Source organism: Pollicipes pollicipes, unplaced genomic scaffold, assembly GCF_011947565.3.
Source record: "Pollicipes pollicipes isolate AB1234 unplaced genomic scaffold, Ppol_2.1 Scaffold_4002;HRSCAF=4701_pilon_pilon_pilon, whole genome shotgun sequence".
NCBI lineage: Eukaryota > Metazoa > Arthropoda > Thecostraca > Pollicipedomorpha > Pollicipedidae > Pollicipes > Pollicipes pollicipes.
This window is the reverse complement of record NW_023596420.1, coordinates 47,279,920-47,347,376: the sequence shown is the minus strand read 5'-3', so window position 1 is coordinate 47,347,376 and position 67,457 is coordinate 47,279,920. Positions and strand designations below refer to the sequence as shown.

At 53.2% G+C, this 67,457-nt stretch overlaps 2 protein-coding genes across 4 annotated transcripts; both read left to right on the top strand.

The window, feature by feature from the left end:
- The first annotated feature begins 10,867 nt into the window (after nucleotides 1-10,867).
- On the top strand, nucleotides 10,868-29,566 carry LOC119093742 (Kv channel-interacting protein 4). 2 transcript variants are annotated; one of them, XM_037216746.1, is made up of 8 exons: nucleotides 10,868-10,981; nucleotides 14,978-15,102; nucleotides 23,489-23,558; nucleotides 24,708-24,778; nucleotides 27,933-28,024; nucleotides 28,335-28,455; nucleotides 28,848-28,910; nucleotides 29,359-29,566. In XM_037216746.1, exons 1-8 carry the CDS (start codon nucleotides 10,924-10,926, stop codon nucleotides 29,404-29,406), a joined length of 648 nt encoding a protein of 215 aa, XP_037072641.1. In that variant the 5' UTR covers nucleotides 10,868-10,923; the 3' UTR covers nucleotides 29,407-29,566. The 2 variants fall into 2 exon arrangements, with proteins under 2 accessions (XP_037072641.1, XP_037072640.1); XM_037216745.1 differs by having other exon boundaries at nucleotides 14,975-15,102.
- Nucleotides 29,567-31,679: 2,113 nt separating this feature from the next.
- On the top strand, nucleotides 31,680-63,093 carry LOC119093602 (protein O-mannosyl-transferase 2). 2 transcript variants are annotated; one of them, XM_037216577.1, is made up of 18 exons: nucleotides 31,680-31,836; nucleotides 35,253-35,351; nucleotides 35,651-35,735; nucleotides 36,324-36,428; nucleotides 37,705-37,813; nucleotides 38,299-38,401; nucleotides 39,497-39,656; nucleotides 40,382-40,488; nucleotides 40,790-40,887; nucleotides 41,679-41,859; nucleotides 42,230-42,413; nucleotides 43,953-44,104; nucleotides 45,062-45,150; nucleotides 50,236-50,396; nucleotides 51,133-51,313; nucleotides 51,583-51,726; nucleotides 56,264-56,375; nucleotides 62,164-63,093. In XM_037216577.1, exons 1-18 carry the CDS (start codon nucleotides 31,793-31,795, stop codon nucleotides 62,270-62,272), a joined length of 2,223 nt encoding a protein of 740 aa, XP_037072472.1. In that variant the 5' UTR covers nucleotides 31,680-31,792; the 3' UTR covers nucleotides 62,273-63,093. The 2 variants fall into 2 exon arrangements, with proteins under 2 accessions (XP_037072472.1, XP_037072473.1); XM_037216578.1 differs by lacking the exons at nucleotides 35,253-35,351; nucleotides 35,651-35,735; nucleotides 36,324-36,428.
- The last annotated feature ends 4,364 nt before the right edge of the window (nucleotides 63,094-67,457 follow it).

The following is a 67,457-nucleotide window of genomic DNA, read 5'->3' as shown; positions in this document are numbered from 1 at the left end:
ACCAACTCACAAAGCTGCCCCCTGCACATACACACCAGTATGCATATGTTCAGGAGGGCGCTCTGTCTACAGCTTTACGGCCAAAGGCGAGTCCAAGATCGGCAGGATTTCAGACATCGAGAATTTGCTGATGGGGGACGTGTTCCCTCCGTGATGACACTACTACGCCCGTAAAAGTGAAATTACAAATCATTCTAGACTGGCTAATTCCTGTTTTGTGAAGATGTGGCACGCATGGACTCTTTCACTTCACCGCTCTCCAACCACGAAGGCAAAGTAAAACAAAAGCTGTATTTATCAAACATGACCACAACTTCCAATTCGCCATGCAGAGAAATCCGTTGAGTTTGATCCCTCGGATTGGGTTACCGAGGTATGAGTGTTGCGACACATACCTGGAGTGAGACGCATAATTGGGCCAATTCAGGCACCAATTGCAAGCTGAATGCATTGTCTGGTACCGAATAATGATTCATCAATATATGCAATGCTCATTTGAGGTCGAAAAATTCAGAAATGTGCAAGGATATGACAAGCGGTCCTTTGCCCCTTTGCCCCTTTGCCCATTTCCTTATGACTAGCACCATTAAGCTCACCTGCCGCAAAGCTCCCCTGCACCGTTGTCTGTGACTGACATGGTAGCGTTGCACACGGCCATCTCACTGAGCACAGGGCGCCACACGTAGCCACAGTCATAACTTCTAAGAATGTTTCATACTTCAGCCGATCGGAACTAGCCATAGATTACCAAAATTGGTTCTCCAGGGCATGAAAAAACGAACTGATGCTTTGTCACAACGGTTGCTCGTACGGAATGGTAATGCTCAGGGCATAACTCTTTCTTGAACTTCTCGCGACGCCCGGCGGGACGGATCGTAACGAAGGATAACTCTCCTATGAGGTCGCACACATAAAATATCCCTTGTGTGATCCAGGCGTGGTCTCATACGCCCGCTTTGAGCGCCTAACGCACTGAATCCAGGACTTGTAGCATAGGTAATACAGCGTACCACAGACAAAGCACGGACTGTCTACGTTGCCTTCCTCCTCTTATCACCCACGGGTACCACATCCTTGTGTTGCCCTCTCTTGCACTGGCTTATATTCTCCTTTTGGCCCGGCTCTCTGCCTTGCCTTTCCTTTCTGCAGCGACTGTTTTGTATGGCAGAGAGATAACCAAAGTGCATTCCTCCTGCCATTTTCTGCGCTGACATTTTGGTGCCCTTGGCGACGGCGACATGCCCTGAATGATCTGAATGCTGACAGAACCGGCCACAGGCTTTATATGTTTTTTTTTCGGAACTGTGCGGTGCTTCTGACCCTCCGTCTGCCCCGCGAATTCAGCACCGGCTCTGCCTGCCGTGGCGTCTGTAGCACTCAGCAGTACGCCCGCACCACCCGTGCCCGACTTCAGAGACTTGGTCCCTGTTCCTGCGTCATGGCTGACCCCGTGAAATCCTTATCTGAGAACACCTTGTGCTTGACTAAAGAAAATTGAGTCGGCTCTGGACTGACTCCCAGATAATGAGATCCAATTCAATCCACGACTCATAGCTGTTCCACATTTTTTAATCGACTCAGTTCGAACACATTGTGTGGATTGAGTCATTTGACCCATAAGTCACACGGCTTAAAAATCAAAGTCCTGATTAAATTTTGGCTTGTTCATATTATATATATATATATATATATATATATATATAATACATAGACATGATAAGTTGTAGACATAATAAGTTATGGACCTAACATGACCATATCTATTTACCTGAACTAATAAGCATTACCAATTACAATTGCATTTTTCCACAAAGCTCGCGAACGATCCCAGCAAAAATCCTTTTTACGCGACCACACGTCTTCTCGTCAGCAAGGAACTGAACAGAACGGAGCTGAACTGAACTCTGAACATCCGAACAGGAGATAGGCTAGCCAAGGCGTCGACTCTAGTTTCCAACAGGGTACTTTATCAGGACACTATGATGGGTTTAAGGGCGAAAACAGGCTTCCGCGCTGCGTGGAGATTAGTGTTGTGCGCCACATTGCCTGCATTCCAAGAAGAGAAGATTTTTTCACAAGTTGCGTGTTGCGTGGAAATAGTTATTGAAATACCTGGGAGGTCGTGTGTGTGACATTGCAATGCGCCTATGAGGCAAGACGGCCTTGCTGTTCATTTCATATAGCCTCAGCCAAGGCTTCTACAGAGCCTCTGCAAAAGCATGCTTAGAGCAGTTCATGTTCTGTATCATGCAATACCATCTGGTTCCTAGCTGAGATATGCCACACGTTAGTTCGAAATGAACAGCGTTGTGTTTGCTGCTTAAAAATAACAATTACAAATTTCATGCTGATTTTGCAAAAGGCGGTTACAACTAATGCTACATGCTTTTTTAACAGCGTGAGATGGTCTGCAAATTTTGGTCTTGTATGGGGTATGTTGTGTTTCCTTCATGTTACCATTTTCAATTGAGCCATATGACTCACTGACACAACGTTATTAGCACTTACTGACTCACAACTGAGTTCATGAAATTTTCGAAGAATGTGATCCAGCTTATGATTCAGAGTGGTGTTTTCTCTAGTGTATCGATTCAGCTCACGACTAATCCCAAAATCCATCCATGTCGAGTCGATCCATGATGCGGCTCGAGTCAAACACAAGTCTGGTCACATAACTGAAGACGGAGCCAAAAGTGACACCCATCTCGTACACCGTCACTCGCTCGCCGCGTTGGTAGATGAGCTAGCTTCCGATCCCAATATTGTAAGCTGCCGGCCAGAGACTTGAAGGAGCTGACAGCCAGCAGCTCCAGCTGGTGCGTGGTGTGCGCTGGGAACGTCAGAAACTTAACTTTATGCTCTCTTGTGAAGCACATCATCCCACCTTTTAAAATTGTATGGCTGTGGTGGCCATTAAAAAGAAAATGGGACCTCTGCGATCGATGCCGATTCGCAGCTTCTGGGGTCACAGAACAAAGATGAAATGAACCGTAAACGCCGACCAACTTTTTAAAGGAGCTTTTGTAATATTTTCTGAATTATTCTTAAATTTTCTACTGAAAGGAAAACAAAGCAGCTCACATTCGAGGAGAAATCAAAATTGGGCTTGGCTTGGTCTTTGGCGAACCGATTTGTCCAAAACCCTGCACGTTTTGGTGATGTTTATGAGCCAGGGCTACCGTCAAATCAACTTTCAAGACCAGTCAAAATTCAAGGATGAAAAATCAAGAAAACGAAGTACGGGCAGACATTAGACTTCGGGACACATCAGGTCTGTATTGGGGGGGGGGGGGGGGGGATCGTGATCTGCCCCAGATCGTGCCCGCTACCGTCAATGCATGCAGCATTTGACATTTAACAGCAGTAGCGTTTAACAGCAACTACATCATAGTTGCGGCTTAAGCCTTCCTAACTGTAAGATCATGCTTAGAAAGGTATCCAGACTGAAGATGGCGTGCCATGAAAATATCTACGCTGTTATACATATGTTTCATATAACTTTAAAGTGACAATTTCTTGTCTAGCTACCCTGAGCGCTCTACGAAGCCAAGCGTAACCCGCCACCGGTACGCAAAAACCCTTGCTAACATGGCGCAATAATACATTGCCTCTGCCACAACATAGCCATTTCTATCAACACGCGCAAACTTTTTCAAAGTTAGTCATCCATCCCCATTTTTATTGCATTTTGTCCTTCACTGCATGTCACCAGCCTCTGGACGACAGCTGGTAGCGGCCGTGACGTCATGAGCCTTTGGCCAGTAACGGAGCGATATGGTCTACCACAAATAATTCCTTTTGTTTCGGTCAAGTAACAGAACGGTGCATTCGTTTACTAAACTAGGACATCTGTCGTTGCGGTCCGTTCTGATAGCCCAGTTGGGAACAGCTCCCGCATTCCCATTCACCCTGCCGTGGTAGGGGTGAGCTTGGGACGCTTGAGGTGCGTCGCCGTTTGTCCTTGACTGAGATGACCTGCGGCCGCGTTAAAGGTCAGATGACGTCAGACGGCAGAATGGGCCGTGCTGACCATCTCTACATGTTAAGCTCTCGTCGCAAAATTCTGCTGTTGACCCGGAATTCCAGGATCGGATTTTGATGCGGATTCACACAACAAGTTCACGCGGTCATCTTATAAATCCATAGAATGGAGAGGTTCGGACTAAATATTTACGTAATATGTAATGAAATTCAACTAAGCCATGTTAACAATTTTTGGAGGTCAATGACTTTAAAATAATTACGAACAACATACTGAATACATAAATCTCGCGAAATGAGTAATCAGTGCTTATGATAGCAAAGTTTACGCTCGGTAACGATGACCAGTGTAACGTGTACCAGAAAGCTGCTGGCGCCCATCACAAATAAGTTTCTGCTGCATCATAAACCTCAGCATGTACTGAAATGCCATTGGAATGACGCGTAATTTGCGAGAATGCGTCCGATTAGGTCCAAACCAGGTCTGATCGCCTCAGTATGACGCGAACTGGCCGTCGAGTGGCCGGAAATGCTCATGTCTGCCACAGTCACCGAAGATCGCTGACACCGAGCACCAGGGTGCTAACCAGTGGCCTCCATCCCCTGGCGTTGTTAAATGGTGCTTGCCTGCACCGCGCTGCTGAGTATAGGTGCCCGAGTCATCAGGTGATGCGTGTCGTGATTAATGCACGCCCTGCACAACGAGGGCAGGCGGGCCGAGCGGCCGGACCAGCACGTCGAGACGCCGGGCAGAGTTCGACACGGCGTTTGATTAACGAGAGATCAAAAATAGCAGCTGCGGGGCTGCGGCTCGCCGACACCGGCTCAACAGGCGAGGCCTTTGGAGATAATGGGATTGATTAGCGGCGGCCTGTTGTCATTAGCTGGCATTTATTGACCGCCGGCGAGGCGCTGTGTGAGTCTGGCGCTCTGACCTCGGCAGCCATGCCCGCGGCGTCGGTCCGGGCCTGCTGCTGTGATCACCGGTCACGAGCGTTGGGGTCACCAATCACGAACAGTTCGGGTCACCGATCACGAACGGTCGGGGTCACCTGTCACGAGCGGTTGGGGTCACCAGTCACGAACAGGTAAGGTCACCGGTCTCGAGCAGTCGGGGTCACCGTTCACGAGTGGTTAGACCGGCTACGAGCGGACGGGGTCATCGGTTACGAACAGTCGGGGTCACCGTTCACGAGCGGTTAGGTTTATCGGTCATGAGTAGTTGGGGTCACCGGTCACGAGCAGGTAGGGTCACCGGTCAAGAACGGTCGGGGTCATCTGTCACGAGCTTTTAGGATCACAGGTCACGAACGGTTAGGGTCACCAGTCACGAGTGGTTAGGGTCAACGGTCACGTGTGGTTAGGGTCACCGACCACGAGCGACAAGAGTCACCGGTTACGAGTGGTCGGGGTCACCGGTCACGAGCAGTTAGGGTCACCGACCACGAGTGGTCGGGGTCACCGGTCACGAGTGGTTAGGATCACCGGTCACGAGCGGTTAGGGTCACCTGTCGCGAGTGGTTAGGATCACCTGTCACGAGTGGTCGGGGTCACCGGTCACAAGCGGTTAGGGCCACCGGTCACGAGCGGTCGGGGTCACCGGTCACGAGCGGTTTGGGTCACCGGTCACGAGCGGTTCGGGTCACCTGTCGCGAGTGGTTAGGATCACCTGTCACGAGCGGTCGGGGGCACCGGTCACGAGCGGTCGGGGTCACCGGTCACGAGCAGTTGGGGTCACCGGTCACGAGTGGTCGGGGTCACCGTTCATGAGTGGTTAGGATCACCGGTCACGAACGGTTAGGGTCACCTGTCGCGAGTGGTTAGGATCACCTGTCACGAGCGGTCGGGGTCACCGGTCACGACCGGTTGGGTCACCGGTCACGAGCGATCCGGTGGCCATTGATGACCGCCATAGGGGGCGCGCCGGCGGCTATCCTTGTACACAGGGGCGTGGGAACCGCAGTGCCTCTGCGCTGTTCATGGTGAGAGTAATCATGCACCATTGCACTGGTACGTGGTGCCACCCTAAAAGTTTTTCCTGTGTTTGCCGTTTTTAGCAATGAATAAGGTGGCCACATGCCTGTTCCATGCCTGGCGCACACGACCAAACAGGGCGAACAATTTCTGCTCTTTTTTAAGAATCTACGGATTTTGGATAGACTGCCAACTAATGTTGTCTCAGGTCACACAATGCTGCGGCAAGCAGACAAATACGAATAGTTGGCTCGTGTAATGTCCCAGCATGACCGTTACGTCGTTTAATGTTTAAATCTAACCAGCAACTTACGATTATTTGGTTATTTTGTATAAGTATTATTTTGGTTATTTATTCATTGGTGTTATTTTGGTTATTTATTTATTAGTATTATTTTGCTTAGTTATTTATTAGCATTATTTTGTTATTCACCATTATTATTATTTTTGTTATTTTGGTTATGTTGAATTATTTTGCGATTGTTTATTTTGGAGTGGAACACATATGTTTTGCAGATATATTTTTGGAATTAATTTCCATTGGCATGTTGCGCCATCTAATGTGCCTGTATAAAACCGAGTGACATTATTGGCTACATTTTTAAAATCTTCAATGACTTATTGAATTCTGCCGTTGCTATCGGCGAGCTCCTCTGTGAGTTACTTGAGGATCAAACTTTCTCCCTTCTTTAACCAGTACCCGTCTCCTAATGCTGAGAAACTACGTCAACATATTTGTGTATAGGTGAGGCCGGGCGCATCTTAAAGCCGCGGGTTCGAAATCTGCCAGGTTATAGGAAATGCGCCAAATGTGGTCTCGGTCACAATAATGATCTCAATGGATCAGATCAATAAGCGTGAGAGGCAGTCACTGCGCATGAATCGAGGAAGTGCACTTAATATACACAGGCTACTAATCTACATAGTTAATGTGCACAGGCCACTAATCTATACAGTTAACTTTGAGTATATCCAGAGCATGCCAAAGCTGGTCAAAAGCTTTAGATAGCAGTGGGCTGTATCAAACTTTGGCAGCCACCAATTAGTCTAGCCTGTCGGCAGAAACGGCTGCCACATTCGCCGGAAGTAACGCGGCAAGCCTTCAACACTGCTGATAGTCGACAGAGTGTATCTGATTCGCCGAGGCACAGGTCACTAGGTTTGTGCGGCCTTCAAACAGCTCGAATCATGTATTGTCTTTGAAAGGAGGCATTACAAGCTCTCGTACAGCATATAAATAGCAGTGAAAGCAAGCAAAATCATAAAGGCTCGAAATGATTGTTGAAAAGCTATGTGGTAGTGAGCAATAATAAACATTGCTAGGAAACGCACAAAATAATCTACAATATTGCTGCAAAAGGCTTTGTAATGTTGCCAAGCACGCTAGACTTTGGGCGTTTATCTTTGTAGTTACGAAAAGGAAGGTTTACTTTAAATTGGACGTAGATGTTTTTTTAACATTTCTGGTGCCCCATCGAGACGATTCCTTGTTGGATGCACGCCAGTACACAGCTAGTTACACGCACACCATGCACGCGACGGGGATTTCCGTTTTTCGGAGCCCTTTTGAAGCAATCTTGACCTGACGCTTGCATCCAGGCTACCCAGGTGACACTTGATCAAACGAAGCATCCCTCAGGCATCTCGATCCGTTGGCCGAGGTAAATCAGAGAACTGCCCCGGTGACGTGAAGCGGGGCCGAACCCTTGGGCAATGACGCCCGATCAAAGAGTCGATTTAAAGGGAGACCACTGCTAACGAACCACCGCCGCGAGCACTGGTCGGCACATCGCTAATTTCGCGGCAGGGCGGTCATTCCCCAGTTGTCACCCCCTCCCCATTCCCCACTCCGCTGGGTACGGGCCGGTCGAGGAAAACTTTTCCGAAGTCAGGCTTAAACCAAAACCTTCCACCTTCCTTGCCACGCGCCTTAACGCCGATGTCACCGAGTCGGTTCAGGCGTGGGTGGTGCGGTTGCGTACATGTACGTATTATATTTACGTATATTACGTATATGTGCGCAGCAGTGGTACACGCAAGCATGCAATGGATATGCGATTTGTATAACTTCTCGGCTATAACTTCCCGGCCAATGGCGTCGTGTGGATGGCTTGACATACTTTTTATTTTGCTGTGTTGTTCTCAAGCCATGGAACCGTTATTCCCCATAACTTTTTCCGTTGAAGGTTCACTTTCTTCTCGCTGCCTTGAGAGGTCTTTTAAATGCAGCCTCCAAAAATTTGAGTATGGGTTCAATTTAATGATTTTTTTCTATCATAACATCGTAAAGGCACCATGAGTGTAATGCTGGTCGTGAGTGTCATAACTTGAAGCACGGCACGTACCGAAACTCGCTGTGCTATGAATGAGCATTTGCCTTTCTCATAAACGTGCTCTACACTGAACACTGATAAATGGTTTCCAACAATTTTAATCACCGTTGCAAACTACGTTTTCAGAGCTTATCCAACAGATGAAGCCTCCAAATAAGCTAGATAACAAAGACAACAGAACTTACTGAAATCTAACAAATTTATCTTACCAACTATCACGATAAACGAACAACGTCCTTGACAGGCCGCGTCGGTAGGCACACACATCGGAATCAGTCTGTTTGTCTTAAGCTGGAATTCCTTGTATTCATTAAACTAATAAAGGCGGTGCAAGGCACGACTCCGAATGGGATGGAAGATGAAGTGAAATTTGATTATGAACGCATAACATTTAATTATGATGCTCCAGCTTAACTCCTGTAGTAACGGGGCTCTGGCCCAACAACAGGGAGAGGAGAGGGTGATGGGGAGGGACAGGGGGGGGGGGACAGGGACAGCTCTCTTTCCCTACTATCTGGGGAGAGAACAGAGATAAAAAGACGACGGAAACATTGTTGGATGGCTTATAATACTCCTACCAGATTTTTTATACATGGTTCACCAGGGTTGAGCGAATACCCAGTAGTATTAGATTAAGTACTTAGATTTTATTAGATAAGATTATTAGAGTTAGATCATTAAGTAATTAGACCAGGAAGTGTTAGATCACCTGCCCTATTTCCTAACCTGTATACAATCTACCAGCAACAGTAAATATCCCAAATGTCATGATGCATAGTGTATTGTGCCAGACAACCTGTCCTTCACCTTTACCTCCCGCGGGAAGCTGAAAAAGTTAAACCATCAGCACTGAAGCCTCACTTTAAATGATTCAGTGCTTTCCGAGCCAACCAGTCCGGCCGAAAAACCTCGACACAGTACCTTGCTTCCGACCTTTTGACTAGAAGGTGCCAGGCAAAATGTGACGTGAAAGTGGGGGAGCTCACTCGAAACATGGTTCAATTGCTGCTGTTCAGTTCAGTTCAGCTTAGAGCATCCCCACGAGTACAGGAGCAACTTATTGCGCGATCGTGGCCATCGTGCACTACACAGTGCAGACACTCAGACACGATAGGCTGGCTGACTCAGACACGATAGGCTGAAGGACAAGCTGACTGACCCGCCATGATACGCTAAGTGTCTCCTGTATGATAGGCTGACTGACTCCGCCATGATAGGCTGACTGCCTCCGACATGATAGGCTGACTGACCCCGCCATGATAGGCTGACTGACTCCGACATGATAGGCTGACTGATCCCGCCATGATAGGCTGACTGGTCCAGGCCATGCGTTGAGCCCATTGCCTGCTTGAAGCAGCTGCGAGATGTCGCAGGCGCCACGAATAACCATCGATTCCAAACTACACGCCGAAACATGGGCTACGGATTTAATTTTGCAGATGGTTGCATCGACGTAATTGGATGCCAATGCAATGCGTTCATTCTTTGACATCGCTTTAATGTGTGGCGCGAAAAGTGTGAACAGCCTGCCTTTGCCGCCACCTGCTGGTCCTATCGCGTACTTGGCCACCGTGCTTGCGATGAACCCATATTGTGGCACATCAGGCACAGTTCGACATGTTGCTAAGGGTGTCTACAAAAATTCACGATACACCTGGTGTATCGTCGTGCCTAGGGCGTGAGTAACGAATCCATCTGTGTCTGGTTCACGAGAAACAATTCGTAGCATTATGCACAATAGTCTGCGATCGTGTAACGATAAAACACGCTACATTACCACTTGTGGCACAGATTTGTAACTGTTAAGCCATGAGAAAGGATGGAGATCACCAATCACCATTCCAGATCACCAATCACAGATCACCAGTCACTGACGTGTAACCAAACCACTATTAGAAACTAACGGCAGTCATCTAGGCCTTCAATGGGAGCCACCTGGTGCCGTTCTGAGTCCAGCACCAGCAGAAGCCACCCAGCCACCACCCAGGCCAGCCTGGCTGATCAACCACCCAGGCCCTCAGCATGACATGTTACAAACAAGCCAATGAAAGAGGGGGCTATGCATGGATCGTAACTGCCCGACAACGCGTCACGACGAACTCACTGATAATCGGAAGCTGCTCAGCAGCGTGTCAAACAAACCCGACCTCAAAGAATGGTCAGATCACAGCCATAACTTGAGTGGGTTCCCAAGCGTGAACACTGGGGCCAGCGGACCTCTCTCAGACATGCTTCGCCAGCGTGGGGCCCGACTCTGAGAACAACCCAGCGCGGGGGGGGGGGGAGAGAACGGCCGCCGTGCGTTATCATCACGCACCGGGCGCCATAGCTCGCAGCTTCGGTCCGCGCGAACCCGCGGGCCGTCAGCAGGAGGCGCGGCCAGCCGGCCGGCAGCCACCTGTTGCGCCTGCCCAATCAATACGCTGAGCTGGAGCCGCGCGGCCGGGGCCGGCCGCTGTGGGGCGGCGCCGCCGCTGGCTGCGTGGGCTCGCTGCGCGGGCCGGCTAGTGCGTCGCGCCGCCGGCGGCAGTCCGAGCCGTGACGCCCCGGCGCGCCGCCGTCACCGCCGCTGCCGTCACCGCCGCTGCCGCCACCGCCGCCGCCGCTGCAGGTGTCGCCGCAGCAGTGACCAGCCATGGCGCGCTTCCTGCGGCGCAGCCTGCGCAGGAAGAAGGGCGCCGTCCGGTTTGGCAGTAAGCTGGGCGGGCAGCGCCTACCTGGGCCGCACATCGATTGGTGACGCACGTGACGAGCGACCTTGTCGAGCCTTTGTTTCTGGTGCCATCGGGCCTCCGGCCACGGGGACGGCGCAGGGAGGGGGGGGGGGGGGGGGGGTGTGACCGCTGGCCGCCTGCCTGCAGCGGTTGGCGTCAGCTGTCGTCTGCTGGGCCGAGTGCTTTGCTCGGACGAATGGGCTAGAAATAACCGAGAAGCCTAGATAGAGCCTTTTGTTTGACCGACAGGCCTGATGATCTTGGCCAGCTGGTGGCGAAACCTTTCGTAAACACTTGTCAAATGTGGATAGGCGACTTGTGGGCGCAAAGGCTTGGCGTCAGGGAGGCAGGCTATCATTAACCTCCCTCTGACCAAGATAGACACACTTCTGTACACCTGGTAATTCCTTCGCCCACTTTTGTTTGTTTGGCCCCTCTTCTGTTGAAGTAACCGTTCGCTTGTAGCAGTCCAGCAATGGAAGCCAAGCGGCAGCGCGTCAGATGTTGCTCTCGAATCCCGCAAGCTGTGTTCATACCACACTAGCTGTTGCTATCGGGGAAGGCCGTCGTGAGAGGCTGCGACGCTAGGGGCCGTAGTGGTGGTGTCGTGAGAGAGTGCGACGCTATGGACCGTAGCAGTGGTGTCGTGGAAGGCTGTAACGTTAGGGGCCGTAGTGGTAGTGTCGCGAGAGGTTGCGACGCTGGGGACCGTAGCAGTGGTGTCGTGGAAGGCTGCAACGCTAGGGGCCGTAGCGGCGACATCATGGGAGGTTGTGGCGCTAGGAATTGTAGCGATGGTGTCGTGGGAGATTACAACACTAGGGGCTGTGGCAGTGGTGTGCAAGGTTGTAACGCTGGTGACCGTAGTTGACGTCGTGGGAGGTTGTGACCAGGTTGCTAGGGACCGTAGCAATGCGTCGTGGGAGGCTGTGACGCTAGGGGACCGTAGCAATGACGTCGTGGAGGCTGTGACGCTAGGGGACCGTAGCGGTGACACGCTCCTGGGATAAGGTATGTAAAGACGGCATTAGTAAAAGCCTAGTCAAATCGACCTGGTAAAAGCATATTGGTCTAAAAGTGCTGGAAGCTGGTCATGCCAGAACTATCGATGCACTAACGTCATTTTCTTACGGTCTGACCATGCTTGCGGTTTGAGGCGCCCTCAGATTAACGCTGCCGATCGTTGAAGAAGCGCATGCAGTTTTATTTCTGGGACTGCGATGCCGTGCGTGCGGTGATGATGCCCAGGAGGCTTTGTCACTACTTCGTTGGAAATTCGCATTTACTAAAAACAGTTGTTTGTCGCCCGTCTGTGTGCTTGTGGGGGAGGCGTGTACGTGACTAGGATTTTAAATTGATTAACGCATCTTTCTGCCCGGCCTCCTTCAACTTCCTTTATTCATTTTATGCGTATACAGAGCACGTAGTAGAGTGAATGGCTGCGAGCTTTTATGATAGCAAAGCTCCGAAATGATCTAACCACACCGCGTCATGGATAATCTAAAGCTATGGCTGTGCGCCGCTCTGAGCATATTATTATTACATTACATTATTATTATATCACACATATTCTGATTGGAACCCTCGCCGAGGTGCGGATCGCGCCTGAGGTGGCATGGCTGTCAGCTGATTGTCGGCTCGCCGGCCCGGCTGGCTGGCAGCAGCAGCCTGCCGGTGCAGCCAGACTTCATGCCGACCTCAGTCTGACCTGACCTGCGCCCGGCTCCACGCCGTGTCGCCAGTCGCCGCCCCTCTCTGTGATGTCGCGGCACCTCCAGCGATGCGGACGGCGCGACCGCGGATGGCCCGGCGCGGCCAGTGATGGGGCTATCACACCGCCGCTGGGCCGGGCCGGGCAGGGCCGGGCCGGCCGGCCGACGACGGCCGACGTTCCCAGCGCCGATAATGGCCCTTCGCTGTTGATTGGCCGCGGGGGAGCTGCGTGCTTCAAATCGGAAGCGACGCGGCAGACGATTGCGCTCGGACAGATTGGCCCGGCCGGCAGACGGGCCGGGCAGGACGGCGTAACCAGCCGGCGGCATCAGGCGACGCTGTGCGTGATTGGCCTGGCCGGCAGACGGGCGGGGCAGGACGGCGTAACCAGCCGGCGGCATCAGGCGACGCTGTGCGTGAATGGCTCGGCCGGCAGACGGGCGGGGCAGGACGGCGTAACCAGCCGGCGGCATCAGGCGACGCTGTGCGTGATTGGCCCCGCCAATGTCGGACGGGATTGAGGCCAAGACTCTTTACGGGCTGCGTGTGCGAGGGAGGTCGAGTAAAGCTGTCCAGTATAGGGAAGGGGGGGGGGGGAGGCGGTCTTAAGTTTCATTAATTTGCTTTTTGTCATGCCCCATTTTTAGCGAATGTGTTCCATAATATTGCCGTCGGTCCCCCAAGACCAACGGCCAGCACAAAAAATGTGGTGCTCTGATGAGCAGCCTTGCAGTGTGGTGCAGCCGTAAGTGGTATTTAGTTTATGCCGTCCCAGGAGGGGCTAGATAATTATTGTGTTTGTGATGTCATCCCTGGCAATGCTTATTAATGGTACACTGACGGAGAGGGCGTAGTTCATTTGCTTCACTAAAGCTCGTAATGCTTAACTGTCGTATCTTTCGTCCTGAAAGGGACAAAATGACTGCCCTCGAAATGAAATAACTACCTGCCGTGACTACTACGAAACGACTACCCTCATGGCTGTTGATTAGATCTTGAGAACACTGAGTTCTAGTCGTAGATATATCTGTCGCTATTGATCTGTAAATGCCACTACTTTTTTGCGCGCGAAGGAGAAGCGGACGGGGGCTTTCTAGTGCCCCTCAGCTCGAGGTTCGCCGGCCTAAAGAGGCCGTGAGATTCCCACCGTTTACACGCCTCAAACGGCCAGCAGAATCGCTTCAGCGGGGCTGCGGGCCGTGTCGAAGGCGTGGCCGCAGGATGCAATGTTCAGGACCAGGATGACGGTTTCTGGTGGTGTATGTGGTGGTGGCGTAGGTGGTGGTGGTGGTGCGCTCTGATGAACTACTGACAGGCCAATGGCGGCGGCGGCGGTGGTGGTGGTAGCTTAGTCAGACGCGTGCCGTGGTCGCCTGTGTTCTAAACAAATATTTGTCTGTCCTCACGGGCTTAGATAACGCCAGCTGATCGAACTGAGTAGGATTATTTGCATGGGAAACGCAAATATCTGCTAGGCAATATTTTTCTGCGGCTGATAACTTTGGCTGTAACTGTGGTTTAGATGCGATATCATTCCTTATTTTGCGAAAAGGCACATTGATCACTCGTTGGTCCGTAAATTCGTAAAACATCAGGCATGGTTGCTTTTTAAATGACAGGGTTTTTGTGTTCAGGGTTCACCGAAAATGACGAAAAATGAAATAAACACATTCGGATAATAATTTCTGGTGGTTCGAAAATTTCTAAAAGCATGTCATGCCGCTCAAATCAGCTCTGTGCTTTATATTTGTATCTCAGCCATGTGCACACTGGATGGGATGTGCCCTCAAAATATTATGTACATGCCTTCAACTTTGCAATGGACTCATATCTCAGATGTCTCATGTCCCCGTTTCACTTCCCTGTAACACGTATCGAGAGCCTCTAGTGAGTCATTGGCAGCGGTCACGGCAGATTATAGAGTGGGCTTTGAACTAAAAACATAGTTGATTAGTTTTAAAGAGCTATTTAGGCCCCAACAGCATTTCAAGCAACACATTCTACCTTTTTCGGAACAATTAGTCAGGATGTAAGCAGATTTTGCATAGGTGATTTCAATTCGCTTGATACCATTTTGCTTCAAGCAATGAAGTGGACCGGTGGAAGCAACAGCTGATTTAAGAATGAGCTGGAATAGAAAGTTTGCAGTACATGCTTCTGAAATGCCATGAAAGCTAATGTAATTCTTACGCGAACTGTATTGCCGTTCTCGCTTCCACAAAAGCAGACATCGTTTTCCTCACGACGCCGTTTTGTCAGCAGATACAGAATTGGATGAGTTCGAGCCTAACGCCCTGCGATACAAGCCGGACCATATTGAAACACTCTGCAAATCAACCAAGTTCAGCAAAAAAGAGATCCAGCTTATGTACCGGGGTTTCAAACAGGTGAGTTGGAGGCACCAGTGCCGTGGGCACATTCAGATAATAACCTCCCGTGGCATGGACTTTTCCCGTATCAAATTTATTAAATGCATTAAACATATGTGCTTACAAATGTTTGCTGTAGACAATTTGGTGTAAACGCGTCAAAACGAGAAGATAGAGATCACGCCATGTTGTCTGAAGCCATACAACAAAGGCATCGGGCCTGCGACGCTGCGACTTTTCGGTCACTGAATACGTTCCTGACTCGTGTCCTCACTGTCGCCCTCACTAAGGGAGCCACGTTCACATTCCTACATTCAGCTCAACTTCAGCTATAGGAGTTAAGTTCATCGCGCCAGCTTGACCAGACGGATGCGGTACATTAGGGTTTGGTTACCACCCGGATGTCGGACGTCTCAGGTAGTGACGTGGCCCGTGGCGTGTCAGTCCCTGCATAGGCGCTTCGGGCGCGTAGTAGCCAAGTCCTTGACCAATGGCGACGGCTGTGACTCCTGAGTCAGTCAGCGCGTGTTATGTAACATTCAGACAATTCCAGGCCTGTCTTCCGGGGCTTGCCTTTCAGTTTCTCACGTGGAGCCTGGAGCATTGCATAAAGGATCTATTCATTCCTTTACTAACAAAGCGGGACCATTCCAAAGTCGTGACCCAGACACGGTGCATATATTTGATCCGAATCAAAGCCGATGCTCCTGGTGCACCGACGGTGACAGACGGACGCGTTCAACACGTTGCATCGCGGTGTCACTCGCGCTATGACGCACAGAGAAGCAGTTCGGCCGGCATCGCCAGCAAGCACCTTCAGCTCGGGTGACCGTGTCTACGTGTGTCACCGTTACCATGGTCTGCCTCTGTTGGTCTGATATCGGTGGCACATCGAAAGGGGTCTTGGGCTCCCTTAGCACGTGGAAATGTTGGCATCCTTTGGTCCGGTTAAGGCGTACCAGTTACAGGGAGCCAAAAGGGGTGTCATAAAACCCAGGTAGATCGGCGTCTTTGAGCCCGAACGTGCGGGGAACGTTATACCCGGACGGTGACATGCCGTAGAGTCAGATGAGGGGCATCTTACCGCTTCATGGATTGGCATCTCTCGATCCGAGGCAAAGCTGTGTTCCAAGCTGAGAGAGATATGGTACAAGCCTAGGTATATGGACGTCATGGACTTCAGGAAGGGTGGCGTCCCTGGCTTTGGTAGAAGAGCTGCCCGTTGTCGAAGCGGAGGGACGACCTAAACCAAACAGAATTTTCTCCAAACCTGTAAGCAGACAGGACTCCCAAGTCCATGCACATGTCCTCCGCGAGCCTGGTAGAGACGCGTCTGAATTCAGCCGCCGAATGGAAAATAGCGCTTGTAGAGGAGCGCCACAGTTCGAAGGAGCGCGACGCGCCAAGTGTGCGGGCAGATGAATCTGTCTGCAGACCTCCTTGTCTCCCGGAGCTAGGACTCCCGTGGCTCTCGGTGAGGCTCGTACTGCTATGTTTCCCGGGGAGGATCGGACTCCCATCGGGCTCGCGGGGAGGCTCAAGCTACTGTGGCTCTCGGGGAGGCTCGGACTCCCATGGCACCCGGGGAGGCTTGGACTCCCATGGTTTCCGGGAAGGCTCAGTCTTCAGTGGCTCCCGGGGAGGATCGGACTCTCACGATTCCCGGGTAGGTGCGGACTCCCATGGTTTCCGGGGAGGCTCAGTCTTCAGTGGCTCCCGGGGAGGATCGGACTCTCATGATTCCCGGGTAGGCGCGGACTCCCATGGTTTCCGGGGAGGCTCAGTCTTCAGTGGCTCCCGGGGAGGATCGGACTCTCATGATTCCCGGGTAGGCGCGGACTCCCATGGGAGCCTTACAGCCCAGCTGCAGGCTCCTCCAAACGCCAGCAGAGGCGCCCTAAATCAACCGCAGGGCCCCGTAGACAAGGGAGTAGACAAGGGAACCCTCAGACAGAAGAAGGAGCGTTTCCTCCAGTGTAAAAAGCAATACCAATGCACGTTGGCGGAAAAGTCCGGCAGGCGCATAGAAAGGTGTTCTCCAAGCCCAGGAAAATGGGGGCTCAGAAGACCTAGTAGACGGACACACCGCACCCAGGTAGGCCCGCTTGGTCACTAGGATGGATAGCAAACACCGAGACCAAGTGCGTGGTCTCATCAAGGACAAGTGTAGAGACATTCCAAGTGAATTGAGAAGGCGTGTACTAGTCCAGGCTCGACAGAAGTATTGCAGGGAGGCGCTGATAAATTTTGGTTGATTACGATTGGGAACAGGGGCTCATCGTGTTTCGATAGAGAGCTACCCTCAAACGAACGCACGCAAATAAAGGGAGTGGGAGGGCGCTTCAAGCCAAGTTAAAGGACATCGCAGTGAGGTGCGCAAAGCCAAATTGCGTGGCATTCTAACCCAAGTGATAAAGTTTTTGACAAGCCGACCCGTGGCGTGACTTCTGAGGCAGTGTAGCTCCTCAATACGGTCCACATCTGAGACCATCGAGCCCTAGTTGCGGACTAGCCGTGAAGTGGCTTGTCAAACTTTTGCCAGATGTGAGGGACTTGGTATCGGAATGAGAGACCCGACCCAGCCCTAGCTAGTACTTTTGGCAGGCTTTCACCCCCGGAAAAGGCGACCATTTGATAAGTTTTGTCGCAGTAATTATGCTGCTCCTTTCAAGACAGTGATGCCTGCAAACGTAATCCTCCAACACTGCTGGATGAAAACCGCCAACGGTGTGCTTCCAGTTTGCCAGGCCAGGTCCCTACTGATGCTGAGAAGTGCAGTGATGCGTCATGCCACGATGGCATAATATGATATTGATCAATGCGGACATAAACACCAGAATGGAGTTGATGGGCGCGCCCGATATCTAAAGCCTGGAACACTCTCACTGGGACATATATCCGTAATATTCGCTTCAGATCACTGAATAATGAACCTAACGTCTTGGCCGACGGCGTCAGGAATATTATTGCCGCAGGAGTGTGACGCTGGTACTCATTATGCTGATGGTGAAGTGTGTTATGGATTCTGCACACTGCTTTGCATGCGGCTTGCACGTCACGCTCGCTCTCGCTCTGCGGCACCTCGCGCGTGCCAAGATACGGCTCAGTGCTTCGCGGGAATGGTAAGAGGGACGTCTCGCCAGTAGTGAGTGCAAGACAAAAGGTGATTGGGAAGCTGATGGCGCTACACATTTTGAACGAATTGTGGTGCCGCAGTCGCGCGAACATTTTGTACATGCTTTGTTGAACGAAATAGCCTAAACGTAGGTCCTCAGAGTGCAGAGGAGTGCCATATTATACCTAGGTCCTCAGAGTGCAGATGAGTGTCATATTATACATAGGTCCTCAGAGTGCCGAGGAGTGTCATACTATACCAGATGCCATTTTTTCGAACTACTGTCATTTGAAAGATTCAGGTTTCGTGTAAACAACCCATATCAGGTCATTTGGGGATTTTTACTGGGCGTCAACAACCAAATTTGTCACTGATTAGGGGGTAATGACTGGATTTGGGACGGGAAGGAGGCGTATGCAAGTTAAGAGGACTCTGCCTGACCGGCACTCCTGGGGTGATCTCATCATCGCAGTTCATCGTGAGTGACCAAGCGAGTGACCAAGCGTGAGTGACCAAGGTCGGTTCTTCCCGCGCGCAGGGTCTATTTGGAACAGAGCGTCAAATGTACGGACAAACAGCCAGCCAACAAGCTGTGGGGCGCGGACGAGACGCGGACAAGCACGGAGGCGTGAAGCCTTTAGTGCAAATGCACGAGTATATCTTCTGTACCTCGATCAGTCAAAAGTCACATTGTATTTGCTGCTCATCAGCCAGTGATAGTGTATCTCCTGTAAAGCAGGTAGCATCAGCGTATCAGTATCAGCACCCGGATGGGTCCCAGGGTATCTGGTGTAGAACGAGCAGTGTCGGCGCATCTGTGACAGTGCGTTTGCGGCACCCGGTGCATGACGGTGTACATGCAGCACCCGGTGCGTGGCAATGTATCTGCACCACCCGGTGCGTGACAGTGTATCTGCACCACCCGATGCGTGACGGTGTACGTGCAGCACCCGGTGCGTGGCAGTGTATCTGCACCACCCGGTGCGTGACGGTGCACCTGCAGCACCCGATGCGTGGCAGTGTATCTGCACCACCCGGTGCGTGACGGTGCACCTGCAGCACCCAGTGCGTGACGGTGTACATGCAGCACCCGGTCGTGGCAGTGTATCTGCACCACCCGGTGCGTAACAGTGTATCTGCACCACCTGGTGCGTAATGGTGTACCTGCAGCACCTGGTGCGTGACGGTGTACCTGCAGCACCTGGTGCGTGACGGTGTACCTGCAGCACCCGGTGCGTGACAGTGTACCTGCAGCAGCCGGTGCGTGACAGGGTACCTGCAGGGCTGCCGGTCGCCGGCTGCGCGCCCCGGTTGCCCCGACGCCCGGGACTGTGTATCGGCCATGATAATCGCATCACCGGCGATCTCCCGGGGGGCATTAGCGTCGCCTCCGGCTGGCCGGGCTCCAGGGGGGTCCCGGTCCGGGCGGTGCGCCCCGTCAGCCGCCCCCGTCACCCCCCGGCGGAGAGGGAAGGGGGGGGGGGACAGACCGCGACACGGTCAGCAAACCAACGGCAACGGCTCGTGAAGATGTGCGTTTTTTCGGGCCGCGTATGATTGTACCGTTGTTATTAGATTTGCCACACGGAAGTCATGAAGGCTGTTAAGTAGCAGGGCCAAGCAACGAACGCTGTTTGGCATATTTTAACACGAATGACACCAGGAAGGACGCCCACCCATGAAAGTGAACCCGGGTGGTCTTAGGCATCTTAAGCCAATAAATGCGATTGACTCTTCGTGCAATTCTTGTTTGAACATTTTAATGCTGCCCAGGTTTCTTTTCTGGACTGTATTTCAAGCTTTCAAGTCCATGCAGCTTATCGAATTTCCTGACTTGGGCTATAGTACAGCTGCTGAGGGGCGTCTGTGTCAATACTCTTTCATTAAGGACGAGTGCTGCTGCATCTGGCTTGCCATGCCGCTCGTGACTGGGTACCATGTATATTATACTGGTTCTTGTCAGGTGGTGGAGCGATCTTTATGTATGAAATGGTGCACGGGGATATCATTGCATGCCCAAGAAAAGCACACTCCAATTAATGGTCGCGATAGGATATCTATCATATCAAATATAGCGCACTGCATAGCTATGTTCATCGTTTGTGCGGCCTGCAAGTTATGCGGCTGCAAAATTTACTGGCGTTGTCCATTTGTGCAGGAGTGGGAATTCTCGTGATTAGCGGTCACACATAATGCTAATTGTAGCCTGCGAGCGGCAGCGCAATGCGGATGGTCACGTGACCGGAAACAACAGCCAGCTGATCCGTCAGTAGAGCGGGCTCACGAAGATACGCCCCTCCAAGTGGACCCGCCTACGGCAAGGGCGGTAGTTAAGAAAAGGTGAAAATGAATGGCGGCGCTCTATCCGTCTCGGGAGGATGGAAGAACGACAAAGACGACGGTCACACGTGTGGTCATTCAGGGACAAGCATGATGTGAGGCATGATGTGAGGCATGTTGTGAGGCATGCTGGCAGCGCGTTGACGATGCTGTTCCCGACATTTTGTATTCTTGGTGGTGGCTCATATCTTTCGTGTTGTTCAGGTTTCGTGGATATCATATATTTCCTGTGGCAGTTATGTAAGGATTATTAGGACCTAATTTTGATTTGCACAGAGTATATTTTGGATGCAGTGCTACGCAACCTCCATATTTTAACTCGAAGGCACGTTACAACACATCACCTTTTAATTTGAGCGTCATTTCATGCGAGTATGGCGCAATAATAATTTACATCGTTTGACAGATAAAGCATTATAAAGTTCTGAGTGCACTGTTTCTCATTTATCAGCAGCGTGACAGCTTTTCAGTTATTAGCATCATAATTTTTCCTCAAGCTGCAAATTGCTACAATGCGTTAGGTTTTCAATTCTAACTAAAATACCATCTACATTCATTAGACAGCTGGCTCTCCAGTCAACAGTTACTTTGGTGACTCGGATATGCCGAAATAATCAACACAAGACGTGCGGGCAACACTCACCGACTCGAAAAACGCATTAAGCAGAATGATGTACAATGGTATGCATGTCATTAGCAAGGTGAGCAGAAAGTAGGATGCGCACATTTATGCTAGCAGCTTGGCTTTTTGCATTAGTTCGTCCTAAATAATCTGCCGCTTTCTAGCCAAGGTGCGTACGCTCTAAACTTTGCTGCGATGTAGAAATGCGGCAAACATCTGGAGTGATATTAAACCCCCGGTTGCATGTAAATGAATGTGGAACATATCCGCAAGTTCGTAACAGGAAAATGAATCGCCTGTGGGCTATACCGCCCGGCAATGCCATGACGCGTGCTGCGAGCGTGATGCGTAAATATCTTCTACTGCTCATCAAGAGTTCAGTCTCCAACCGATTGTGATGCACACAGAACGACTGGGAACTGAGATGCAAACTGTCTAGTACCAGTGGAATAGCACTGCATCAGAAGCTGGTCTGTTTATGGCTTGCTGCTGAGGGTTAGTTCGGTCAGGCACGGGGAACATTTGCCACCGGTTAACTCCAGGGCGGTGATGGTAAGGTTTGTTCTTCTGCTAGTCGTCATTGTACACGAGATGTGGAGAGTGTTTTTAATTTTTATCTTCGTAAAAATGTACAAGAATATAGAGATTCGTTTGAATTCCGGTGGATGCACTATTCATCACAGCTAAGGAAGCTTTCTTCCCTTGGGTTTCATCCTGTTTATATTTACAAACTGACAGGACTGTATTATTCCTCGTGCTGGTCATCAAAGCCAGGTAAGTTATTTTCACCTCAATCACGGCTAATATAACATGATGATTTTCTCCCGATATACCTAATTTGGTTCGCTTCATGCTGAACACTTCCGGGCATACCATCGAAAAGTGGCCTGCCAGCGTGTTTTGTGCGCAGAACAACGTCGGGATCTGATCGGATCGCTGGATACGTCAGCGTCAGTGAGGTTGAAGAAGCCTGAGTGGATGTTGGGCCGGTGCTGCGTCGGCGGCTGGGCTCTCGTGACGTCAGCAGATGGTGCGTGCGATGCTGACGCGGACCTGGCCGGACGCGCTTCTCTCTCCCGACTCTGGGGATGCGCATCGATCCTTCCGCTGTCGGTGCCGTAGCCTTCTGCAGACGGCCATCCGTCGCGCGGCCTGTCAGACGCCTCCACGGCCGCCGCCCCGCGCACAGAGCGCCCCCCCCCCCCTCCCCCCTCCCACCATCACAGCTGGCCTTGACAACCCACCGACCGCCGTGGTGACGCGCCATAGATCATATTATACATGATGGATTTGTGTCTGGTATGTGGTGCATGAAATCAGAACGTTATGCGATATATACAGTAATGCAGGATGTCCAGCGCACTGACCAAGCGAGAATCCACCCGCTATGTCAGCAGTTTGGCCATGGGGTGTTCGGAAACATTATCTTGTAAGATGTGTTATAAATGCATTGCCTGCTCGAACAACGCTATTATCTTTATTGAGACAACGTAGTCGTGTACCGTGTATTGCTTTGCAAGGACGGCAACTTGATGGGCCGCCAATGACTTGTCTGCGCGATGTCAATGAAGAACAGAACGCTGTGGCTCAAACCTAGGATTGAGATGGTGGCCTACGCGTGTCTGCAATGACCAGCTCCACTTGTCCATTCCATTGAAGGATCCTTGCATAGCCGTATCTGTGGATAAGCCGCTGATCCTGTGCTCAACGGATGTTCATGTTCAGCAATGGATTGTTCGTGTTTCTCGTAGCTATGCTCAAGATATTAACGCACTTGGTTTTGATCAGTTACGACTATATTCCCTCTCATTTGGTCCATTCCCACGAGGCCTTGCCATACTTAGTACCAGTGACATTCTATAGAATATCCAATATTGGTGTACAAGGCTTTCTGCTGCGAACATGTTTTAACCATAGGGCTTGATTCACAAGCGACTTCCCTGCGAGCAGTCATCATCTTCAGCTAGAAAGATATTTGTGGATATCTTTGAGTTAAGAGTAGCCCTGCACCAATTTGTTATCATTTTAAAACGCTGCATGGATATCAACGCTGAATGGGGCTGGGAATGTTCCAATACCAGCAGCGTCCCAGCTCAACACCATTGGCCCCAAGAGTGTGGTGTCAGTACGGTGGTGGCGGCTATATTGCCCCCCCCCCCCCATAGAATTTTCATGTTGAAATTGAAGCGAACCACCTGCGCACATCCATTGCCTTTCTTTACCCAATTACACCATTTACGATGTGCAATGCACCGACACATACTGTCGGTGCATTGCACATCGTCGTGACTGCACTGGCACCGAGCATGGTCCCTGGTCGGTTTCAGGAATGCCCGAGCGGGACAGTGAACGAAGAGACATTCAAGTACATCTACTCCCGGTTCTTCCCACAAGGAGGTGAGGCCAACTCCCCGCCTCCACACACCCCCCCCCCCCCCCCCCGCCCTGAGCAGTTGTATGGCTCAGCGCCGTCTTGTCGCGATGCGTCCCACGCCACCCGCTCAGCCCTCTCCCGTCCCGGGGAGATTCGGATTACTGCAGGCAATTATTCTCGGAGATTGGACTGGACTCGACGGACCGCCTCCAGGTTTCCGCGGCGGTGGAGATTTCAACTCCCCGGTCTGGGCTCCCCGAACCGGCGCCCGAGTTCGGTCCACGTCGGGCGCCGCCAGCTGCGACAGCGGTGCCCGGACGCTGGCGGGCTGCGACCAATCGCCAAAATTGTTTTATTCGCATCAGTCCGTATCGCTGGGTCCTTGATGACATGGGATTGGATGTGTGTTGTGCTCGTTGATGGTGATCTGGACGTTATCAAGAGCCGCTGGTCTGTGAGCGAATGAACCATTTGTCCCGGTTTGGGGCGCCACTGAATCAGTTTTTACGAAGACGCTGTTTGCACGTGGTGTGTTTTGGAATGCTTTAGTGTTTCGAGAACTGAGGTAGCGACGCGTAGAGCTCTGATGCTTCGGAGTATGTGAACACTTCTACACCGCCTTGTGGCAGCGTAGGTCTGTATTGCCCAGGCATAAAATGGTGCTGAACAAGGAACGCCTCGGTATGGTGAAGCCACCGGCATAATTAGTATTCACGTTCTGCTTCCCTGCAACATTTGAAAATCTTTCAAGACGCTTTTCATAGTAAATCATCACAGAAGAGCCTATAATTGTCAGGAACGAAATTCCAGTTGATCCGGAACGAGTGTAACGCTGCACTGCCCGGTGGCAAGCTCACTGCCCTGCAGCGAGCCTGCCATCCAAAAAGGGCATGGACTTACGTAAGCTGTTAGGTTCAGTTACGATGAGCATTGTACATATCAATGAGACAAATACATATACATATCAAGAATTAAATAAAACAAATTGAATAAGAAGGAACAAGTTTATATCAAATTATGCATATCAATGACACAGTACTAAAGGCCTTATTCCTATTACAATAACCAGGGAGCGAGCATGGTGAAACCGAGTTTCCCAGTGCGCACAAGTCTTGATGGCCACGTAGTAGCGAGCGTGTCATCTGACACGCAACGTCCTGCTCCGTTGCCAGATTCCAACGCCTACGCGCACCACATCTTCAACACATTCGATACCGACCACACGGGCACCATCAACTTCGAGGTAAGTGTTGGGCCGTCGGAGCCGGCGCGATGCTTCAATGTTTCGTGGTAAGTGTTGGGCCGTCGGAGCCGGCGCGATGCTTCAATGCTTCGTGGTAAGTGTTGGGCCGTCGGAGCCGGCGCGATGTTTCAATGCTTCGTGATAAGTGTTGGGCCGTCGGCGCCGGCGCGATGTTTCAATGCTTCGTGGTAAATGTTGGGCCGTCGGAGCCGGTGCCATATTCCAGTGTTTCGAGGTAAGTGTTGGGCCGTCGGAGCCGGCGCGATGTTTCGAGATGAGCATAGGACCGTCGGAGTCGGCGCGACGCCGATCCTGAGCATCCGCCGAGCGGCCGCCCCGACCCAGCTCACATCGATCTCCGGTCGCCCCGGTCACCAGCTCCTGCGTGCTACGCTGTTTTTCTTCGTCAGTTTGTTATTGTTTGCTTTGGTGGCTCCCAGATAAGAGCCTTGCTCAACATCTCATCCGCGGCCCCGCGCACTCTGTGCGCAGTGTTTTCTTTCGGACCGCAGCGACAATACGAAACACTTGTATCCATTTCGGCATGTACTGCGCTCTCAGGGTGACCGTAACTTATCAATATCACCTTGTTGTTCGACATCTTTGATCTCCCGCCCGCAACGGAATACGGATAGGAAAACTTGATCACATTCTGCAGTGCGTGTTGTGTTTTTGTGGTGGCGACGTGGTCTGCATTTCGTATCGTTGATCGCAAACGAGGGTAGCCGAACAGCCTCCAAATGGAACTGCCCGTTCCTTTGCCCTGTCATCAACTCTGATCGACCTCCTGATGCTTCGACGCGCGTTGCTGAATGACTTCGACCCGAACCCGATATTTTCAACCTTCCAGGCACACGTGCCGATTTACACAGACTGTCGACGCGTGTAATTCCTTCGCTCCAATGTCCGGTCAGACGTGTGACAGGCCTCTGTCATGTCTGGGGAGTCTGTGGCTGGTTTATTTTGACCAAGCCAGGTCTGTCAGGGAGGGGACCGCGCGAAGAGCGGAGAAAAAAACCGATGGTCCGCAAGACGGCAGGCACCAGCGCACTGTTTACGACAGCCACAGAGATCTATGTTGCATTATGACGTCTTCATACTTTTAAAAATCATTGACGTTTTATTCCATCTTTTGTTGGTCACGTCGGGTATGTCAGGGAGGGAACCACACAAGAAGTGGAGAGAAAGACGGGCGGTTCACAAGACGACAGGCGCCGGCGGCCCGAGCGCCCGCACCGTGTTTACCAGCCTGGGGCAGTCCGCCGAGTCCTCTTTCATGCCATCTTTAGAAACACCACGAGTTTAAAACGCAAAAGTTGTGGTTGGAATTTGATGCCAAGCAATGTATTTACATTAAAACCCGTTCACTCCGGAATTTATAGAACAAACTGCAACAAAAGTTGCGGGTCGGAGAATGCTGAAGGAAGTTGGCATACGTCGTCTATCAGAAAGGGTGATTTCACATAGATCTATCTAATACCGCATAGCTATCCAAGATGGCGTAGATGCTTTGTGGACGCTGTAATTGTATCAAAGCTTTTTCCACACAGATATGTCACATCGCTGGCAATTACACTGTTATCAGGTATGATATGTTGTTACATCGTCCTTCAAAATTTAATTGTGCTTTTGCCCAAACTCATTTTGGTTGGTGTCAGCCACGGAATCGTCAGACCTTTGCGTCCGAGTTTCATCGCATTCCTTTAGGGGCGCCACGGTATGACTTGTCATTTTTCTAAATTGATTCGGTGTGCCTTTGGGACAGAGTCATGCCTTACAGACTGGACGTAATCGAATCATCCCGGCGTGCGAAGTCCAACACGAACGCAGCATGGCTCGAACCCGTGCTTTGCTCGAATTGGCCGTATTGAACAGTTACATAAGTGAAACGCATAACCGTCCGGAACATTCAGCGTCAGCATTTCTTATTGTTGTATTTCTCATTTCTTTGTTTTTCGTCAGCGTCCGCATTTTTTCTAGTCTCCACTTCCACCGATTCTGTATAAAGTGCAGCACAATCGACCGTTTTTGTGATGGTTCTCTTCTGTGAAACGCACGCTTCGTCAGCCAACAGCAGCGCTTTATTTGCTGGCGTCATAGACGCCATCATTAAGCCATACCCGGTAAGCCTTTACATGGGGGTTTGGTTTAATTGCGTCTTTCGTTACCCCTATTTGCCGAGCACACAATCTGGGCATGACAGTTGCGAATTTGACAGCATTATGCATCTAAAGAAAATCATAGCTCGTAACATTTTAATGAAGGGTGTTGTGGCCTAAGGCCACAGTGTGGCCGATGCCACTATTCCGCACTCTCCACCCACGTGCGGTTTCAGTTGGTATTTTTACTTGAAACCTCGTATTGACATCCTTACAACACAGTAAGCTGAATGCTCCCTGGAAACTGATCTCGTGGATCAGACCGTATCGATTTAGGTCAGGTCAAGGTCAGATTAAGACGGGTCTGGTCAGGTCCGGCTAGGTCAGGCAGTGTCAGAGCAGATAAGATCAGATCAGATCACTTATCAGTGAATTGTCTGGCTCGGTCGACATTCAAGCTGGCAAACTGCCAAACTCCCTCGGTGGACCGATGACTCGGCAGCGTAGCACTGTGGGCCAGAGACGCACACATCTACAGGCGCAGATCAACTGCCAAACTCCCTCGATGGACCAATGGTTCGGCAGTGTAGCACTGTGGGCCAAAGATACACACATCTACAGACGCAGATCAACTGCCAAACTCCCCCGGTGACCCCGCAGACCCCGGGCTCCCTATCTGGCCCGCTTGCCGCGGTTCATGCGCGCGCGCGCGCGCGTGTGTGTGTGTGTGTATGTGCGTGCGTGTGTGTGTGTGTGTGTGTGGTGTGTGTGTGTGTGTGTGTGTGTGTGTGTGTGTGTGTGTGTGTGTGTGTGTGTTGTGTGTGTGTGTGTGTGTGTGTGTGTGTGTGTGTGTGTGTGTGTGTGTGTGTGTGTGTGTGTGTGTGTGTGTGTGTGTGTGTGTGTGTGTGCGTGTGCGTGTGCGTGACCGCCAGGAGTCAACTGCCTGCTCCCGTTTTCACCTGCGTGTGTGTATGCGTCCGCCAGGTGTTTACTGTATGACCCCGTTTGCGAGAGTTGGTGACCGTCAGGGACCCACCACGTTACCCCGTTTGCAGGAGTTCGTAACCGCTCTCTCCGCGCTCAGCAGGGGCGACATCTACGACAAATTGCGCTGGGCCTTCTCACTGTACGACGTTAATGGAGACGGGTAACTATGACACCGACGTCTCCAGTTAAATTGCACCAGTACCTTGAAACGGCCGCCTTGCCTACTGGAATTGAAAGAAGCACATTCCTAAAAAGGCTAAGTAGTCACAGAGTAAGCACTCGTTTGCCAATCATGTTCATGCGAAGTGCAGTTGTGTTGAGATTTATAGCTGGCTGGCTTTAATCTAGTGCGGGAAATGCTGCTCTTGTCTAGAGCATTGAAAAACGCAGAGATGTGTCTCTTAAACGTGAAGCATGCACACACGCAGAGTGCAATGGCAGGAATATGACCGTGTTTTCCATCTGCGCAGCTATATCACCAAGGAGGAGATGCTGGACGTAGTCGGGTCCGTGTACATGCTGGTCGGCCGGCGGGCCAGCCCCACGGGAGAGGACACCACCACCAAACAACACGTCGACAGAATCTTCCAGGTGAGGCTGTTATGATCTCTCACCCCCACCCCCAACCGATCCCCCCCCCCCCAGCGATTCAGATGACACTCAGGAATAACTGTGCTCACGAAGTGCAGTGATTGAGAAAAGCTCATTTTGGGATGCCCCTGGTGCATTTTTGCCGACATTTAACTGACTTTAAGGGGAGGTTAAATTTTTGTACGTGACCTTGAACCAGTCTAGAGAGATTGTAGCCTACAGCTTGGACGTGTTCAGTTTACCCTTTTTAATGAACAATGCCCCCTTTCAGAGAGCCTTTTAACAAAACGTTCTGTCCTCAAAAGTGAACGTCTGTTTGAAATGCTGATGCCCCGTGCGCAGTGCCGGCCCCTGCAGGGAGTCAGATAACCAGTGGGGTTGTGTCATTGCAGAGGATGGACATCAATGGTGACGGAGTGGTCACTCTGGAAGAATTTGTAGAACTGTGCAGCAATGTGAGTCGATAACATCCGTGCTGGTAAAACACTTGTATTGTAGGTGATTTGCCCGATTCAAAACATTTTGTCATAAGTCATGTTTTTATGATAATTTTACGTGACGAGCGACATACTGCGATGCTACTGAGCAGAGGCAGCTAAATTTTAAGCTACGATATGTAAATTCACCGTGTCACGTTACGTAAACTGAGCATTGGTAGTTTTGTCTGCTATGGAGCTTTACCCAAATTGTGAGGCAGCAATGAGGACTTTTTCGAAGCTGATTGTGAACACATCTTTCTGTTTTGAACGTGTTTCAGTGCTCACTTCATACTGGCTGGTTCATTTGTTTTCCATGCATTCTAAACATGATTTCATCTGTCCAGGATCAGTCACCACGACCTGTTAGTTCCCTCCGTCGCTGCTGCTGACCGGGATAGCTGCAGCTGCAGTCTCCTTTTTCCAGGACGAGACAATCGCTCAGTCGTTAAATCTGCTGGATACGTGTTTTTGAACGGCCCGGGGCGCAGCGCCGGAAGATGGCCGCCCAGGACCATTTCGCGTCTGACAGAGACGAGCAGCGCCACTCCGCGTCTGACGGAGACGAGCAGCGCCGCTTCATAGCAGACGGAGACGACCAGCGCCGCTCCGCGTCTGACGGAGACGAGCAGCGCCGCTTCACAGCAGACGGAGACGAGCAGCGCCGCTCCGCGTCTGACGGAGACGAGCAGCGCCGCTTCACAGCAGACGGAGGCGAGCAGCGCCGCTCCGCGTCTGACAGAGACGAGCAGCTTCATCCCACGTCTGATGGAGACGGGCAGCGCCGCTCCGCAGCGGACGGAGACGAGCAGCGCCGCTCCGCAGCGGGTGGAGACGAGCAGCGCCGTTCCGCAGCCGGCTGAGACGAGCAGTCTGTGACCCGTCCGCCCAGACCGGTGGCGCCGTGTCGTTCGGGGCTGCAGCGCGGCGGCGTCCTTGTGCCGGGTATCTGTCCCACACGCGTTGCTCGGCGGCCGCGTGCGGTAGGTGTGCGCTACAGTCGTTGTGGCCAGTGCGTGTTTCGGTGTGCCGCGACCGGCGTTCGCGTTCGCAGCGCCACCCGCCGGCCGCGTGGCGCGCGCTGACCTCAGGGCAGGTCAGGTCACGACCTTTGTACACCGCGCTCGAGACTGCGGGTGGTGTCAGAAGAATCAGCCGTCCTTGTTATGTGGTGACTCGTGCTGTGCTTCAGTGCAAACCGCCCCTCTCTGGACCACGTCCGTTGTTTGAGCACCGCCCGCCTGCCCGGCACCGCCGCACACTCCGAGCCGCCGCTAGCCGCACTCACGCGCGAGGGCAGTGTCTACATGTGATGTTCAATGGGGAATACACAAGTCCTTGTGATGCGAGGTGCTCATGGCCGTCGTCTGCGAAAAGAGCTGAAGCATGGGACATCGACGTGGCGCCGGCGACATCAAACGCCGAGCCTTCGGTGGAGTATTACGGACAGCGTTGGGTTCAGCGGCGTCGCTATCCATCATCGCAGTATTAGCGGACAAAAGGTCATCGGGTGCAGATCTCGTCATTCTCAGTGGAAGCCCAGGGCACGCATTTGAACAGATTGGGGTCACGGACGGAAATATTGTTCGGGTCTTCGTCCCGACACTGATCATTCTGTTTTTGTTTGCTTCTGTGAAGATTTTGCTTCATTTCAAAATATTTTGCAAGGTTTTGGCCTTGTGGAGACGTGAACGACATAGAGGTACATGCTTTATAGTCACGTAGTTTTACATCGAGCCTAACGTCATGGTTGAACAAAAAGTACGCAAAGGCGGTAATATTTTAGATGTTTTGTATTTATTCCGGTTGGAAAGCCGTTCTGATGGAATTTTCACTGATTGTTTTATTAGGTCCAGTCCCTGTAACGAACTCATTGTGCAAGGCTGTGAGGAAGCTCAGGCTGTGATGCAGTGGATGAGGTACCGCATGATACCTGCATCAAATGTTTATCACAGCGGGTCGGCGTGAAGGAGAACGGCGCCGGACAGCGTATAGGGCATTGCAAACAAAAACGATGGTCTTTTGACATTCCCTGACGTGTGTGAGACATCTGACGGCTACGAGAAAGCGCAAGGTGACTCTCTGGGGAAGGCTCGGGGCTTCGGATGGATAATTAGACGCTGCAGCCCGGCTGTAGTGGTTTTAAGTTCCGGCGGAAACTAAAAATATAGACAGGAATGCCGTGCACTTTGAAAGTGTTTAAAGTACAGTACTCCATACGTTTCGTACGTTCAGGACAGGAGAAGCCGCTTCTTCAGTTCGCTTTGCAGAGCGTCACAGCCCCTTTGAGGCTATGGCTTCGCCAGACGAGCGTCAAATCGAGTTACGCTGATGGGGCTCGTGCAATTCGAGAAGGCGTCGTCACACGGGACGAAGAGAGGCGTGAAGACAGCATGCGGGTATGCCGAATGACAGTTCTAGACAGCACAGTGCTCCGAACGCTCCAAAGCCTATACTCCACCAGGTGCATGCTGGCGGGCCATCGTTTGCTTCCCGCGAGCTGAGCTAGCTCCCTGATGCTGGCGACTGGGACTGTCGTACCGCAGACCGTGGCCGCGCGTCTCTCAGCAGTTGTTGACACCGACAGTGGGCCTGTGTGTCCGGCGGGGAGCAGCAGTGGGCCTGTGTGTCCGGCGGGGAGCAGCAGTGGGGCCTTTCTCGGGCCGTCTGACCGGCGCCCGCGGCGGCAGCGGCGGCGGCGGCGGCGGCGCCGGCCCAGCCGGCCAGTGACCCCGATCAGGCCAGGCTGGGAACAGAACCGCGGGAGCAGCGCAGAGTCGCCGCAGCGCGCGCGGGATCAGTGCCGACGGAGGCGGGGCGAGTAGCCGGCACCAAACTCCACCAGACCGGACAACCACAGCATGGCGAAGACGGAGCTTAGCGGCCTCCTGCCGCTGCCGGACAGGTGAGACAACCCGGCTAAACTCTGGCAGCCTTCGTGCAATTCGGCCCAGCGGTCTCGTAATCACGGCTAGCGGAAAACGGCATGGGCGCGTGTATGGCAGGAGCAGGCATGACTCAAAGATTGATGGCCACTTCGGCGTATGTGCTCCTACGATACAAATGATGCTGGCCAGCGCTGTCTGCAGCATCACCTCTGGTCGATGCTTAGCTGGAGAAGCCAGTCAGCTGTCGGCTGCGACAATAGCTTAACACTTGGGTCTTTTAATGGCCGGTGATGCGCACGTGACAAGACGGTGGATGAACTCATGTTCATCCTGATCCTCTTTACCTGGGGCCTGACTTGCGCTGGCCTGGAATGCAATTCGTAGCGTTATACTGCCCAAAACATTACATTCCGCGCCAGATAAAGGATCTGTGCGCGCCAGATCAAAGCCCCCCTCACTGTGTGATTGACCCGGTCAGTTATTGATATCGTGGCCTTCGTGGTGTGTACGGGCGGTGTACGGCTGGGTCCCCGGCCATCTGCCGGGGACCCAGCCGAGTCAGCTGAGCTCGTCAGCTGTCGGGCCCGCCGCGCTTGTACCCCGGCCCTGGTGGCCGTGGCGGGCTCCAGCTGAAGGTCGCTGACCTCGGCGCGCTCCTATCAGGAACGCAGCATCCCGTCTGCACTCGGTCTGGTACAGTCTCTGCACCCGGGTCACGAGGCGGTACAGTCGCCGACAGTGCACTGGCGCGAGGAACCTTACGTACCGACGGCGACGCGCGCAGACGGTCACGCGCGCTCGTGCGCAGACTGTGTATCCACTTGATGACCGAACTCATCACTGGCCAACTCTCAGGCAATGTCATCGACGCTTCCGTGCGCGAATTATGCATCATTAAACGTTTTCCTCGTAGATTCTCCTTCGAGGTAAATTTTCCAATGCATAGATGAAACCCATCGGTATCGGTTGCCGAAGAACTCCAGCTCCATTAAATTGCTTTTGGTGTAATCCGCGGACTCAAAACTGACAAATCCTGCATCTGATACCGCCTCGCTCGTCCCACCCTGCAAAGGCGCCCAATGGGTTTCAGTTACCAAGTCAAAGATGTGAGTCGCGCGCGGGACTGCTGTTGCCACTCAGGCTTCCTTTTGTTGTCCCGAGCTGTGCGTGGAATCTGCAGGTGTCGTACCTCTTGCATTACATGGGTGACGAAGCCGGCGAAGGTGATGTGAGTAAAACGCGCAGTGGAAGTGTATAGGGTATGTGTGAAGTGGATAATGGTATATGTGAAGCGGATAGCCCACGTAATGTCACCGATTGTTACGGTTATCGAATACTTTACTCACGATGTCAAGAAGAATGGAGCTCTTTGCAGCCAACGCTTTGCTCACGAATACCAGTTTTGTCGAATCCTTTTGGAAGAGCTTAGAATTTGTATTTAAAGTAGCCACTCCTGCGAGAGAAGTCTCATCGACTTCCCGCTCACCACTATGAAAGTAATACATTTCATTTGCTTTGCTTTTCCAACGTGTTCTGTGCCGTTTGCAACACACTAATTTATCAACACGTTTGTGTCATAAATGCTACAAAATCTTGAAATATTCTGTATGCATGAAAAGAGAAGCAAACATGAAGCTATTATATCTCGAATTTAACGATAAGTTATGCTATGGCTTTGATTCTCACCATGGCGTTTACCAAAGTGCCTGTTTTCGAGGAGCACTTTGGCTTTGGGAACGGGAGCATCACCTGATTCATAGTGACGCACTAGTTCAAACCTTAAATAATGAGCTTCTCGGTACCAGGCCCTTGCCGCTCGCTGGGCCAATCACAAACGTTCGCGCCAGTAGAAGTGCCACAGTGATCGTCATGACGACGGTGGTCGCAACTGTAAGGAAGATGTGTAGTGCTGTTACAAAGCGTCGACAGCATACTTTGGACTCGTAAATAATTAGAGTTGATAACCACATAACGTCCTGACGGGGCTGCAGTGGCACTATTCAGTGTTATTACTAGACGTAGACTGGTCCTGAGGTGCTTTTGAAACATGCCCCACAGGTGGGGGCGCTCCCTTTAAATGCGTTTTCGTTCAAAAGCGTTGCGATTACGGGTCCCTGAATCTGCCTGCTTCACTCGCCACATGTTTCATGAAACACTGACCTACGCCCCGGTCTAGGGCCGTGTGCGTTGTGAGGGTCCATAGGGCGGATGTGATCACATTGCTCGGACGTGAAGATTGCCCGCAACAACCAATGGAGTTGACTGGAGCATAGAAACCGGCACAGCAGGAGGTGTGACCCGAAGTGCCGTAGATGGTCATTGCATTTGTGCGATCTTCTGCCACTGTGGGGACTATTGCGCAATGGTTAGACGTGCGATGCGATCGAGGCCGTTCCGAGTGCGACATTCGCAACGGTTAGACGTGCGATGCGATCGAAGCCGTTCCGAGTGCGACGTTCGCAGTGGTTAGACGTGCGATGCGATCGAGGCAGTCCCGAGTCTGACCTATGCAATGGTTAGACGTGTGATGCGAGCGAGACCGTCTCACCTTCGCAATGGTTAGACGTGCGATGCGATGGAGGCCGTCTCGAGTCTGACGTATGCAATGGTTAGACGTGCGATACGATCGAGGCCGTCTCGAGCCTGACGTATGCAATGGTTAAACGTGCGATGCGAGTGAGACCGTCTCACGTTCGCAATGGTTAGACGTGCGATGCGATCGAGACGTCTCGAGCGTAATGTTCGATCGCTTCATATCGCGCGGACTGTAACACAGCCACCAGCGCGCGTTGCTAGTGGTCTCAGAACTGACAGCGGTAAATGATGCGTCGACTTTCAACTGTGCCAACATGCTGGGCTCCACCTGCTGATCCCTCGCTCCATAAACAGCCACATGCTCAAACCCTTGCTATACGTAGACGCGAAGGCATACGTATCCAAAAATAGGAATTATAATGATAAGGGCTTACCATGGGTGGCCTTGTTGCTATCTTGCGTGAGCAAAACCGCCTTCACAACCACCGTGCTTCAAAGCTAATTAGCGGCACAAATGCCATTTTCCGTTGTCATCTGTTAGTAGAATGTAAATAGCTGGCATTCTCTTGCCAGGCTCTTCCCGTCTATTCAAGATTTGACAGGTGTCAAGCCGTGTCTTGAATACAGTCTTAGTCATTAGCTGAAAATATCACCAATTTTAGATATGCAATGCTAAGTTTTCGTGCTTCATATGTAGTTAGCGGTAACTTAATAGTGGCGGTCAGTAGATGTCGCCTGGCTACGCCACTCCGATTTCAACAGCAGCAAGTGTTCTCATGCTTTAACATTTCAGTGTGCCCTGGTTGGACGAAGCCCGTGCAGCTCTCGGCTCGGCACCCATAATTACGCGAGCGCAGTGGCGGCTCGTCGCTGACGCCGCCGGCGGTTTTGGTTGCAGGCCCGCCGGCGGCCGACGATGGTGGCTCGCCTTCGGCAGCCTCTGCCTGCTGGGCATGGGCACGCGACTCTACGACTTGCAGAGTCCCCCCTGGGTGTGGTGAGCTGCCTTGCGACATCACGCCGCTCAAGCCCGTCGGCTGTCGCCAGCGTCTGCCTTGACGTGAACTAACCTAGGAATAGCCTGACCTTAACTAACTGCCCTAATCCTTGGAAAGGTCGATCTAGTTCTTTTTATGCATTGCTGAAGTATCGTAACCATGTTACGGCAAATTTCGTGCCTCGGTAACCTTCATGAGATTGGACAGTTCAGTGTTTAACCAGCTCGACTGCATGTTATAAATTCGTCTCGTCGTACTCGCGTTGGTCCCGCGGAAATGATGTTTTCCGTCCTTACAGTTGGGATGAAACGCATTTCGGAAAAATGGCGAGCTGGTACATCAACGGCTCATTCTTCTTTGATGTGCATCCAGCTTTAGGAAAGGTATGCACCATTGCATTCGATACTGAGGGAGGTTGGGCAAGCTGTTAGGGAAGGCTGCTTGAATCTTTCGTTAAGATGTTAAAGTTACTAATGATTATCTCATTGAAGGAGTGTGTATGCACGTTGCCCGTGTTTCACCTGGTATACTAGATTTTATGCATATATATATATATATATATATATATATATATATATATTATATATATATATATATATATATATATATATATATATATATATATATATATATTACACCACATTAAACCATTGGTGTCTTATGGAAACGCAAATTTTACTTTTGTTTAAAGAAAATATGTCTATTCTACGATGGATTAAGAGATACGTGCATTGCTTCGAAACATGCAAATCTCAGGGTCAACGAAAAAGCAAAGTTCCACCCAGACGGAGTAGCGTAGTTTAAGGATGTTGGTGTTATTAGGCAGTTGTGAAAGGTTTGTTTTCCATGAAAGTCCATTTGAGAAATTATCCCAAATGTTCACGAACGAAAATGAATCAGACCCCCGGACCGTATCAATAGCGCGTGGCCCCAGCCGTCCTTGTCCAGCCGCACGCTGCTGTGGTCTGCAGCTTCTGATGGCCGGCGCCGGACATCTGACCGGCTATAACGGCACGTTCGCCTTCATCGCGCCAGGCTCGCAGTACAACGACACAAACTACGTGGGAATGAGAGCAGTGAGTGACGAAGGCAACGCCGAGATTACTCTCGCCGCGTCCGAAGTATATGTTTGCAGATCTCAACTGGCATTAGGGTTAGTGAGGACCATCGCTTACCCATCAGAAAAACTTTGCTGACCCGTATTTATGCTATGCATATTTGCATTTTCAGTGCAAATAAATGCCCATAGATATTTTGCATCATCTGTATTTGCTCGTAACGCGAAAAACGAAGCATCAATTGGAGTGCGCTTGGCCACTATGTCAAAAATAATTCCCTTGCACTATGATGTCCAGCCGAACCACCATAATATCCAACTGAAACACCATCATATCCAACTGAACCACCGTCGTGTCCAGCTGAACCACCATCGTATCCAACTGAACTGCCAGCATGTCCAGCTGAACAATCATTAGGTCCAGCTGAACCACCATCATACCCAACTGAACTACCATCATGTCCAGCTGAACCACCATCATACCCAACTGAACCACCATCATGTCCAGCTGAACCACCATCATGTCCAGCTGAACGCCGGTTTACAAATACAAACACAGACGGCCGTGACCTCCGACCGGTGTTCCGAGCCCGACATGTCGGGAGAGGACAGAGGCTGTCACGCTGAGACAGATGTTGCCGCACTGGGGCATAGGCCGTCACACTGGGACAGAAGCCGTCACACTGGGACAGAGGCTGTCACGCTGAGACAGATGTTGCCGCACTGGGGCATAGGCCGTCACACTGGGACAGAAGCCGTCACACTGGGACAGAGGCTGTCACGCTGAGACAGATGTTGCCGCACTGGGGCATAGGCCGTCACACTGGGGCATAGGCCGTCACACTGGGACAAAGGCTGTCATGCTGGAACAAATGCTGTCACACTGGGACAGCGATTGTCGCACTAGGACAGAAGCCGTCACACTGGGACGGGGGCCGTCGCACTGGGATGAATGCCGTCACTCTGGGACAGAGGCTGTCAAACAGGGACAGGGACCGTCACAATGAGACACGCTGTCACACTGGGACAGACGTTGTCACACTGGGACAGACGCTGTCACACTGGGACAGACGCTGTCACAACTGGGACAGACACTGTCACACTGGGACAGACGCTGTCACAACTGGGACAGACGCTGTCACAACTGGGACAGACGCTGTCACAACTGGGCGGAGGCTGCAACGCTAGGACAGAGGCTGTTACCTGGGACAGGCCGTCACAATGAGACAGAGGTTGTCACGCATGGCGGGACCCGGTGGCAGCCGAACCGTCCTGACCGATCGCCTCTGCCGCAGCTCTGCGCCGCCCTGGGAGGAGGCATCGTGCCCATGTCTTTCATCACGGTCCACGACCTGACCGGGTCGCTCCCCGCCGCCACGTACGCCGCTCTGTTCCTGACGCTGGGTGAGGGCTCGCTGCCTCTCCTAAGCATACACCCGTACACCTTGACCTCATCTGGTCTCCAGCCCAGGCATCGTCGTGCCGCCTTGTGACTTTCATGCAACCCTGGCGCAACTCTGTTTTCATTTAATCGAGCGGGGTTCAGAATGAGGCGGTCGGCAATAATGCATCGAGTTAAAGGTGTCTGGGTTAATCGGTTTATGACCTTTGAAAGGAACCAGGCAATGGCGCCTTAACTCTGGATAAGTACGGTTGCGCCGATATGTATATACGTGTGCTTAATGGCCACTATCCGAATGGCCGATGATGGCCACTGTCATTTCGTCGCCGAATGAACCTAAAAATTCAGTTCAGCTCGCGCAGAATGATAAATCTGAAGCATGCTATCACGGTACATGTGCTGTCAGGTTTACCTCGTGGCGTACCTGTTTTTGCGCAACTGTCTGCTACAGTGACTGCATGCTCAGCGTCTTGTCACGGGTTCACAGATGTCGGCATGACGACCATCAGCAGGTTCATTCTGCTTGATCCCATACTCATGTTCTTCATGGTTGCCGCTACCATGTTCAACTTCAAAATAAATAAGTACAGGTGAGCTCTTCACATTGTGCGCCCCGTGTAAGTGAATGTATTTGTGCTTGTTCTGTGACTAAAACCAAACGGGTCGTGCAGCAGCCGACGATAATGAACTCTTCCATTCTTGGTCATGGCATTTGGAGCGTGACAGCGGCTTGTCAGATGCTGGGCCGGAAGCGGCTCGATAAAGCTGCCTAGAGTTCGGAGAAATTCAGCATCCAAGTGCTAATTTGGACACCAGACAAAGGCTCCTCCGAGCCCGCCGAGAAGTACTTGCCAAGTTGAGTCGTCTGTGATGAGGGTTAGTCAGAGTTGTGCAGACTTCTCTCGAACTTTTGATTTGATGTACCTTCTTCCAGTAGCTTTTATGAGGCGAAAATGCGCATACCTGTGCTCTTATTCAAAGAAAGTGCGTTCTTTTTCATACGATGGCACAAAGAACTGGATAACTTTAGAAAATATAAAAATATGATGCACTTACATTTTTAAATTATTATTTAAATGAGCATTAGGTACGTCTATCTGGTGAGTTTATGATCATATGGGAGGTTCTATTATTCAAACCTTCAGGCAGTGTCTGTTTATTTAGAGTTCGGTAATTAACGGGACATAATTTGCATGGCAAATGTGTCGATCGAGCGCGGCTACATCGGCGCTGCTGTCACGTGCCAACCTGAGCTTAGAAACAGGCCTCTGTTGTCCGTTCGCCAGCATAAGTCAATTTCATTCCCGACCATTGCAACTACAGCGAACTCGCGGACTGGTGGCCATAACGTTGATGGATGGTTGGAAACTTGCTTACATTTTTGCGCATCTGACCAGTCTGCTCGATGTCACTCAATACCGTTGATGCATTTGCAGATTAGTTTGTCCCAGCCCCGAATAAGCTGCAATATCTCAGAGCTGCAGCAGCCCTATGGCGGCACTGTCTTCTGGTGCCCTGCACTTTAGCCTTCAGGGGCCTTCAGCAAGTCCCCTGGTCCCGCACAGCCGCGGGGATCGGGGATCTGTCGGGGCCTCGTCCAAAACAGGAGAGGACTGCGGAGACTGTTAGGGGATTCGGCGGCGACCGATGGGTGACATCTGACCCCGGTGACCTGTGGTCCGCAGGGCATTCAGCGGCCGCTGGTGGCTGAATCTGGCCCTGACCGGCCTCATGCTGGGCTGCGTGCTCAGTGTCAAGTTTGTTGGCGTGTTTGTGGTGGCTCTGGTCGGGCTTTACACCGTCGCGGACCTCTGGTCCATCTTCTGTGACCTCAGCAAGCCGCTGGTGAGTAGCGTCCATTAGGCATCCATCGTTACGATGTTCCCAGTGATCTGCGTTGATTTACTCAGTGCGAAGGAAGCGGGTAACCAGATGCGTCATGCTTTCACAATGTCGAGCCATACATACACGTACAGATATTGAGCCAAATTTTTGCTTTCACATTGTTGATCCATACATCCGTGCATACATACAGTGAGGGAAGTTGTTGCGTGCGAAGTAGTTTTTGCCTTGGATGTGTCATTTGTGTTTGGACAATACGTGTCCACCGCATCGTACCAAGGTTGACGTTCACCGTATCACCCCCGTCCCCATCCCCCGTCCGGGTTTGCTCACCTCAGGCTCGATCGAATGTGGCTGATGTCAAGGAAGCTGTCTAAATTTGTAGTCAACGAATTAGGGCGATCCGCAAGGGCACCAAATCCTGTTCAGTCTGTACGTATCGTAAACAACGGAAAAGACGCTCACTCGACGGTGGCATGAGTCCAGAGCTCATGCTCTGGGATCTCCTCCGCTGAAGCCTGTAGCTTTCATGTACTCGAAAACCAGAACACCACTAAAAACAGAGCCTGGCTCAATCATGGGCGGTCGGAACCGCGAGCGCTTCGGTGATCTCCTGCTCCCCAAGACGCAACAGAAGCCTCAGGTGGACCGCGCTATGTGTTCATACCCAGACGTACTCAGTGCGCAGTGTAGCTCTCTGATGACCTAGTCTTCGGTGGCGCTTTCAGTCGCACACCGTGAAGCACTTCGTGGCCCGCGCTGCCTGTCTGATCGTCCTCCCCATGGCGACCTACGTGCTGGTCTACTACATACACGACGTGCGCATTACAAAAGCGTAAGGATATTGCAGGACGACGTGTGCCGCGGGCTATCTGACAGACGTAGACATTACGAATTTACGCCCTAGCACAGTTTTAACGATGTACAACAGATTTAATAACATTTTCTTAATAAACTTGCCAACTTTTTGTGCTGGATGACGCAACATGTCAAACAGGACAACGGCTTGTTGCCGAATAATTCATCTCGCGGAATGAAAGCGGGAGCTCGACGATGGCGAACACCATTTTGACTACAGCAAGGATTTGATGCCATCGCGAATACAATAACATCAGCGGCTTTATTGTTAATTTCAGAAACGACGTGCACGGCATGCAGGGTGACGGCTGGCTCAGTGCCGGTACACAGATGACGCTGAAGAATAACGACATGTTCAACGTCAGCCAGCCCAAGTGTGAGTGGCTGCTGACTGGCCGCCGGGTGAGGCGCGCCGCCGGGTGACGGCCCTCGTCGCTGCTGTAACACAGTCACCACTTGCCTGAATGGAGTACGGCAAGTGCTGATTTTGCAATATTGGGAGATAACTCAGATTTGAAATGAAAACCTTTCTTATCGCGCCGCACAAGGCGCGAAAGCTCTTGCATGACAATTTAACACTTTGGTATGGTTTCTGAATTTGGTATATATATATATATATATATATATATATATATATAAACCACTTCGATTCAGTTTAATGCGTGCACCTTAATAATGTCATTGTCAACATACTATAGCATGCATGTTACTGCATGCAGAGATTTGATAATGAGCGGAGGTTGGGTGGGCACGTGCCTCCGTTGTCTCCACTCCCCCTTAAATGCGCCTAAATGCGCCACTGTGCACTGCAATCCCAATCTTACTTACTACTAGCCTTATTACTTACCACTTACTACTACTAGTTGGCCTTACTAAGCCAACGCTATTATTCATGTCTGGCGTATTGGCCTTTTCCGTCTTCATCAGGCCGTTTTGTCGACGGAGCTCAAAGAACATCATATTGGGGACCTGAGGAATCTTTAGACGCTTCTCATCATGCCATGAAATAAGCTTAATGAAAATCTAATGAGAGTTGGAATGAGGCCGGCTTCAAATCCTTACAACTTCCGCACCCATGGTTGTATCCATACATGTGGCTTCGTGTTTCCTATTGCCTAGACACACCAAGCTGTTAACATTTTGAGACGCGTCCGCTGTGATGGGCAGACCTGGCGTACGGCTCGCTGGTGACGCTGCAGACAGTGGGCTCCTACAGCAGCTACCTCCACTCGCACAACCTGAGTTACCCAGACTGGCGCGGCGCCAACACCACCGCAGGCCACGCCTACAACCTCTCCGAGGTCCACTCGGTCACCGGCTTCCGTCTCAAGGACCAAAACAACTTCTGGTAACCGCTCGCCGCCGATGGGCGCGGCGCGCTGCATGTATCCCGCGGCTGTGGTGCTAGCCGAGTCACACTCTGCTAGTGGCACACTCTGCTGTGGTGCTAGCCGGCACACACTCCGCCAGTGGCACAGTTGGGTGTTGCGCCGGCACTGGTCAGAGTCGTGTCGGGCACCCTGGCGGTGTGTGACGCCTGAATCGGGCGGACCCGGGGCCCGTCCGGGTCAGGTCTTTCGGCCGTGACCCTGACGACACCGGTCGCCGAGCGGTTGTCGCCATGAGGCTGCCTTCACTGCGCCCGGTGCCCGTCGGTCGCTTGTTGCCGTTCACGACCAGCGGGGCGTCCGTAACCGAGCGTCGGTCCGGGCCGGCAGGAAGATCCTGCCGCACGACGAGGAGGAAGTGCCGGACTGGGAGAACCCGTACATGCCGCCCGAGCCCGTGCTGAACGGCGACCGGATTCGCCTGGTGCACAACACCACCGGCCGGGTGTTGGCCGTGTTCCACCAGCGCGCCCTCAAGACCAGCACCCAGATGCTGGTCGGAGCGCTGCCCGAGGTGAGCTGCGAGCTACCCAATGTGAGGGGACTGCTGCCCGAGGTGAGCGGAGTGCTGCCCAATGTGAGCGGACCGCTGCCCATTGTGAGCGGAGCGCTGCCCGAAGTGAGCGGAGTGATGCCTGAGGTGAGTGGAGCGCTGACCGAGGTGAGCGGGGCGCTGCCCGAGGTGAGCTGCGAGCTGCCCGAGTTGAGCGGAGCGCACACCGCATTGGCTTGGGACCGACTGTGCTCCCACAGTCGTGGTTAGGCACGGCCGCACCATTCGGCCTGGCTTGGCCCGGATAATCGGCGGGCTCCAGCACAGGCTGATGGTTCCGTATGCTTCCTCTTATAGCAAGCTGTTCAAGGTTTGATCTCATGTTGAAAGCTTTACGGAAATTGGAAAATAATTACAACGGCGCCGCTAATTCCGTTTTACCATGCATTTTCATACTTTTTAACAGGTTATGATTGGGTGAATAGTTATGCTCGAACTAAACATTCATGTGGACTCAAGGCGAGCAATGAATGCCAGAAAACCTTTTGAAACGTTATCCCAGGCAATGTTTCGGAGACACTTTAGAAAGCTTAGGTCCCAGAATGCCCTTCGGCAACTGCGTAATATAAACTAGATTCCAATGAGCATTTTGATGTTTTAAAACACGGGTTCAGGCTCAGAGGAAAACTGAATCTTTCAAGAGCGCCAAGATTAATTGTCTGACAAAAACGCCGCTTTTAAACCTTTTTAATTAGACTCTGCGTTATTGAACAGATTTTATCTTGAACTTTCCGAAATGAAAATGTGAAAACTGGGTGGCGCATTTCGGGATCGATGGCACCCAACCACGTGTAGATTTCGGGTGGAATTCGATTTAAGGAGGCCGTTCTCGAAAGCTGACTTTTTGAGAAGCTGCAACAACAATTTTAGATTGAGCCTGCATCATAAAAGATCTTCCGCCAACACTGGGTCGAGGATTGGGACCCTGCAGGATCCGTCGCCGAAGATGATATGGTATCCAGAATGACGAAAGGTTCTTCGGGGCTTTCCGAATGGATTTAGGCCCTGTAGGATCTGGATTCCAAGACTGAAGGTTCACATCCCGGATTCCTTTCTGGGAATGACGCGCATATAACGCACGTAGTGGTTTGAGCCACCGCCGTGGCAGCCATGTAGTATAAGATTTCACCAATACGATAGTGTCGTTTAGAGAAAAGAGCTTTTGAATATTATGGAATGATCATGCATACGTGGTGACCAATCGTTCCATGCGTTGAATGGCCCTGCATACGTGGTGACCAATCGTTCCATGCGTTGAACGGCCCAGCACACGTGGTGACCAATCGTTCCATGCGTTGAATGGTCATGCATAAGTAGTGACCCATTGTTCCATGCATTGAATGGCCTTGCATACGTGGTGACCAATTGTTCCATGCGTTCTATGGTGGCCGATTGTCACTGCTCCGGTAGTCTAAACACCCTTTTTACTGCCTCCGACCGTGTCTGCCGTTCACAACCGCATTCGATAGCATCGCATGCTCAGCAAAAGCCCCGTTACAGAGACAACTGCAAAAATACCAGAGCGCGTTCGAGATACAAGCTGCCCAATTGGACGACGAGGCTCAGCTGGAAGCCATTAACACGACGTTCAGTCTGTTCAACCCGGGTCTTCGGTGCGCCGTTTATGCCTCCCAGGAGAAGCTGCCCGAATGGTGAGCTTGAGCGGCCGCTGATCGCGGTGGGAGATGGCGGTCGATCACGCTAAGCCGACCAGGCTGATCGGAATTCCAACGCTTTTGACACCGGCGAACTGCAGCCTTTGAAGACGCCAATTTTGCTGAGATCGGGAGAAGGACAGAGGGGGAGAGAGATAGATGAAAGATAGATCGAGGCAGATGAAGAAGAGAGAGATGGATGTTTGGTAGAGAGCGTGGGAGGCGATTGAGCGGGGTGAACAGAAGGCGCGGGAGGACAAAAGCCGAGAAAAGGTGACGTGGCGCGGTGAATTGGGGATAGAGACTGGCAGGATGAAAATTGGTGACACATCAGACTCAAACTGGATCGCTTCTGGATCGCTTAGTCCGAATCGCTTAATCACCAAATTGCATTTTCTCCGAGCTGACAGCCCGACTTTTTCTCTGACAATCAGTTAGACGATCGTTTTAAAGATATCCGACACGCGACCTCGGCGTGGGGCTCCGTGATGCGGACGCTGGCACTCAAAACCCTTATGTTTAACTTCGCATCTTGCGACACAAATTCCGAATCTAGGTATTTCGACGTCTCGGAATGACATTCTAGTCAGCGTTATTTAGTTCGACGGTTTGCTCTCTCTTATCGAGCCGGCAATTTATGCTTGAAATGGCACTCACGAGGCGTTTCGCCTGATGCTGCCTCCGATAAGCCTGCCCAACGTGGTCGTGAATCCCGCACGTCATACGGATGATACGTTGCTGGAATAAGAGCTATCGATCTCACGTCCCAGCCATCGTGACTTCGCAGACACGCAAGGCCGTTTGACCAGGCCAGCAAGGCGCCTGGAGTGTGCGTGCGGCGTGGCCGCGGGACGCGTCGCTTGGAGCCGCACTAATGGCGGCCGAGCCGAAACCGTCGGCGCCTTCCCGAGGGCTGCCTTTGCCACGTACTCATGCCTGCTGCCGCCCTCACAGGGCAGCAAACCAGCTGGAGATCACCTGCAGCAAGCGCCTGACGGACGAGGGAGTCACCTGGACCGTCCACCGGCACATCAACCCGCGCCGTGAGTGTCGCCGCGTCACAGTCGCCGCGGCGCACCGAATGTGACGCGCGTTGGCTGTTTGACATTGGCTGCACTGCGCACGTAAGGGGGCTGTGATTTGTTTCGCGAGGGTCTCGTGGCGCTTCAGTTTTACTATGCAAATTGCACCCGAAATCTTTTGAGAGCATGTTTGGAGCTCGCGGTGCTTAGATTTTATAACTGGCCCGCACGGCTGCCATGTCGCTCCGCATCTTTCCGGACTGCTGCACAGCGTACAAATCACTGTCTTTCTCGTGACGACGTGCCCTCGCTTATCTATTGGGTGAGGTACGTTTTCGCCTGGGAAGAACGGGTGGCAGTCAGCACGAGACTTTGCTAGCCATCAAAGGCGGTGGAGCTCGGCTGCGTCCGGCGTCGGGCGGCGCCCTGGCGCCTGGCTCTCCCCTGACGTCTCCCCAGCGTCGGGCGGTGCCCTGGCGCCTGGCTCTCCCCTGACATCTCCCCAGCGTCGGGCGGCGCCCTGGCGCCTGGCTCTCCCCCTGACGTCTCCCCGGCGTCGGGCGGTGCCCTGGCGTCTGGCTTTCCCCTGCCGTCTCCCCGGCGTCGGGCGGTGCCCTGGCGTCTGGCTCTCCCCTGACGTCTCCCCGGCGTCGGGCGGTGCCCTGGCGCCTGGCTCTCCCCCTGACGTCTCCCCGGCGTCGGGCGGTGCCCTGGAGCCTGGCTCTCCCCCTGACGTCTCTCCCGGCGTCGGGCGGTGCCCTGGCGCCTGGCTCTCCCCCTGCCGTCTCCCCGGCGTCGTTAGCGGCGCGAGCAGGCGATCAGCAACCGCCAGTGTGGACGTCTGGCGACTCCAGTCGCGCGTCGCCGTCGGCCGCGCCCTGGCGAGAGGGCTCGATTACGCCAGTCCGCTTTTGAAGTGCACGGTCACGCGCAGCTTGAAGGTCATCAGCTGGACTTTCCCACGGCTGTCGGAACCGCGGACAGAGACGCATGGGCGCAGGCTGGCACAGGCGACCGTCAGACGAACACTGGCGGAGGAGCGCGTGGCTGCGGGAACCGCTTCCAAGAGATGCCCGGAGTGATTTTGTCGGCTCAACTCAAAGATATGTGACTGAGGCTTACAAGGACGTTCAACGGATATTTATGGTGATGGCGACGACGGCGGCAGCAACGCATGCATGCACTGTGCTTGCGCGTGCGTCACCGGGCTGGCAGGAGCGAGACGCACAGTTCAAAGCTTCACAGTGCGGTCCTAAACGTGGCTAATCCTGTTCAGTGAGCTTATCACGACGATTGGAGTCCAAGCGGATGGCGAACAGGCACTCTGGAGAGTGGATTGCTTGTGAGCTTCGCGCGGTCAGACGGAGGGTCGGCCTGGCAGCCCACCGAGATGCATCACTTCTGGTTTAATCCACCGAGCTACCATGCCGTGCGATATCAAGAGTGATGTCTCGGTAGGCGCCGTTACAGATGTGAACCGCAAACCGGCACGGATTTAACGCCTCGTCAGTGCAGATGACCTCCCGGTTCCAGCGCGGAGGACTGCAGCCATTTTCAGGCGCGCATTTGCATGAAGTCAGCGTGGAGAGAGATGTGGGTCATGACTCGCAAGTTTTGCCAAAACATTGGGTTTCAGCCCGCAAGAGCCGCTTTTGCTGCGCTGTTCAGCATATGTGCCTGTCGGGACGCCGCGCGAGCTGGCTGGGCGCGCCTCTACGCAGAACGCTGTGAAGGGCGCGGCGGTGCCGATGCCGGCGGCGGCGGCGGCGGCGGCGGTCCCGGGCGCGGGGTGACAGGCCCGTCGCGGCGTCCGTCTCTCGCGAGACCATCGATCGGCCGCGGTCGGCGCTCATCAAATCATCGTCGCTCCACATGCGGCGGCCGTCGGGTCGGCCACACACGCAGGGGCGGTTTCAGGGTCGGGTCGGCTGCACACACAGGGGCGGCTTCAGGGTCGGGTCGGCCGCACACGCAGGGGCGGCTTTAGGAACGGATCGGCCTCACATGTAGGGGCGCTCAGGCGAGTAGCCTCCATCCGATCCTGCTCATAGCTCGGTCATTTCCGTTACGGAATATTGGGACCGGCCAGTCGGGTAGTGAATCGTCTCAGTAGGCCCGACATCCAACAACATCAGTCCTCCAATCAAAATAGGGGGGGGGGGAATCCGTCCTTGTTTGTAGCCAGCAGTCAGACCGCTGGCAATCATTCAGTAGTCCTGCCCATCACGGCCATGTATCACATGCTCAGCACACCCATGAGACGCCGGCTTGCTGTCCGGTGATGACTGATCATCACCATATGCCCCACCCGAGTACGGCCGACCTGCAGGTTGTCCGTCTCGCAGTGTCTATCCGTGGCAGGTGCGCCCTCTGCCGGTGAGAGGCTGCCAGCGTTCAGGTGCCTCTTACTGCGACTTGTACCCGTCCTATTGTTCATGGTTGTACCCGTCTTATGACAAGTCGATGGCGAGTGATGCGTTTCTCTCCATGGGTAGTGGCTGCCCGCATGTTTCTTGCGACCTTGCTCCTTGCCCCGTGTTTCTCTCCACATGTTTCTTGCCGTGGGTAGTGACTGCCCGCATGTTTCTTGCGACCTTGCCCCTCGCCCCCGTGTTTCTCTCCACATGTTTCTTGCCGTGGGTTGCGGCTGCCCGCTTGTCATCTGTCGGGGATAGTACTTGTCCGTGTGTCCTCATCGCGGCATCTGTCTGCGAGCTGGCTCTACCTTGTCGTGTCTGCTCGCGAGCTGGCTCTACCTTGCCGTGTCTGCGCGCGGGGTGTCTGTACCTTGCCGTGTCTGCGCGGGTGGTGGCTCTACCTTGCCGTGCCTGCTTACGTGTTGGCTCTACCTTTCTGTGTCTGCGCGCGAGGTGGCTCTACCTTGCCGTGTCTGCTCGTACGTCTTCAGTCGGGCCGTGTCTGCTCGTCTGTCGTGCGTCAAATAGCGCCCATCCATTGCCTTCCGCCTTTCAATGGGAATAAGCGTGATCTCCGCCGAGTAGAGCATGATGGCCTCGCACATTTGTAGATATCCGATAATCTTCATCCCGCTAATGATTGCGATCCAAAAACACATCGGCTGGCAACATTACATTATTACATTATTACGAGACACATTATTTCAGCCCGCAGTCACCTTACGTTTGCGAATTTGGAAATTTGCCGGCTATTTTGGTAGAGCTGACGATATGCAGTAAGGTTTAATTATGTTAATTGCAGTTAGGTAAAGTTCAGGTTTGGTACCAAACAAGGTTCTGCTCCTTTGAAGTAGGCATTGCTTTTTATCTCAACTCACCCCATACAGCAGTAGGCTGAAACACTGACCTGGTTGTGCTGGGCTTGGCCCATTGGATGCAAAGTACATGAGTGCATTTTCTGCCCAGCGGCAAATAATTGAGAACAAACTGGTCATGTAGCTGATATAAGCCATGTGGAAAGTTTGCGCTGGAACAGCGGAAATGACGATAAATGATGGGTGCCCACTGTATCCATCGTGACCTTTGTCGTCACACGGCTGCCCCTTGTCCGTGCCATGGCGGCGTGCCCCTTCTCCTGATATCCTACAGTTGCGGGCTGCTACCTCTCAGGTGTGCGCGTGCAGTGCATACTCTTCCCAGGCTTGTCACTTTTGCAGGTTTGCGAACCTCACATGCGTCCTCTATCGTTTGTATCACGCCTTGAATAGGCCAGCTTGCCCGCAAAATAAGTTTCAACGTGCCCCGATTGCTTCCGTTACATTTGACGGAGGTAGCAAAGATATCTCAACAACCCTGTCCATGCTCTGGCATGAAGCCGGTGACACGATCAAGGATTTACACAAATTCAGATCAGTCACGCGATTACCAGATTAGGATAACTCATATGTATGTGCGGCGCTTACATAATTTGACAGGCGGCAGAAAACAAGTTGTAGCTCTTTCACAAGTTTCGCTATTTTTTCAGAGGCTTAGTTAAGGCGACAGCTTTAGTGACAGCTTGCAGATCAGGGACCAGGCCCAGTGAACTTGTGCTGGCAAAACTACTGGACATATCGATTTCAAAGTGACGGAGTTATTTCCTTTTGGCTTACTTGCACCGCGGTCCAACTCAGACTTCCCGGCTCGGTCCCCAGACATGGCACACGCATGGAGGAAAAATGGGTCGCAATTCCGTCCAGGTGGGTGGTGTATGCTGACCGCGTTGGCGTAGGTACTGGAGGGAGACGCAAGCTGCCCTTCCACTCTACCGTCCGCGAAGACCGATCTGGCCGTCTGCTGGGAGACGTCCGCTGCCATCCAGCCGCCTGCCGAACGACGTCCGCTGCCATCCAGCTGCCTGCCGAACGACGTCCGCTGCCATCCAGCCGCCTGCCGGACGACGTCCGCTGCCATCCAGCCGCCTGCCGAACGACGTCTGCCGCCATCCAGCCGTCAGCCGAACGACGTCTGCGGCCATCCAGCCGTCGGCCGGCTGACCAGTGCAGGACGCGACGTCGGCATCAAATGAGCCTGATTGGACGCCTATTGATGGATTCGACCGTGATCACCCGGATGGCACGAGGGTTCGGCGACGTTTTTGGCACCACGCTCTCCCTCTGCGTGTCAGTCACTGCGTCTGCGTCTGCATTCGCGTCTACGTCTGCATCTGCATCTCCCTCCGCGCCCTCGTCTCTCTCTCTCTCTCCCTCCCTCCCTCCCTCTCTCTCTCTCTCTCTCTCTCCTCTCTCTCTCTCTCTCTCTCTCTCTCTCTCTCTCTCTCTCTCTCTCTCTCTCTCTCTCTCTCTCTCTCTCTCTCTCTCTCTCTCTCTCTCTCTCTCTCTCCCTCTTCTCTCTTTCTTTCTTTTTCCCCATTTCCTTTCCACCTCTTTCTCACTCACTTTCTTTTTCCCCGACAGCTCTACCTCTGCCTCTGTCTTATTCAGTCTTCAATCAGCTTCCGTGCCAGTAGTCTGAATTTGAGCCAAACATCGCCAGACGCCAGGGTCGAAGTCCGCACAAGTGCATCTTCGTTGGCATTTCGACGGTCCATCCATCACAGATAGAGCACCGGCAGTGCAGTGATAAGCTTCCAAAGACTACCTCGCATACCGAAGCAATGTCGAGTTAACCCCACTGCGGCTTGTTTCAGTACGGAACGTCACGAAGCACTGGCGTCGTTTCATCCCTAGCCTGCCGAGAAAGTTCATGGAGACGCACGGCATCATAACGACGGTCAACAGAAAGCTGGTGCCGAGCCGACTACAGATGATGAACTCCGACCACCCCTGGATGTGGCCCGTCCTCTACCGGGTAGAAAGAAAGAGAGAGAGAGAGAGAGAGAGAGAGAGAGAGAGAGAGAGAGAGAGAGAGAGAGAGAGAGAGAGAGAGAGAGAGAGAGAAAGAGAGAGAGAGAGAGAGAGAGAGAGAGAGAGAGAGAGAGAGAGAGAGAGAGAGAGTGTGTGTGTGTGTGTGTGTGTGTGTGTGTGTGTGTGTGTGTGTGTGTGTGTGTGTGTGTGTGTGTGTGTGTGTGTGTGTGTGTGGTGTGTGTGTGTGTGTGTGTGTGTGTGTGTGTGTGTGTGTGTGTGTGTGTGTGTGTGTGTGTAGACCTCTACCGGGTAGAGTGTGCCAGATAGGACGGTGTGAAGCTTCGGCGCAGAGTGAATGTGGTTTGTCGTGTGCTGCTACCGGGTTCGCTGACGGAGGCCAGCAAGCATTTCCTTGGACACCATGCCACCCGTTTTTAACCAATCGACGCATCACATCAGATGGCGACGACTTCTCGCATTCCAGTTTAAACTCCTCAACTTTCACAACGCGGTTTCCGTTCTCTCGGAATCAGCAAAGCTGGATATGCCTGGCGTTTATCGAGCCTCCGTTTGAGACAGACAACACTGGATACAATTTCTCCCCCTGACCACCCGAAGTCGCTTACGCATAGATCGCCATGAAACCGGCCCTCACAGCCACCATGCACTCCAGTGATGCGCCGCGGCAATACATCCGTCATGGCCCAGTCCATTATCGTCAACTCACCACCGGTTTCCAGGGTTTGCACTTCTCGATGCAAGACCCCCACCGGGTGTACCTGTTGGGCACGCCCCCCATCTGGTGGGCCAATCTGCTGCTGCTCGTGTGCAGCTGTTTCATCATGGCCTTCATCGGCTACAAGGAGACGCGGCGCCCAGCGGCGGCGGCGGCGTCAGCGGCGTCGGAGCAGGACCAGCACGGTCGGTGGACCCGGTAGCCTCAGCGCAGCAGACAGCACGGCGCGGGCCGCTCCGCCCCTGTTCCTTGTGGCCTTGTGCCGATCTGTGGTGCCGGGGTGGTTCCTGACCTTGGCGAAACAAGAACATATCTATTGATATAAGAGCTGTGTAGCGTTATGCAAGCAGAGTCGGTGATGAGCGATGACTCATGAGCCGTACAGGTTTACGAGCAGCGGCAGGTGGCCGGCGGCTGGTCGCTGGCTGCGCGTGACGTGTGGCGTGTTCTGCAGCGCGGTGGCGGCGACAGACGGGCCGGGCGTGTCTCTGGCTGCTGCTGGCCTGGGCCGTTCACTACCTGCCCTTCTGGACCATGAGCCGCATACTCTACTTCCACCACTACTTCCCGGCACTGTGCTACAGCTGCATGCTTTCAGGTAGGTCAAACGGACCTGAACTTGCACAGGCATAAGGTCAGGCTCAAGTGTAAATCATATATTCGGACTAAGTCATCGCACTGTGCGCGTATTGCAGTTACAGGTCACGTTACATTTATTAGTTGATGTGCGCTACTCTGGTCAATAATTTCGACCACCGACCGGAAACAAGTAAAATGGGTTAGGTTTCGTCACTGCTGCTTGTTTTGGATGCGGCCAATATTTTTCGACGCGTGGCTTTACTCTCCCTCCCAGATTTGGCTGTCCCTGAGTGCTTTGACTTTTCAGCCTATGTTAGGCAATCGACAAATGCGTTCAAAGCACTGCAGGCGACCATGCAAGTGATTCGGTCAGTATTTATCTTTCCGATCGCGAGCAAGTATTCCTGGCTGAGGAAGGCCGTAAACAACCAGGAATATGTTGAATTCGAGGAAAATCATTTTCCTGGATTCTCTTGATAAAAGTAGCGTAGCGGGGAAGTGCGGACCACAGTCGGCGCCGATCAAACCCAGAGCAGCTTTGGTCTTTTTATGTGGCAAAACGGGCAGCGATCCCAAACCAGAAGTTCACGAGCCTTTTACGCGTCGAGGGCATTTCTTAGGGTGGTGAATGGGTGTTTCATGTAGTGCAAAGCAGGCCATCGTACGGAGGTTATGGAAATCTCTAAGTAAATTATGAAGTGGTGTGTGATCTACGTACAGTTACCACCGCGCATTAGCGTGATAAATAATCGCAGGCTTCTCCATCTTGAATGAATAGGTCAGATGCTATAAAGCAGAACTGCGCAGTGCGTATCCACTTCGGCAGAAGTAAAAATGCTGCTATTTGACATAACTATAAGCCTCTCAAGATGAGCTCGTCGCGACCGATCGGCCCCACGTGCGCCTCTAGCGATACCCCCGTGCCTTGACTATCTTGCGCGGGCTATAGTTTCGTCTCAAGCGGCACCAGGCTCGGGGCCTCGGAGACGTGCAGCACTATTTTATGGGCCATGTACGAGAGAAAAGCGGAAGAGATCAAACTGGGAACGCTCCACTAAACTATTTAACTGTCAGTCTAACCTTAGAGGAGATTTCCCGTCGGATAAGGCGGCTGGGAAGCGTTCAAGATTTAGCGGACTAAACGCGATGGCGTGCTTACAAGGTAAACGGGCCCCGTGGGCGTGTGACGTGTTCTGTCGCTACCATTCGCGTTTCTGCAGCCAAACTGGAGCTGACGAGGCAAGCGTCCACGAAATGTTACGATCCAGTACGTGTCAGGAAATGCTGTGGCCTGTGCGTTTGGAAGTTTTCACGTGATTGCCTCCGTGGTTATTACACGTTACTTCCCTCGTTGGCGTAGTTACGTCTGGCACGATGTCTTGCCGCGAATGAAGCTTCACGTGAATACTGGAGGTCTTGTCTTGTTATTTAAAGAGATCAGAGCTCATACACCACGATTCATTTTACTCCAACGGACGCTAACACGCTTCACTATAAATACAAGTGCAGTTTGGGGGGGTTTTGAATGATTAAGTGCAAAACCGAAGGACATCGTGGAAAACGGAGACGTTGCCACTTAAGTCGCGTCTTCGAGTATCACCTCTCGGTAGAGCACCGCACTCTGAGAACTCATAAATGCACGTTTAAGGCATGCGTGTCTTTAGAACCAAAGTGGTTTTCGTAATTTCCAAAGAACGTCGATTTACCGAATGCTGGCCTGGTTTGATATGCTGTTTTCGGCGGGAGTTTCATTAAATGCGATTCGCACTATAATTATAATTAATTATAATTATTACTCAGATGTCTTGACACGCGACTGTCATCGCAAATGCGCAGAAAAGTCGCACGGGTCACGCCTGGAGCATTGGGAAGTGCATACATGACAGCAGGCAGCTTCAGTGTTTAACGCTCGATCGCTGTCACATAAAAGCCGGCACTTCTAAGAACACATTAATGGTAAGCGTCACCGATACTTAAGTTCGAGTAGCGGCTCTCAAAGACATGGGCCTCATATGTCTTGGACAGGTTGATGAAAAAATGAGCATGCAGGAAAAAGTTTTCCCCTTACCGGTTTCGCAGACTTTTTTTTAAAAAAAACTCGTTTTCTCTGTTCTCTTAAGAATCTCTTTAAAAAACTTTATTTTACGACGCACGATTGCGCTCATTATATCGTACATAGTATCCGTTGCATTTCTGATCCTCTTTACTGTACTGTGTACATATGTGGACCATTACGTGCAACCACAGTTTCATGGCATCGGAGCCAGACGTGTTCCTGAATTCGAGGATGAGACTCGACCCAGAGAATGCGCCGATGGTTTTGGATCTTTAGGAATAAAAACTATTGCCTAGAGTTCTTACTCAAACACCACTGTCAAAGCGCCGGCAACAGTTTGCTTTGGAATCAGGATGTCTGATCAATGAGCTGCAACGTCTGTGTCCACGTGTGTTTGGTACCTCACAAAGCACACCGCTCATTCTGAGGCCCGGTGTTTCGATCAAGGTCGGTGCATACATCATAGCATCGCGAGGTACAAAAGATGTCATGCGTTTGTGCCAGCTTATTCGTGCAACGCTCGGTTCTCAGTCTGCCCATCATCAGCGGGTCGTACATAAGCATTAAGCCACATTGGTTTTGCCTTGGCATGCCTTTAAAGAGAGAGGCTGCAATTATTTTGAAATAATGTCTCGGCCCGGCACCAATACACACCACTTAAAGCGGCACCAAAGTGGTAAATGGCAAGCAAAGCTGCACTGTAAATAGTCGCTATCAGCTACATCTGAGACCATCATTGCTACCGAGGTCACCATGTCTACTGATACACTCGTGAGACGTCTGACCCACATGAGGCCTCTCGCCTCGGTTCGCCCTGGTGCAGCAGGTGCAGCCGCCGCTTGCCCAGCCTTTATCGTCACTTTAACTCCCATTTTGTTTTAAAAGCTTTACTGAATTTCAAGTTTCGATACATTTTGAGCTTCGACAACAATGGCTTTCACTCCAAGTTTATCAAAGTCCGTTGCTGGCTATGCCATTTGCCGCTTCTCAAAGTTATGCTTGTTCCAAACACTCTGCTGCACCAACTTTTCGTAGCATTATTCACCCTAACGTATTGGTGCGAGTCGCTTCATACGCGTTGCACCTGTGTGGCATATCACCGCGACGTCGCCTGTGCCCCGGAGCAGATGTCCCAACTTCCGGGCTGAGAACGTTCCGTTTCGTCTCAGTTCCATCATTCTCATCGCGTGCCGCTGGAGCGCAGCGCACTGCAGGGTGCTCGGGGGCCGATGCTGAGCACCTCCCGAGGGCGGGGCGCCGGAGGCATGCCGGGGTCGATAGTGTCGGAAACCGGACCCCGCCGCCGGGCCCGCCGCCTACGCAACAGCGGCTGCAGGGACACGCGACGGGCGCAGTCAACAGCTCCGGGGCGGCGGGCTGGAGACGGATCTCACGACCGACGCGGGCCACGCCTCGTGTGACTTGAGCTCGGATGAGGGACCGCTCCTAGTGTGGAGTGGAGCAGGATAAGGGTTCACGCGCGGTTGGCCTGGGCTCCGGTAAGGGACCGCTCCTAGTGTGGACCGGAGCAGGATAAGGGTTCACGCGCGGTTGGCCTGGGTTCGGATAAGGGACCGCTCCTAATGTAGTCTGGAGCTGGGTGAGGGTCCATGCGTGGTGTGGCATGGGGTCGAGTAAGGGACCGCTCCTACTGTTAGCTGGAGCTGTATAAGGGTCCATGCGCGGTGTGGCTTGTGTGGCGGTGCGGTGTGCCGGTGTGGCTTGAGGTCAGATAAGGGTTTGCATCTGATTTGAGTTTGAGCCGGATTAGGGGCTACGCCTAGCGTGAGCTGCAGTCGAATAAGGGCCCGCGCCTAATGTGCGCTGTGTTCGGATACGGCCCCGGCTGGTGTGGTTCAGTGCAATGTGCGCTGTGTTCGGATACGGCCCCGGCTGGTGTGGTTCAGTGTAATGTGCGCTGTGTTCGGATACGGCCCCGGCTGGTGTGGTTCAGTGTAATGTGCGCTGTGCTCGGATACGGCCCCGGCTGGTGTGGTTCAGCGTATTGTGCGCTGTGCTCGGATACGGCCCCGGCTGGTGTGGTTCAGTGTAATGTGCGCTGTGTTCGGATACGGCCCCGGCTGGTGTGGTTCAGTGCAAGCCGCGCGATCCCGCTCAGTTACGCCGTTTGGTGCGAACTGACGGGGACACGGCAAACCTCTGCCGCCGCCGCCTGCAGCTGTTCGTCCTCGCGCGTACGGATGGGTGTTGGGATGGCCGAAACCAAAGGGAGGGGAGGGGGGGGGGGAGTCTAGGGTCCCTCGCATTTGGAAGGTTTACATGGACTTTTTGAACTCTTGGATCGGGAAATAAGTACATCAGCAATACCGCCCCCCCCCCCCTAAAAGGCCTGGCTGCGCACCGTGTGTTGGCGTACTGCAGACGCCCCCCCCCCCTTCCCCCCCCCCCGAGACAAGAAGTCTCAGGCTGGAGCCGACGACCCTTCCCAAGAACGGAGCTGACGGCGAGCGGCCCTCTGACGCGACCTCGCCGCCCGCAGGCGTGGTGCTGGACTTTCTGCTGACCTGCCTGTACAGACAGCTGCCGGAGGCCCGCCGGGCCGCCGTCTATCATTGGCTCGTGGCTGTGCTAGTCGCCGCGCTCTTCTACAGGTGCGTGATCCGCCACCGGTCCATTGGGACGGGACTGACGTGTCTAACAAGGAGGCCGTCAATGGATAGAGGTCTTTCTTAACCAGTGGGTACTAGGCGGCGATGGCTTCGTTTGATCGTGTAGTTTAGGCCAATAGCTAGCTATTAGCCAGCTATTGATAAGGACTGTCCCCCAGTGCATCTGTCCCTCAGTGCAGCGGATCTGGGCGGCAGAGGTTATTGAGAACTGCTGTCCCGTTTGGGGTAGGGCTTGACCAGCAGCGTCGACAGAGTTGGGCCTTTCCAACAGCGCGACGGAAAGCGCATCGACATTTAAGCCCACCATCTCAACAAGCCCCCGTGGGCCCATGCTAACACGTGCTGAGTTCGAAGGAAGGAACGGTCTGAGAAGCGAGTGGGCTGAATGCCCGTTGTAAACGATTTAGTCCGATTTGGCACCAAAGAGATACAACGTTAAAACTTTGTTAGTGTGGGTACGCCTAGTTCTTAAGTCTGCCTGGGTGAGGAGGTGTCATTTGGATTGCATGCCGCCCCAAAGCAATCTTTATGGCGACAAGAAATGATGCATGGCATCGCTGTGAAACGTGCGCGGTTTAGGATGCGTCCACGGCTGATGTCTAAAAGTTCAGGTCCAATGTTGCATCAGTTCAGGGAGGTATTTTGTTTTGGTCTGGCCAGAAAGTAATTGTGGGCACAAAATCGCCATATGACGATATATTTCAAGCATTCAAAGCGCCATAAAAGATCAATGACCTTTTCCAGTTCAACGAAGTCAGTGATATATGATGCCTCTGAGCTCGGATGCATGTAGACCATTGCAATGTCCCTCACTGAGGATACGACTTTGATCTGCACGCGCACCGTGTTATTATATCAAGGATGACCTGGTGTGGGAGGTCACTGGGTGACGCGAAAGGGTCAAACCTGGGCTTCCGCATGCCATCGCTGCCATCGCATGCCATCGCTACCATCGCTACTACCAGTCTATACACCGGTTCTTGTCCTGTGGCCCTGGGTGCGGAAGGAGCTAAAGCGAGAGGATGAGTGTCCATCCAGGTCACCTAGCGCGCCAGTGACAATAGCTCCCGCTCGGCTAGCGCTAAAACCCGAGCAGCAATGGTGGGAGCCGAAACCCACCAGCGCCGCCTGTTGTCCAGGAGACAAACCACCAAACTCTGACACCGACAAACTTTAAAACTCTGAGCTTTTTAAAACTCAAGCTTTTAAACTCTGGCGTGACAAGCTTTAGAGCCCATGCCCGAAGTGCGCCTACACACACAACTGTGACGGTCAGGGGACTACCGAGCAGAGTGCAAGCTTGCGGGAGTGGCCATTTCGCGGCACTGAGCGGCACGATTAAACCTTAAGGGCAAAACAGTCCGTTAAACTGAGTTGCTGCACAGGGCTGGGGCAGTTAGAATTATTACATCAAGCCATGCTTGGTGGGGAGAGGGGGGGGGGTCTATGAACCAAGTTGTCACTGCAAAAAAATCGGTCAAGCTCATTTTAAGCAGTCTGGATAGTTTCAGCCATGGAGAGAGCCCACAGGAAGTCACGCAACCATTAGAAATGGTCGTACTGGACGAAGAGTGCCCGAAAAATGTTCAAACAGGCGCTCATGCCCACTGATGTACACTGTGTGGACCATGAGTGATGGAGGCACATTGAACACCAGGGCACAGGCAACGGAGAATGTCATGTCGCTGACCCACTCAGCAGGCGGGTGTGTTTCGTGGGCTCGTCAGTCCGTCAGTAATCTGTGCTTGAGTAAAGGTCAACAGTCAGAGTAAAAAAACTCGAGGTCAAAGTCCTTAAAGAAGCTGCTTGGGCATAATGGGCAAGATTTGTTGCATAAGGGCAAATCACTTGGTGGCCAGCTGGCGCGTGGAGTGGTCGTGTTTTGCGACGCTCCCTGGATATCGGCGATCTGAGTGCATCGCGTTGTTAAGGTCTTCAGCTGAGCGGCCAACTTGGTTTGTAGGCGTTTAACTTACTTTTGAAGTTGTTGCTCAAAGAAGATACTGTACGCTTTCGACGACAGACCTGAGCGTCGGTGAGTAATTTGAAAAGCGCACCCGGCACTGTCATGACTGCCGGGGCCCGCCTGAAGCCAGTGAGAGGACACAAAGCCCGGACAAGCCTGGGGTATGGCAAGCACCGCGGACTGGTGGCCGCGGCGATAGTGCGTCTGTCTCTGCGGGTCCTCCTTCGCTGGTGCGGAACTACTGAGCTGTCGCAGGCTTAAGTCCCGTGGGGGCTTGGATTTTATCCCCGCTGTTTGCTGTATTTCTGGCATCTATTGGCCTCCGCGATGACAGGAGACAAGAATCAGATGCTGTCGGCATCGCTGTCTCTGAACCAGAGTTCGGAGCTAGTGGTCTGTTCCCGTCTGTTCTGCAGTACCGACGCAAGCCCATCAAACCTACCTGGTGCAACTGGATTCTGGCGAGCTTCCTTCTCTCTGGAGATGTGGAAGTGAACCCAGGGCCGGCGCACAGGCTGAGAACGCTGCGAGTGTTTTGCCAGAACGTCTGCAGCTTGAAGAACAAGTTATGCACCTTGCGCTCTCGCTGTGGCCAGCTAGCTGGCTTCGATGTTGTCGGTCTGACCGAGACATGGGTCGGATCACGTGTGCTGGACTCTGAGCTGCAGCTGGGCCTCTCGGACCACGTCTGGTTCCGGAAGGACGGGAACGGCAGAGGAGGAGACGTTGCTTGCACAGTGAATACAAGCCTGTCACCAGACCTGGAGCCCGACTGCGAGTTGCTGGCGATCCAGTTGGGAACCATCTACCCTATCATCATGGCTGTCTGCTACCGTCCGCCAGATGCTGACCGTGATGTAAATTTGATCGCTGCCTTCTTCTAGAGCATTAGCCCCCGCCAGTCTACCGTTTCTCATCGTGGGCGACTTTAACTTACCTGAGATTTGGCGGCAGGGTAATGGCGACTAAGCCACGCTGCCCAGACGCACCGCCAAAGCCGTCAAATTCCTAGATTCTGTCGCTGAGTGTGAAGCGGTGCAATCTGTAACGTCACCAACGCGCGGGGAGAATGTCCTGGACCTCGCCATCTCCTATCGCGGAGCTGCTGCATCTGAGGTCAGCGACGGTGTTTTCAACTCTGACCACCGTATGGTGACGACTCAGTTTTCTGTACAATGTGAGCCGGCCCCCGCCCTTCTCGATCTAAGACTTACAACTACAGACAGACTTCGATGGTCTGCGCACTTCTCTCGGGCTTATTCCTTGGCGTATTGTAAATGATTTAAGTGTTGATGATGCTGTCCATCTATTCTATGGTCTTGTATTCGCCCCCACTGCAGACTTCATACTTGCTGTTGAGCTCCGAAAGAAATTTCCTCTATGGTTCGAGCGGTCCGTTCGAGACTTGCTGCGTGCCAAGGAGATGGCTCACAGACATAAGAAAGCGCTTCCGACCGCCGAAAATATTGCTAGGCACCTTACTGCTTGACCGACTTCAAAACAGCAGCTGATGCTAAATATCGCGAGTGTTTGTTGGGTCTAGTGCGAAACTTTAAGAGCAACCCAAAACGTTACTGGTCCTTTGACCAGGCCTTGAAGTCATCAGCGCACTTATCTCCCGCTCTTGGGGATGTGTACAAGGGTGATGAGAAGCGTACCAACTGTCTCAATGTGTGTTTTGCTCGTAAGTTCTGTGACCCTGACGTTCGTATATTGCCTGACCCACCTTTGCTCGATGCGCCTGGATTAGACGGCTTTACCGTACCGCATGGTCGTGTAGCACACTTATTACGTAATATCACTGCACACAAGGCCTGTGGTCCCGACGGGCTCAGTGCCCGGATTCTCAGGGAATGTGCTGAGGAGCTAGCTATTCCGTTAGAAATAATATGCCTGCTTCCTCTAAACTCTGACGTCTTCCCTGCCATGCGTGATGAATGTGATGCCGGCGCATAAGAAGGGGTACAAAAAGCTGCCTGAAAATTACAGACCTGTGTCGTTGATTCCTATCTGCTCAAAAATATTGGAGAAAATTGTGAGCTATAGCCTATGCCAGGTTTGTCTGCCCGCCCCTCCCTCATCCCAGCACGGATTCCTTCCAAAGTGCTCTTGCATCACAAACCTTTCATGTTTTCTTGAACTCTGCTGGACATCTATCTCAAAAGGTAAACAAACATGCAGTTTACACCGGTTACTCTTCAGCATTCACCAGCGTGGATCACCTTCTTCTGCTACACAAGCTTCGCTCTTCTTTTTGCACTACTGGCCGCTCGTACACCTGGCTGGAGTTGTACCTCAGCAATCGTTCACAACGGGTAGTGCTGAACGGCAAACAGTCTGACTGGATTCCAGTGCAATCTGGTGTGCCGGAAGGCAGCATTCTAGGACCGTTGCTGTTCGCCTGCTTTCTAGGTGATGTTCCTGACTAAATCAAGAGTGAGTGCCTGATGTACGCTGATGATATGACAATTTATCGCCGAATCGAAAACGTTGCAGATTGTATTACACTTCAGGCGGATTTGGATCGCCTCTGTGAATGGTCCAAAAACTGGGGACTGAAATTGAACCCAGCTATGTGCAATACCATCTCATTCACCATCCGCACGTCACCTGTTCACTACTCATACGCACTAGGCGGCCACCGCCTGGATAGCTGCCAACAGATTCGCGACTTTCGCGTCTTGCTGGACACCAAACTCACCTTTGCCAATCACATAGATTTAGCTGTGTCAAAAGAAAATGGGATGCTGGGCATTTTCATGCGAAGCGTGCAAATGCCGTCGTGCCCTCGTCAGGCGCGGTTCAATCACAAGGCTTTGCCTTGTGCCTTCAACGCTCATGTGAGACCATTGATAGAGTACGGTGGCATTATTTGGAACGGTGCCGTCGTTTCCCATCTCGCCCAGTTCGAAATAATACAACACCGCTTTCTCATATGGTTGGGTTCGAGCAGCCAGTCTCGGTGTCCTCCACTGGATTATGAGCATGTTCTCGCTTTCTTCAAAAGATCATCTATCAAGGCATGCTTCACTCCGTCTGTCATCGTATTTCTGTACAACGTACTTCATCACAGGCTTGACTGCGCTCACCTGGCATCAATTTTCAGTCTGGCTACACCCGTCCGGTGCTCTCGGCACATCAGCCTTTTTCATCAGCCATTTGCAAGGGTCAACACTGCTAAAAATGGATTTGTGGCACGACTGCCCGCTGTCTGCAATCAACTTTTGCGGTATTTTCCTTCAACCAACTTTTCCATCCAGCAAAATCATTCCGATCTGATTTGTTAAGGTTCGCCGGCACACGTGGAACATTTTCTTGATGACTTGATACGCGGCTGTGTATAATGTGTATGTGTGTGAGCGCGTATGAGTATTGGTTAGGTTTTTTTGTCTGTGCGCGTATCGTATATCTATTGTTCTTAAAATTGGTCTGCTCGGGCTTTTACCTGTGGAATGCTTATGTCCTAAATAAACAAATAAGCAAGCATATGAAGACGCCCCAACAGCAAATCCCTTTGGTCGGTTTAACGGATGAGTGTCGGATGTTCTGTCTGCATGGCCACAGTGCGCGCGCGGTGGTGGATCACATTAAAGGGTAGGGGTACGAGACACGGGAACAACGGGCGGGCGAGCGTCACAATGTCGCTGGAAACTTGACGTGTATTTGCTGACACGAATACCACTGTAAGCGGGTTTAAGTATGATGAAGCCTTACTAAACCCGGGTTTAAGTATGCTTCTACAAACGGTGCTTGGCATGTGTCGGCGGCCCCGAGATCGCTGACGGAGTCTGCCTGCGCTTCCAGTTTCTACCTGTTCCACCCTCTCTGCTACGGGATGTCGGGACCGCGGCCGAAGGACGGCACGAACAGCACCTACTACCATCTGTGGTGGCAGAAGAGCTGGGACTTCTGAGCGACCTGGCAGTGCGCCGTCCGGAGGCCGTTGGGACTGCACCGCACCCGTCCGAACCGCAATGCCAACTCCTGCATGCAGATGGCTGCTCAGAATTCAGACCTCGGTCTACGGTGGATGGGTCTGCTCAGACGACACTGCGAGTTATTGGCGCGGCGCTAGCCAGACAAATGCGTCGCAGCACTGTGACACGTCGGGTGCCCGTTGCGGGCTCGGCACCGTCTCTGTCCTACCGCCGAGCGGCTGTCGGCTGCGGGCCCGGCACCGTCTCTGCCCTACCGCCGAGCGGCTGTCCGCTGCGGGCCCGGCACCGTCTCTGCCCTACCGCCGAGCGGCTTTCCGCTGCGGGCCCGGCACCGTCTCTGCCCTACCGCCGAGCGGCTGTCCGCTGCGGGCCCGGCACCGTCTCTACCCTACCGCCGAGCGGCTGTCCGCTGCGGGCCCGGCACCGTCTCTGCCCTACCGCCGAGCGGGTGTCCGCTGCGGGCCCGGCACCGTCTCTGCCCTACCGCCGAGCGGCTGTCCGCTACGGGCCCGGCACCGTCTCTGTCCTACCGCCGAGCGGGTGACCGTTGCGGGCCCGGCACCGTCTCTGCCCTACTGCCGAGCGGGTGACCGTTGTGGGCCCGGCACCGTCTCTGCCCTACCGCCGAGCGGGTGACCGTTGCGGGCCCGGCACCGTCTCTGCCCTACCACCGAGCGGTTGTCCGCTGCGGGCTCGGCACAGGCTCTGCCCTGCCGCCGAGCCTGCCTAGTCTGCTGCGCTGTCACCCGCTCGGCACGGCCCGCTGCCGCTCGGCCACCGCCAGTACCGCCCGGCACGCTGCGTTGCCGCCCGGCCGCCGCCCGTACCCGCTCGGCACGGTCGGCTGCCGGTCGGCTGCCGCCCGTACTCGCTCGGCACGCTGCGTTGCCGCTCGGCCGCCGCCCGTACTCGCTCGGCACGGTCGGCTGCCGCTCGGCTGCCGCCCGTACCCGCCCGGCACGCTGCGCTGCCGCTCGGCCGCTGCCCGTGCCGGGCGCCGCTGCTCGGCGCTCTCTCCACAGCCGCACCACCGCGACCCGGCGGCCAGCCGGACACACCGGTGCTGGTGACGTCACGACCAGCACATCGCTCGAATAGGGTAAACAAACACGAGCCCAAAATGAATTGGTTGTTTATTGTTGCCCATTCATTACGTGCAAGTGTGATCCTTGTGGCGTGCCTTGTTAAGCTTCACGATGACGCAATCTCTCTACTGACCGTAGTATTTCAAACACAGACCGTGGTACCACGTTGTTAAACATTTTTACGTAATCACACACGCTCGACAGTCTGCATCGGTGATACTGCGCGTGCCATATGCAAGTTTGCACTGATGCAATGGAGCCATTCGTCACGTGTGTTTGTGAGTAATTTTATGAGTTTCGCCTCTATGTATGTCTGTGCGCGCGCATGTTGGACTGAATACCCACGGCTGAATTGCATTGAATACAGCACTGGTAGCGGCATAAGATATGCGACATTTCTGACGACTTAAATGAAGTACCAGCACGTGGCAGATCCCCGCCGCCAAATACTGCGAGACTGGTGCCGACGTAACCACTTGGTGCCACGAGACTGGTGCCAGTCGGGAGCTGCCCGGGCTGGAGCTGTACTCCACCGGTTCCTTGAGGGATTATCTGCGGTAACTCAAAAGATTTGAGAGCATTTTGCGTGCATCTTACTGCAAGAACACATGTTTCGTTTGGCACAGTCCCCGAGAACGGCAGATTCCTTCCGTCTTTTCCGAGCGTCATGCCTTGTTCCAGCTGTCCTCCTGCGGCCGCGTCAGCCGTCTGTGGCCGGTCTCACACCTCCTGCATGCTTGTGACGTCCCCCGGGGCTGACCATCGGGACCGACGCGGCACGTCTTCGCGAGTCGTCAGCGTAACGAACTGGCGTGGCACCATCACCGCCGACCAGCACATCGCCGGCAAACAAACTGCCGCTGGTCTGGCGCGAGCGACCCTCTGGGGAGCAGTGAACGAACCGCTCCACGGACGCGGGGCAGGTGCCAAAGACGCGGCCAATTCTGCCGCCACTTAGCGAATGCACATGTCTGAATATAGCATTGCTCTGTCTGGACACGGTGCCCCAATCACCTGAATACCAGACCCGTGCCGAGCATGGCCTGCCTGACCGGCTGACGGCGCCCGGGCGAGGCCACCTGAGTTATTCAGAGAGCGATAAGGCCGGCAGTGCATCGCTAACGCCCCTCAGATGTCCGTCATTAGTCAGCGGCCGTCCGGGATGTGCTAGCACCGCAGCTACGCAGGCCTCATCGCGGCAACCCTCTGAAGGCGTGTCGAGCCTTAGACCTCATCGCGGCGGCCTCCTGATGGCATGCCGGGCCTCAGGCCTCATCGCACAGGCCTCCTGATGGCGTGCCGGGCCTCAGGCCTCATCACGGCGGCCCACTGAAGGCGTGCCGGGCCTCAGGCCTCATCACGGCGGGCCCACTGAAGTGCGGTTGCGGGCCTCAGGCACTCATCACGGCGGCCCCTCTGATAGCGTGCCGGGCCTCAGGCCTCATCGCACAGGCCTCCTGATGGCGTGCCGGGCCTCAGGCCTCATCACGGCGGCCCACTGAAGGCGTGCCGGGCCTCAGGCCTCATCACGGCGGCCCACTGAAGGCGTGCCGGGCCTCAGGCCTCATCGCGGCGGCCCACTGAAGGCGTGCCGGGCCTCAGACCTCATCGCGGTGGCCTTCTGAAGGTGTGTGCGGGCCTCAGGCCTCATCGCGGCGGTCTCTGAAGGTGTGCCGGGCCTCAGGCCTCATCACGGCGGCCCACTGAAGGCGTGCCGGGCCTCAGGCCTCATCACGGCGGCCCACTGAAGGCGTGCCGGGCCTCAGGCCTCATCAGCGGCGGTCTCTGAAGGTGTTCCGGGCCTCAGGCCTCATCGCGGTGGCCTTCTGAAGGTGTGCCGGGCACCTCAGGCCTCATCGCGGCGGTCTTCTGAGGTGTGCCGGGCCTCAGGCCTCAGGCCTCATCGCGGCGGCCCTCTGAATGCGTGCCGGGCTCAGACCTCATCGCGGCGGTGGCCTTCTGAAGGTGCCGGGCCTCAGGCCTCATCACGGCGGCCCACTGAGGCGTGCGGGCCTCAGGCCTCCGCGGCAGCCCTCTGAAGGCGTGTCGGGCCTCAGACCTCATCGCGGCGGCCTTCTGAATGTGCCGGGCCTCAGGCCTCATCGCGGCGGCCCTCTGAAGGCGTGCCGGGCCTCAGGCCTCATCGCGGCGGCCCTCTGAATGCGTGCCGGGCTTCAGGCCTCATCGCGGCGGTGGCCTTCTGAAGGTGTGCCGGGCCTCAGGCCTCATCGCGGCGGCGGCCCTCTAAAGGCGTGTCGGGCCTCAGGCCTCATCGCGGCGGCCCTTTGAAGCTCCGCTGCGCCTGTCGGGCAGGCGACTTGGCCAGGCCTCTTGAGAGCCCGTCGGCATTCCAAGAAGCACGTGTAGCATAAGAGAAATAAAGCTATCGTCAGAAGGCTCTCGTCGGTGGAGGGCCTGTGTTACCAAATGTCATAACACCCCGGAAAAGCTCAACACCTCCTTACATTGAAAGAATGGCCAGCTAACAAGTACTCTTCACTGATGTGAGGGCGGAATCAATAAATGAAACGAAAAGAGGATACGACCCTGTATCCCGCATCACTACCAGCAAGCGTGCCTGTGCGCTTCAATAATTACAGCCGATTCTGGTATTCAGTGTTCAAGTGCTCTGCGCTTCCCAAGGGCGCATGAACAGATAATATTTTACAACATAGCCCATAATCATTTCAGCCTAGTCGAATCATTGGATGGCATTATTGACAGAAGGCGAAGGAGGTTGGTAAAGGAGGAATGGACAGAAGGAGGAGGTCCTCCTCCACACACCAGTGTGCGGTGGGGGGGGGGGGGGGGGGCGCACAAATATTCTTGATTCAGCCCCCGCTCTGCATCCCTATACGGCAAATGTTGAGCTTCCTCGAAGGCGCAGGAGCTGGCCTCCTATTTGTACAGCACGAACCGTAACCCATGTGTCACATTTTTGCATACTGCGAAGCAGACACGCGAGGTACAGAGCACACTGCGCAACTCGCGTGCTCCTCAGATGCTCCGTACCTCACGAAATCTGCTACACTGTAAAACCCGCGGCATCAGTTGCAAGCAGCGCCAAAGCGCGACCAAAACAACGATGGGCTTAACAGCGTATGCCTGGCACCCCTCGGACCGAGCCCTGAAAACAAAGGTCAGAAGCACACCGCCCGAACGGTTATGAACACAATCTAGCGGCAGACCCCGTCGGTGTTGCCCGCTTTGGCTGCCGGCCCTTCTAATGTGGCCTGCCTGCACGAACAACTCACAGTCATAAAATATAGTTGGTGTATTCATAGGTACTTGGTTTACATAAGTTATCACATGATGCACCACGCAGAACCATTCGACCGATATATATATATATATATATATATATATATATATATATATATATATATATATATGCATGTATTTCCAACAGCGGAATACACGCGGCCTGCTGAACCCACAGAGCTGATCCGTGATCAAGCCCCCCTCTGCATTCCCCTTCCCTTCAGAAACTGTCCCTCGCATAGAGCCCTGCGGGGAACAGTCGTTCGGCATCAACGCAGGAGATAGCGAACACGAGTTACCTGAATCGACAGTTCCAGCGAAGGCCCCACGAGGGCGGACAGCCGACAGAGACACGTGGCGGAGGATCAGCTGACCAACTTCATAACGCCACCCGCCACGGGACAGTAATCCAAGATCAATAATTCTCTGTAGCTCCCCGAAAGAAGCCGAACAACTGTGATCCATCCCATTCCACTTTTGAAAAAAAGACGTGATCCGAAGCTCCACAACACTCAGGTCACAGCCCATAGAGCTCAAACCGTGCCATGACCTGACAGTCCACGTCTAACGTGCGTATGGCACACCGCCGATGGAGTGCCACTGTGAGAGGAGACAGTAACAGGAGTACACCTACAATACAATTCGCCGATATTTCTACGATACAACTGATCCGATATCCTCCATCTAGCGACCCGAGACACGATTCGTCCAGTATCCTTCCTACTATCAGCTGATTACAAGGCACGGCGGTGCAGTGTGTGTACGTATCCGGCAGAGGAGGGGGGGGGGGGGGGGGGGAGCGGCCCTATGAGCG

What these genes read in the sequence shown, in the direction of transcription:
- LOC119093742 (XM_037216745.1), top strand. Translation starts at nt 10,924, where the DNA reads ATGGCGCGCTTCCTGCGGCGCAGCCTGCGCAGGAAGAAGGGCGCCGTC. An exon ending in CGGGCACCATCAACTTCGAG is followed by an intron (nt 24,779 to 27,932) that starts GTAAGTGTTGGG and finishes CCCCGTTTGCAG; the next exon opens with GAGTTCGTAACCGCTCTCTC. An exon ending in TACGACGTTAATGGAGACGG is followed by an intron (nt 28,025 to 28,334) that starts GTAACTATGACA and finishes CCATCTGCGCAG; the next exon opens with CTATATCACCAAGGAGGAGA.
- LOC119093602 (XM_037216577.1), top strand. Translation starts at nt 31,793, where the DNA reads ATGGCGAAGACGGAGCTTAGCGGCCTCCTGCCGCTGCCGGACAG. An exon ending in GACGTGCGCATTACAAAAGC is followed by an intron (nt 40,489 to 40,789) that starts GTAAGGATATTG and finishes TGTTAATTTCAG; the next exon opens with AAACGACGTGCACGGCATGC. An exon ending in GTCGCCGCGCTCTTCTACAG is followed by an intron (nt 56,376 to 62,163) that starts GTGCGTGATCCG and finishes CTGCGCTTCCAG; the next exon opens with TTTCTACCTGTTCCACCCTC.